General features: G+C 42.0%; 1 protein-coding gene across 1 annotated transcript; it reads left to right on the forward strand.

Moving 5' to 3' along the window:
* The first annotated feature begins 4,959 nt into the window (after positions 1-4,959).
* CDC42 (cell division cycle 42) lies at positions 4,960-57,946 on the forward strand. The gene is made up of 6 exons (XM_042993773.1): positions 4,960-5,011; positions 36,223-36,377; positions 38,697-38,769; positions 51,011-51,120; positions 51,245-51,442; positions 56,388-57,946. Exons 2-6 carry the CDS (start codon positions 36,273-36,275, stop codon positions 56,475-56,477), a joined length of 576 nt encoding a protein of 191 aa, XP_042849707.1. The 5' UTR covers positions 4,960-5,011; positions 36,223-36,272; the 3' UTR covers positions 56,478-57,946.
* Positions 57,947-71,777: the final 13,831 nt, after the last annotated feature.

Here is a 71,777-nt window from a genome sequence, read left to right on the forward strand (position 1 = left end):
GACATGACCTGAGCCATGGCCATGACGAGCCAGATGAGGGGAAGACCAACCGGTAAATCAGAAATGGAGGAGTAGGCCTGGGTCTTAAGGATAGGTATCTACCCCTTGGTAACAATAGTGAGACTTCATTTTTGTTTTGTTTATTTCCAACCTTCATTTTTTATGAAATATGACACGTGAGGAAAAGCATGTAAAACAAACGTATAGTACAATGAATAATTACAAAGCAAACATCCACATGTAATCATCACCGAGGTCATGAAATAGACCACTGCCAACACTGCCCGCCCCCATCCCTCCCAGATTACAACCTCCTTTCGAGGCAGCCAGCAGCCGAATTTTTATAATAATCACTTCCTTACTTTTCTTTATAGTTTTATCACCTACGAATCACACGGAAAGTCTTAAATTAGGACTTTCTCATGTAAATCCTAAGACCGAAGACCACAAAGGAGAACCTCTTTAATGTGGATCCTCGTCTTCTTGAGTAAATCTTGGCAGGCCCCGGGGAGATGGTGGTGGATTTGCGGTCTTCGGCATTTGGCTGAGAATGCAGTTTCGAGACTCCTCTCACTCATTGCGTTTAAGGCACCTGAGGCGCACCGTGAGGGGCACAAAAGTGCACCCAGAACCGAGCGCGCCCCCGGAGCTTCCGGTAGGGCAGAGAAAGCACGGATAATGAACATGACAGAACAGGGCGAAGGCCTGAAGAAATCCTCAGGGAAATGCTACGGGGGTTCAGAAGCAGCAGACATCAGTTTTGCAGCACGAAGGAGGGCAGGCCCTGTGGAAAGCGGCAGTGTGCTCATTTGTGCATTATTTATCAAACATTTTTGGGGGCTGGCAGTGTGCCAGGAAATTAGGTAAAAGGATACAAAAATGAATAAGCTAAGATCCTTGCCTGCTCATGGCTTGATGGTTTAGTTAGCACAGATACAACTGATTTTAATATAGTATGCTTTAAATACGAAGTGTAATAGGAACGATTGGTTGCCTGGGGTTGTCAGGGAAGGTATAAGAGCTGAGGTCAATGGTGATCCTTGAAGGAGAGAAGGATAGGAGTTTGGCAGACGGGGAGGGGAACTGCTGAATCTGCGGAAGCACAGAGGTGGGAAGGGACACAAGGTCGCCGTTGGCAAAAGGTCCAGTTCATGGCGGGAAAGAGAGTGGGACTGGATAGGTAGGGTGGATGAGCGGGAAAGGTGTTCTAGGCAAGGGGAACAGCATGAGCAGGAGCACGGAGGCAAGAAATCATCATACCTGCACATATGATACTAGGTAATTCAGTCTTGCTTCAGCCCACACACAGACAAGGTGTGTGATTGACGGCGTGATGGTTAATTTTAAACGTCAACGTGACTGGGCCCTGGAGCCCCAGATACTTGGTTGAACATTATTCTGGGTGCACCTGTCTGTCAGGGTGTTTTGGGGTAGGATTAACATTTGAATTCGTAGACTGAGCAGGTTGCCCTCCCTGATGTGGTGGGCCTTATCCAATCCGTTGAAGGCCTGGCTAGAATAAAAAGGCTGACCCTCCCTCAAGTAACAGAGATTTTTCCTGCTTTGAATTCAAACATCGGCCTTTTCTGGGGCTTGAGCTGGCTGGCTGTTGAACTGTCACGGAAACAGCAGTTCTTGTTCTCAGGCCTTAGGACTTGGATTGGACCTACATCATCAGTTCTCTTGAGTCTCAGCTTGTTGACTCATCCTACAATCAACTCATCCCGTCAATTTCCATAATTATGCAAGTTAATTCCTTAGAATAAATCTTTTTAGATAGATAGATATAGACCAATATAGATCAGTCTCTGTCTCCCTTTCCTTCTCCCCTTCCCCCTGCTTTTTCTGTTGGTTCTGTTCCTCTGGACAACCCTGACTAATACAGAAGGGAAAGGGAAATAACTTTGGAAAGGCAAGCTGGTGCCAGATCACAGAGGATACAGAATGCCCGGCTAAAGAACTTTGAATCTTATTTTGAAGGCAAAGGAAAAAAACACCAGGGTTCCCGAGCCAGAAGGTGACTTAAAAGGAGCTGAGATCGAGGAAGACAAGAAGGTCGTGCTGTGTAAAATGAATTAAAACAGAGATTGTCAAAAGGAAGCATCTAGAAATTGGATATTACCTTTGTGGGTGTAGGACTCGTGCTGCAGAAATGTCGGGAGCCCCTGGGCATACAAGGGTTCAGGAGTCCAACGCGGATGGAGGCACTGTAGGACCCGAAGCGGGTGGGGACTGGAGATGATTTCAGTGGTGCTAATGGGACTTCTGAGTAGCTGGACATTTGGAAATAGGGATGGGAATAGGGGATGGAGGAGGCAGGGATTCGGGAATCATCTAGAAGATGGTGTCAACTACCACACCAGGGCAGACAAGGGGGAGTGGTGGTGGTGGGGGGGGGACAGAATCTTGTACTTGCAAGTGACAGAAACCTACCCAACTTGGCTCAGGCAGTAGAGGGAATTTCTTGGCTAATGTGACGGAAAATTGAAGTAAGGCTAGATCCAAGGGCTCAAACAATGCCACTGGGACTTGGTTTCACTGTCTATCTCCCTGCTCTGTGTTCCCCCTCTTTTGTGGTCTCCTTCTCAAGCAGTTTCTGGCCTTGCAGTGGGAAGATGGTTGCCAGCAGTGCCATGGTTACATCCTACCCTCAGCAGAGAGATTCATCAACCAGACAGTTCTGACCAAAGTCCCAGAATTGAGTCTTACTGGTTCTCATTGGGTCACATGCCTGTCCCTGAAAATGCTGCTAGAATTCTCTGATTGGCAAAGCCTAGGTCATGTGTCTCTCCCCACAACTAGGGGTAGAATCCTCTCCCCTAGAGCCACAGGGATTTGAGAATCAGGGAAGGGGCTGTTGCAGAAATGGTGGTGCTGTTGCCAGAAGAAGGAGGAATGGACACTGGGCTGGTAACCACAGGGGAAGGGAAACCAGAGCCCCCCAGGCTGCTCCTCTTGTTAGTATGGGGCGGCTGTAGCCAGTGGGGCGGTAGGGAGGAGGCTCTAGAGGCTGGGGTCTAGGCTGGCAGCAAGGGAAGGGATAGACTGGGGTCCAGTAAAAATGCTACTGCCTTTTGGGACTGTGAAAAGGTTGGGGAGGGTCATTTTAACAAAAACCTGACAACACAAAAGACAAAGCGCTAAGTGAGTTCTTGTCCTCAGAATAGAGGCAGGAAAAGCCAAGCAGTTGGGTGACACCCCATCAAGATATTGCTGCTCATGGAAAGGGCAGACATTGTCTGGGGACATTCATGGGATTGTGAGACGGGATGAAGGAAAGGTCACCGCCAACTAGTCTTGCAGAGGGAGAAAACACAACCAGTTTTCCTCAAGTTTATGAAACTAAGCTTATGCATTTACCAACAGTCAAAAGTTACAGTAGCCCCAAACAACCTAAATTCCAATAGCAGATTGATTAGATATATATTGCAATGCCCTTACAGGAGAATACAGCCCTTAAAAATGATGTTTCATTTGAGATGGAAAGATATTCACAATGTAGTTTTGAAAGGGAAAGGCAGAGCACAGTCTGTTTTGTGCAATAAATGTGTGTACATCTCTCTCCATCTCTATAAATCTGGAAAGATATACACCAAAATGGTAATAGTTTGTATCAGTAGGGATAGGGCTACACCTGAAGCTTATCTCTTCTGATTTCTCCTAACCTGCTGGGTAGTATGATAGTGTAGTGATCAATTAGGGCCAGTCTCTTGGGTCCAAGTCCCAGCTCTGCCACTGCCTAGCTTGGCAACCTTGGGCAAATCCCTTAACACTTCTGAGCCTCAGTTCATGCATCAGTAAATGGGGGTAATGGTTCTTCTTCTTCTTTTTTTTTTTAATGTTTATTTTTGAGAGAGTCAGAGTGAGCATGAGCTGGGAGAGGGGCAGATAGAGAAGGAGACACAGAATCCGAAGCAAGCTCCAGGCCCCGAGCTGTCAGCACAGAGCCCCAACTGTGAGATCATGACCTGAGCTGAACTCGGATGCCCAACCGACTGAGCTACCTAGGCACCCCTGGGGGTAAGTTCCTAACTCATAGAGTAGTTGTGTGTATTACATTAACTACTATTACATGCAAAGCTGTTAGCACCATGCCTATCGTAAACACTGAAAAATCTAGTTATTCTTGTGCAACTGAAAGGCTCAAAAGAAAATACGACTATTATATCAGACGTATTGGAAATAGGTGTCTTTTTTGGCCAAATAGCTGTGGTGGTCACCGATAAATGAACGATTATTAACATAAGCGATTTCCCGTTAACACTGGGAGACATCTGAGACTAAGACACAGAGTTTCTATTCTCCTGCAGCTTGCACACTAGCAGGGAAGACAGATGACAAACAGGTGGGGTGATCAGGAAGGCAGTGACATTCGAGGGCCGAGAGGCAACCAACCAAAGGCTGGTGAAGAGGAGGCAACCACAGGAAACAGGGAGTTCGAGGCCTTGCGTCAGGGAGGAAGTCCCGAAGGCAAAAGACTGCAGATGTGGCTGGAACGAGGGACAGTGTGGTATAGTCAGATGGAAAGCGCGGGCGCGCCATGGAGGACCTGATGCAGGCCTGGGAGGGAGGTGGGCAGGAGACCACCCAGGCAAGACACTGCCCCTCAGGCAAGCCATAGCCTCCGTCTTTTTTGCAACATAGGAAAAATACTTTGCTTCAGAAGGTTGAAAAGATCAAAAGCATTGTCAGTGGCAGCGCTTTGCAAACGACTGTTTATAGTACCATTACCTACACGACCATCGGAGAAACAGGGGCAAAGCTTAGCAGGGAACCAGCAGCTAGCCAGCCGCGCTGGCCCGCGCGTGCGCGGTGATCTGCCCGAGCCGGGGCGGCTGATGAATGCAGGCCCCGCCTCCAACCGCGCGGCCAGGGCTCGCCTGCGGGTCCCTCCCACTTCCGCGGGCACCCAACCCTGCGTCGCCTGCGTGTTGACGTCAGGCGCGTGCCCCTGTCCGGCAGCCGAGGAGACCCCGCGCAGTGCTGCCAACGCCCCGGCGGAGAAGCTGAGGTGAGTGCGGGGCCCGAGGCTCCCCGCGGGAGCGGCTCCCCCACTGTCCCGTCCCCGCCGCGCGTCCCCCGGCTTCTCCCCGTCCGCGGGGGTACCCCGCCTTCTGGGATCCCGGGAACCCTGGGAGCGCGGGGCGCGGGAAGGGGTGCCTGGCTCGCGCGGCGCCGTCCGGGCGAGCGCGGGTCCGGGTTCTCTCCGGGAGCGGAGGGTAGAGGGTGGCGGCGGGGCAGGCGGGGGAGCCCGGCCGCGAGAGGTGCGCGGCCCGGGCGCGGGGTGCCGGCCTGATGGCGCGGGCGGGGCCGGGCTGTCACCGGGCAGCGGCGGAAGGAAGGGGTCACACCCATCCCGGCCTCCCCTCCCCCCCGGTCCGGCTCCGCCGGCCCCGAGGGCGGGTGGGCGGCCGGCCGGGACCGCGTAGCAGCTCGCGGCCGCCGGTGGCTCGGGCTCTCGGGCCGGGTGTGCTCCCTGCGCCCGGGCTTGGACTTCCTGCTTCGCCGGGCGCCGCCGCGGACATTTTGCGGCGGGCGGGGGGAGGGGAGCGGAATCGCTAGCGCGGCGGGGAAGTGGCGGCCGGGGAGGGGGCGGCCAGCGGACCGCCCCGGGGCTGTGCCTGCGACGCCCTTTCCTCCGCAGCCCCGCGGCCCGACTCCCCGTCCGGCGGGGCGGGCCTGGGAGCTGTTTCCCCAGGTTCCTTTATTCCGGCCTTAGGTTGAGTTCCTAGCACCATTTCCGTTTGCTTCTCCAACTCTCCCTGCTTATTCAGCTGAAGCTTCCCTTTCAGGGAGTTACCTAACCACCTCTCGAAACTGTCGTTCTGCCGCTTGCTTAATTCCTCTTATTAGGGTGAAATTTTCTTTGTTCGTTTGTTTTTTCCTCCCCTTTAAGTCTAAGAGAAATGCAGTGTGGAGGATTACGTCATCGCAATATAAGGGGTGAGAGTTTTAACTCCTACAAGTCAGGGACTCACCGAATGAAGACAGCGTTTTTGCAGCCTCGTTTGGGGCACTCAGTGGCATATCCTGCCAGCTTCCCGAAGCATCATGTTCATAGACGGGGCTGTGAAATCTTTCGGCCGTCTCAAAGGCCTCTAAAAGCCGGGGAGGTTTGAAACCTCAAGATGAGCTTGTGCCAGAGAGTAAAGCGTAAGACAATACCGACAGCCACTTGTGTAGGCAGTAACTTTGAAGATCCTTTTATAGTCGAATGAAGGGATTTGTGGGAGCTTTTCTCTGGTCCAAAATGACTTCCAGGCTGTTTAACTTCTCCCACCTGACTTAACTGATGCACGGTACAGACCTAAGCCGGCTCACGTGCGCTTTTTTGTGGCCGAAAGCGAATCAGTTCATTTTACGCCTTACCTTTGCTTGCCAGACAGTTTAATTTTGTAGTTAAAAACGAATTTTGGGTTTTTAACCCAAAAACACTTAAGTACCATGTTCAGACTTTTGGGATCGCAGTATTTGTTCCCCAGAATATTAGGTACATCCCCAACTGTACGTCTTTCATTGACTACAGAGATACAGCACAGAAAAATGTTAGCATTGTAAAGCAAATGAGATCCCATTGTGTAATGCATTGTTGTAAGGGTAGTTCTTGTTGGAACAAGTACTTTCCTATTGTTTCTTGTGTGTAGAGAGAACATTGCTTGTTAAGAAACACTTAAAAGAAGTGGTAGGTTTAAATCAACTTTTTGTGGTGTGTAGGTGTCGGAGAGGATTGAATAGGTACTGAACTTGGATCTTCTGAAACACTTTGTCATGTGGTATCTTGTTTTAAAAACACCTTCTGCTGCCTTATTTCTTGAGAATTCTACATTTAAGAAGTTTAAACATACATCAATTTGCATTCTTTTAAATATAGGAAAATAGTTTGAATTTACAGTTAAAATTTTTTTTTTAATGTTTACTTATTTTTGAGAGAGAGAGAGAAAGAGAGCGTGAGCAGGGGGAGGGCAGAGAAGAGAGGGAGGCACAGAATCCGAAGCAGGCTCCAGGCTCGGACCTGTCAGCACAGAGCCCGACGCGGGGCTCGAACTCACGAACTGTGAGATCATGACCTGAGCCGAAGTCGGACGCTCAACCGACTGAGCCACCCAGGTGCCCCTGATTTTACAGTTTTTAGACTGAGATGAGAGATGGATAGTTAACTGAGTATTAAAAATGAGCTGTTTTCCAGTAATTTCTTCAAGAAATTAGGTATCACGTCCTCTTGAGATGTTTTTATATACTAATCAAAACCTATAGTTGGGGCGCCTTGGTGGCTCACTCGGTTAAGCGTCCGATTTCAGCTCAGGTTATGATCTCACCGTTTGTGGGTTTGAGCCCTGTGTCCTGCTTTGCTGACAGCCCAGAGCCTGGAGCCTGCTTCGGATTCTGGGTCTCCCTCTTGCTCTCTGCCCCTCGCCCGCTTGTGCTCCGTTTCTGTCACTCAAAAATAAATAAAGATGTTTAAAAAAAAAAATTAAAACAAAAAAACCTAGACTCAGTTAAATCTAATTTTTTGGGAATCTAAGGCCATTGTTATAGCTAGGGTAGTCAGGGGGCTTAAACTTCAGTGAAATTCTTAAAGCCCACCAAGACCAGATCTTTATTTATTTATTTTTTTTTGGCAATTTCAAGATTTGTTTTCTTTTATTCAGATACTTTTCTGTTTAGAACTTTATGGTCTATTAGAAAAGTACTTCTAGTTATTTTTAAGATGGTTACACTAATAAAATGTTTTGATCCAAAAGCTGTCCCATTTGGAAAACTTTGAAGTGCAGCTTACTTACTGTGCCTGTCTGGGAGTGGTATGTATAGGTGTTCTTGGAAGTAAAAGTCAGATTGTACTTTTATTTGTAGGTACATTTTAGATGCATTTATTTAGTGTTCTTAGGGTCTTTTTGAGAGGTCTATAAGGGCTTCCTCTGTGGGGGCAGGAGCGATTACTATTTTGTTAACTTACGTCCCATAAATAGTTTTCACATATCCTCCTATATTAAAAGGCTTCACTCTAGGCTTTTATGATAATACCTTATTCAGTGTTCTCTTTCAAATCTTTTAGTGCCCCCAGTAGAATGTAAGTGACATGAGGGCAGGATCTGAGCTGGCATGGTCACCCCTATATCCTTAGCACCTAGAATAGTGCCAGACGTATACCAGATCTCAAGAAATGCTTGTCAAACAAGTGAATTTCAGATGTCTGAGGGTTAACATTTTCATTTTCTGCATATTCCGTAGACTTGTTTACTGTGTTTCCTGAGACTTGTGCTTGGTCAGCCATATCCATGGTCGGGCCCATTGAAGTGATGATTACTAATCTGCTCTGGCTTGATCTTATCCATCTGTTCAGTCCAGTATCTTCTGCAGCTCTACTGTGTGGACTGTTCACCATTGCTTAGAAAGTTTTTTCCTAATGACCGGTTCTTACTTTTCTAAAAATTATTTGGACTTTAATGTTCGCTTCTTTTCTCTGCTTCTTTTGTTTGCATAGCAGCTTATTTTTGCCACTTTTTCCACTCTGCTCAACAGTATCAGATTCCTGGTCATGTTGTGCTTTGTCCCTTACCAGTTTCTACTTTTAGTTACTCATCCTTTCAGTCCAAAATATTTTTGCTAAAGCAATTTTCATTACTTGTTATTTCAGCTATGTCGGCTGCTGGTGCTATTGTAAGTCCTGGATATCAAAACTCTTCTTCACTAGTTGCCCCTGGGACATTGGTCTCAAAATGCTTGTTGTGTGAAGGGAAACCAGGTGGTTTTTGTTGTTGTTGTTGTTGACTTGTTTATTTTTTTTTATTTAAAACTTTTTTTGAAGGGTTTCTTTTTAAGTAATCTCTGTACACAGCGTCGGGCTCGAACTCACAACCCCAAGATGAAGAGTTGCACACTCCTCCGACTGAGCCAGTCAGGTGCCCCATGAAACCAGGTGTTTTCTTCTAAAAAAATATTTTAGAGAAATATTCTCAGATGTTTAGCTGTTATGAAGTCCAGAACATTTTCTAATATAGGAAAAAACTGTATTGTTAAGTCCTGGGATCCACTAATAATTGGCTGTCACCTCTGTTGCTTCCTCTGTTCTTTACCACTTGCGTTGTTTTTTTCAAAAGTAAGCCATTTTGATTTGCCATCTTAATTCTGCTGCTGAGTCTTCAGCTAGACTGCTAGTGTTATAATTAAAGGTCTAGACTCTGGAACTAGACTGCCCGGGTTCAAATCCAGGGTTATTAATTAATCCTGGGTTATTATCTATGTGCAACCTAATGTCTTTGTGACTCAGGTTTCCCTTCTGTAGAATAGGTCCAGTAATAATCCCTACCTCACAGAGTTGTTACCAGAATCAAATCAGTTAATCTGTGTGAAGTACTTGAGACAATTCTGTGGCACATACTGAGTGTTCTATAGGTGTTTGTTCTTGTTATTATTACAAGGTCTCTTAGGCTCCATATTTGAGAAGCTGAGTTTTCCCCCAAATCAGTATTTTAATAGCCATCCCTCCCCCAGATTAATCTCATGAAACCATACAAATTATTATTATTACCATTTTTAAGTGTTTATTTTGAGAGAAAGAGGGAGAGCGAGAGGAAGTGCACCGGTGTGTACGACAAGCAGGGAAGGGGCAGAGAGAAGAAATCCAAGCAGGCTCTTGTGCTCACAGCCGATTCTGGGCTCTATCTCATGACCTGAGCCGAAATCAAGAGTTGGTTGCTCAACGGACTGAGCCACACAGGTGCCCCCAAGCCATAAAAATTATTAAATGGAGATTGTTGACTGTTTTAAGTTTTTGTCCACTGTCTTAATCAGTGTGATGTAAACAAGGGTGTAAAGTTAAATACAGTGTGTGGACTATGGACCAGCAGCATAAGATCAACCTGGAGCTCCATCCCAGTCCTACTGAATCAGAATCTGCATTTTAGCAAGATACCCACGTGATTTTTATGCACATTAAAGTTTGGAGCATCCTCTTTAGGACTGCTCGAGTGATATCTTAAGGGATTTCAGAAACAGTGTAGCGTGCTTTATTTCTGTTTTCCCCCTACGTAAGTATAAATTGGTTGCTTTTGTTATTTTTTCGAAATCTTTTTAAGTTTATTTATTTATTTTGAGAGAGAATGAGTGGGGGAGGGGCAGTGAGAGAGGGAGGGAGAAAATCCCAAGCAGGCTCTGCACTGCCAGCACAGAACCCGATGTGGGGCTTGAGCTCACGAAACCCTTGAGAGCATGACCTGAGCTGAAACCAAGAGTCAGATGCTTAACTGACTGAACCACCCAGAGGCCCCTGGTTTCTTTTATTTATTTTTAAAGTTTATGTATTTATTTTGAGAGAGAGAAAGTGAGAACGAGTGCCAGCAAGGGCGGGGCAGAGAGAGAGGGAGAGAAAATCCCAAGCAGAGCCTGGAGCCCGACTAGGGGCTCAATCCCACAACCGTGACCTGAACTGAGATCAAGAGTTGGATGCCTAAGCGACTGAACCACCCAGGGGCTCCTGAACAGGTTTCTCTTAGGCAGTGTACCAGAATTTATTGCCAGGATCATAATCTTGAGAGTGAGTGAAACCTGTTTGGCTTTTAAAGAAATTATAGTTTCTTGCCTGTTGTGTAGAATCACCTTGTTTCTGTGCTCGCTATCAACAGTTTAAAGTTTTTAAGTGCCATTGTCCACTTGGAAATAACTAAATCTTAAATTCTAGTTTGGTTTATCAATTATACTTTTGAACTCAAGAAATGCGGTTTTATTGAAAACATTGTAATGAAGAGCATATGATCAGGATAATTCATGTAATTGTTGGTTATGAAAACAGGTGAAATACAAAGTTGGCATCTAGCTGGTCAAATGTAAGAAATATTGTCTTTACTAAAATAAACCATATCTTTAATCTCAAGGGAAAACATTAATAACTAAAATGTGGTCTTATTTAGTTGCCATCCTGGAAAAAATTAGTGCTTTTTTTAAAGGACTAGATGGACTTTTTCTCTAATAACTTAAACTATATGCTGTAGGAGAAATTCACCAGCAGTATCCTTGTGTAGTGTATGCTTTACTGTAGTGTTTCCTAATTCTTTTCGAATCAAGGCAGACAGAAGTATTTGTGTGCCACACTGAATTGAATGGATGAGGCTGCTCTCGACTGGCTAGATCTGTTGCAGACCCTACGGAGCTGGGGGAGCAGTGTCAGGCATACCTGTGTCCATTCTGTTTTACGTGGCAGTGTGAAACCATCTAGTGTTGGATTTTAAGCCACAGCCGACCTTTTCAGCTAAATACATTATCACTGTTGGCTGTTCCTTGTGGAAACTGAAGAGCTTGAGAACAGACCACATGAAGAGCAGACAAAACCAGGGGGAGAGATGGAGGTAGAACGCAAGAATGCTGTGTTAATTTGCGTTAAGGAGTAGAAGAAGATAGGCTGTAGAAGAAAGCATAAGCAAGATTTCGGCTACAATCCCATTTGTTTTGTTGATAGGCAGTTTAAGGATATTTGCAATTTTGGGGGCGCCTGGGTGGCTCAGTCCGTTGGGCGTCTGACTTCGGCTCAGGTCTTGGTCTTACGGTTCATGGGTTCGAGCCCCGCGTTGGGCTCTTTGCTGACGGCTCAGAGCCTGGAGCCCGCGTCGGATTCGGTGTCTCCCTCTCTCTCTGCCCCACCCCTGCTTGCTCTCGTCTCTCAAAACTGAATAAACATTAAAAAAATTTAAAAAAAAGTATATTTGTAATTTTGGTTTTCTTTTAAAATTTGTTTAAAAGCAGATGAGGAATGGGAAGTAGTTCAGTAAAGTTTCTTAATAAGCAATTGTTGTTACTCGTGATTTCAGGAATTTTCATTAATACAGCTTCACTGTAGCAGCTGGTATTTATTTCACTAGCTCTGTGTTATTTGAAAGCTTGATTTTAGAATTTTCTGAAGTGGAATTAAACCATTTATATATCACTAATTAATTTCCCAGAAAGCCATATTTTTATTGTGGAGTTTAAGATTAACATGTTTTAAATAAACTGTTAGATTTTAGGATGTAAATTTTCATTTATCAGATAACTAGGAAAAAGTGAATTCCTGTGACTATTAGAGTCTGGGGTTTAAATCAATATCTAATACCCTTATTCGCTTCAGAAAGTGTCCAGACAGTATAAATCGTACAAAATAAAAGCTATGGAAATGTTTGAATTATTTTAGGTCATATTATTTATTTGCTGTGCTCACCACAGGCCCAAAGGGAATGTTAGATCATTCTGAGGGTTTGTGTTGTTTTCTAGTGTGTTTCAGAATACCTGAGAGATGTTTCCAGTGGGGGTGGTGTCAAGTTGGAAACCCTAGTTATTATATCCCCATCTTGGAAATTCATAATGTATAAGTTTATTAAAGGTTCAGAGAAGTTAGTTGGGAGTCTGTTTAATTCAGTGTTTCTTGAACATGTTTGATGGAGCCTTTTTTTTCCCCTCCTCCTCCCATGGAACATCCTTTAAAGTTTTGAGAAAATGAACTGGCAGATGTGGTGTCCAGTGGCTTATTGTTCTCTATTAGATTCAAGGACTGTTGGTGTGGCCAAACAGTGCTTGCTATGGATAGAAAAATGAGAACACATTTCTTAAGTTCCTGCGGCAGGTGAACAGTGACGACTTCAACAGAGGCCATGGGTGATGTTCTTGCCCCACTCAGGATGTATTAAGCCCCACTTAAGAGGTGCTGCTTAGAAATTGCGGATGGGATTGAACTGAGCATGTTATATATACAACACATCTTTGGGGACTCTATGGACAAGTAACTCCATCTCAACTTAATGTTGGGACAAGGTTTTGGAACGGAGACACAGACCAGTATTAGGGACCAGGGAAGTGATTGTCCAATGGCTACAAGGGAAACTTCTGAAACAGGGTCACTTCCTCCTAGTTTGAGTATTGTATTGTTTTCCAGTATTCTGAAAAACTTGCAGTAATTTCAAAGCCAGCATTTTAATGTTCTGAAAGTCCCAGAATTCATTAACTGTTTTATTTGTGATCCAAAGAATTTTTTTAATTTTTAAATACTAAAAAAAAAACTTTTTTTTAACGTTTATTTATTATTGAGAGACAGAGAGAGACAGAGAGAGACAGAGATGAGCATGGGAGGGGCAGAGAGAGAGAGGGAGACACAGAATCCGAAGCAGGCTCCAGGCTCTGAGCTGTCAGCGCAGAGCCTGATGCGGGGCTCAAACTCACCAACGGTGAGATCATGACCCGAGCTGAAATCAGACGCTTAACCTACTGACCCATCCAGGCGCTCCAGTGATCCAAAGAATTTCTATGAAGTTTTTAAAAAATAATTTTTCACATATATGAGAAGTTAAGATTTTAGGAGCTTGTACAGTAATCTGTACATTCTTTGTATTTTACCATTTGACATTTCTTTTGCTTTCCCATCCTTGTCACATATACTGCAGATCTCTGCCCCCAAGAAACCCTCCCACCTCAGATCCTATCATTCATTCATTCATTCATTCATTCATTTATATAAAGTTTATTTATTTTGAGAGAGAGACAGCATGAGTGGGGGAGGAGTAGAAAGGGTGTGTGTGTGTGTGTGTGTGTGTGTGTGTGTGTGTGTGTGAGAGAGAGAGAGAGAGAGAGAGAGAGAGGGAGAGAGAGAATATCTCAAGCAGGCTCTGCACTGTTGGCACAGAGCCTGACGTGGGGCTCGAACCCACAAAATCGTGAGCTCATGACGTGAGCTGAAATCAAGAGTCTGACGCTTAACCGACTGAGCCACCCACGTGCCCCTATAGAGGTAGCTTTTAAATGTTTATTTTTATTTTTAAGAGAGAGTGCATGCCAGTGGGATAGGGGTAGAGAGAGAGAGGGAGAGAGAATCCCAAGCAGGTTCCTAGCTGTCAGCACAGAGCCTGATGCAGGGCTTAGTCTCAGGAGCCATGAGATCGTGATCTGAGCTGAAACTAAGAGCTGGACGCTTAACTGACTGAGCCACCCAGGCATCCCCATAGAAGCAACTTTTAAAATAGAACCAGTCAATGGAATTTTATTTTATTTTCTTATTATTTTTTAATGTTTATTTTTGAGAGAGAGAGAGGGAGGGAGGGAGGGAGGGGCAGAGAGAGAGGGAGACACAGAATCCGAAGCAGGCTCCAGGCTCTGAGCTGTCAGCACAGAGCCTGACATGGGGCTCGAACTCAGGAACCGCAAGATCATGACCTGAGCTGAAGTTGGAGGTTTAACCAACTGAGCCACCCAGGTGCTCCTAGAACTAATCACTGATAAAGATTAGTGAAGACCTAAATTCTAGAGATAATTTTTTTGGGATTTGGTGATTCATTCAGTTTTGTGATTCCTTAAGTTCATTATATACTACTTCAATTAATTCAAATTTAAGTGGATTGTTCCAAAACTAGAGACATATTTTCATTATTTAAAACTACTGAGTGTAAGATGTGCATTAACTATTTCACTGTGGTATACTTGCAAACACAAAGTGATAATGTATAATTCTTAGAGATGCTGCTTTTTTAGTTTTTTTTTTCTGCCAGTTTATTTAAAAAAAATTTTTTTTTAACGTTTTATTTATTTTTGAGACAGAGAGAGACAGAGCATGAACGGGGGAGGGTCAGAGAGAGGGAGACACAGAATCCGAAACAGGCTCCAGGCTCTGAGCTGTCAGCACACAGCCCGACGCGGGGCTCGAACTCACGGACCGCGAGATCATGACCTGAGCCGAAGTCGGCCGCTTAACCGACTGAGCCACCCAGGCGCCCCATTTTTTTTTTTTTAATTTTTTTTTTTTTTTTTTTTTTTTTTTTTAATTTTCCTGCCAGTTTAAAAGTTGGTAGAGGGGTGTCTGGGTGGCTCAGTTGGTTAAGCGTCTAGCTCTTGATCTTAGCTCAGGTCTTGATCTCAGGGTTGTGAGTTTCAAGCCCTGCAGTGGACTCTGTGCTCGTGTGGAGCCAACTTAAAAAAAAAATTGGTAGAATTGGGCATTCCCAGAACAGAAGACAGAGTATTGCCTAGAAATGATACTGGGTGGCTTCAAACACTCAGTATTAACTTCTTCAGCTAGTTCAAGTTGTGGACTTGACTTATGCTTTAGGAATATGATTTTCCCCTCTCAGAAGGGTAGCAATTAAATTGATTTTTGTTCTTTATCCAGATAGTAACAGAAGAAGGTTTAGGAGCCTAGAGGATCCATTAAAGGGGATATTCTAAATGCAAAGAACACTTTTTTTGACTTGCTGCATCTCTCACCCATACTATTTTATTAATTTATGAATTCAGCAATCCTTTTAGTGCCTGCTCTGTGTCAGTAACAGTTCAAGGGGCTGGGGATATAGCAGTGAGTAAAATAGGCCCCAACAAATCTCTGCTCTCATGGTTTACATAATAGTGTGTGAGTTGGAATTAGTGTTTGGAGAAAAATGAAGCAGGGGAGGAAGATTAGGGGAGGGCAGAGGGGTGGGGTACAGTGAAGTGGTTCAGGGTTGGGTTGAACTAGGGTTGCAATTAAAAAAAATTTTTTTTTACATTTATTTATTTTTGAGAGAGACAGAGCACAAGTGGGGGATGGGCAGAGAGAGAAGGAGACACAGCATCTGAAGCAGGCTCCAGGCTCCCAGCTGTCAGCACAGAGCCCGATGCGCAGCTCGAACTCACAAACCATGAGATCATGACCTGAGCTGAAGTCGGTTGCTCAACCGACTGAGCCAAGGGGGTTGCAGTTTAAAATAAGATTGAGGAGTTCTCACTCCAGAATGACATTTGAGCAAAGATCTGTAGGGATGTAACTGAATGAGCCATCCAGGCAAGAGCATTCTAGATAGAGGGGGCAACTGTAATCACTTTTAATCGCAACAAGTACTGTTATGCTAAAGTTTATATGAAATCTTTAGTTAAACAAGTGTATTTTGTAATGCATTTGGAGGAGCATTTTAGTAGCTTAGTTTCCCAAAATACTGTGTGTGCGTGTAATTAACCATAGAAACAATTGATGGTCAAGGAAGAAGTTTGAGCTTTGATGGTGTTGCTTTCAGTTTCAAAGTGTGCTTGAAAAGGCAGATTTGTTGCTAACATATCTTGGTTATTTTTCAGAGTATTTGCAGCTCTTTGTTGTCATTTCTCTTGATCTTTTACTGGATAAAACTACAGTGTTCATCTGCAGTGTAACCAGGCTGAAACATGTGCAGTCACGCCAGCTATGCTACGTCAACGTGGACTTTGGTGCAGATGTTACAGCATCTTATTATTCTTTGTCAAACTATGCCTTGAAGTAGATGGTTGAATGCTTTTGTAGTTCACCCTGTTAACAATAAATTCTCCATCAAAATTGGATTCAGAGTCTTGCTAATCTTGTTCTTTTAAAATATGGCTTGTGGGCGCCTGGGTAGTTCATTTGGTTAAGCATCTGACTCTTGATTTGGGCTCAGGTCATGATCACGCCTTTCGTGAGATCGAGCCTTGTGTCGGGCTCCATATTGACAGCTCGGAGCCTGCTTGGGATTCTCCCTCTCCCTCTCCCTCTCCCTCTCCCCTCTCCCTCTCCCTCTCCCTCTCCCTCTCCCTCTCCCTCTCCCTCTCCCTCTCCCTCTCCCTCTCCCTCTCCCTCTCCCTCTCCCTCTCCCTCTCCCTCTCCCTCTCCCTCTCCCTCTCCCTCTCCCTCTCCCTCTCCCTCTCCCTCTCCCTCTCCCTCTCCCCCTCCCCCTCCCCCTCCCCCTCCCCCTCCCCCTCCCCCTCCCCCTCCCCCTCCCCCTCCCCCTCCCCCTCCCCCTCCCCCTCCCCCTCCCCCTCCCCCTCCCCCTCCCCCTCCCCCTCCCCCTCCCCCTCCCCCTCCCCCTCCCCCTCCCCCTCCCCCTCCCCCTCCCCCTCCCCCTCCCCCTCTCCCCCTCCGTCTCTCCCCCTCCGTCTCTCCCTCTCCCTCTCCCTCTGTCTCTCCCTCTGTCTCTCCCTCTGTCTCTCCCCGCCCCTCCTGTGCTTACGCGTTCTCTTTCAAAAATAAATAAGCTTAAAATACAGCTTGTGGTTTATAAGACAGATTTATGAGAATTTAAATGAACGTACCTCTCTGCCTCATCAGATGTAACACAGGAAATTGGCATCTTGCTTGGTATTTTTTTATATCATTTTATTTATTTATTATGTATTTTTATTTTTAAGATTACTTATTTTGAGAGAGAGAGAAGGAGTAGGGGAGGGGCAGAGAGAGAGAGGGGACAGAGGATCCCAAGCAGGCTCCACGCTGACACCAGAGAGCCCGATTTGGGGCTTGAATTCATGAACTGTTGAGATCATTACCTGAGCCGAACAAAGTTGGACACTTAACCAACTGAGCCACCCAAGTGCCCCTATTTTATTTATTTTTAAAGTTTATTTATTTTGAGAGAGAGTATGTGCTCACCAGTGGTGGGAGGGTGGGTGCAGAGAGAGAGGGGGAAAGACAATGCTAAGCAGGCTCTGTGCTGTCAGTATGGAGTCTGATAATGGGGCTTGAACTCATGGAACTGTGAGATCATGACCTGAGACGAAAATCAAGAGTTTTGATTTTCCTGAACGACCCAGGAGCCCCTTGGTATTTTTGAAAAGAAAGATTCTCAGTTTGTCTTTCATTTACAGTGTATGTTGTTGCCTTGGTAATGTAGTGACTTATTTTTTGCTGAAAATGTATGCTTGTATGTGGGCTTTCTGATACAGGCTGGCACATGATTTCATCCTTGAGGGATTTAGGACCAAATTACTGTGTACTGATTCTGAAAAGGCTATTCTTTGGCATATTTTCTTAGAGCTTTAAGAACATATAGCCTGACCTTAAGATTTCTTCTCATTTCTCCATTCGTGGTACAAACCAGTCCTCTAATTTCCCAAACTGAAGAACTTCATCATAATTTACCATCTTCTTAAACCCATCCTCCATCCCCAAACCCATCAACTATTTCTTATTTATTTCCATTCTACTACCCTGGTGCAGATCCTTCATTTAAGTCTTGCATTACTAAAGTAGTTTCTTAGCTGAGTTGGTTTACTTTATCTGGTTACCTTTGGCAATTCGCCTTGCAATATAGGTACAAGATTAATAGCACACAACAAACCTGTTCTTCGTGAGTAAGAAATGGTAGCCTCCCGTGTCCCACCCAGGTTAAATTAAAACTCCTGCTTAGCTTTCAGAATTGGTATGACTTGGACTTATCCGGTGTTTTTGTTTGTTTCTTCCACTTTGCAGGTTGACACTACTTCTACTCTTTCTGTTGATAATTCCGTTTAACTAGAGATTTATTCTCACATTGTTTTAGATCACTGTGCCATATTTACTACTTTTTAAAAAATATATGGCACTTGCAGTTTGTAGTGGAAGTTTGTAGCAGCCAGACGATTGCCATTGTGTTCCCCTGTTCTGCTTATAACCAGTAAAATATATAATGTGATATATGATGTATGTAAAGCTATTTAGCGTAATGTTTGGCACAGAGTAGGCATTCAGTAAATTACTGAAATGTTTTGAAGGCATTTAAAGGCAGGGTTTCTTTTTTACCCAGTGTAGTGCTATAACAGGCACTTAAATATATTGCTGACTTTTATAATTAACAGTCCTTTCTTGGAAGAACAGAAGGCTCTTGTAACATGCTCTGGGTCCCTACTTGAGTCCTTATGCAGGGAAGATTGGATAAGATCTGTTACGTGCTTGGTGCTTGGGTCCTGTTCTTGAACTGACCCCCCACACATGTGCCAACACAGTTACTATTTAACTCTTTTTGCATTTTTTTTTTTTTTGTTTTTGTTTTACCCACATTAGAGCACAATGTTTTAACGGTTAGTGGTAATATATGTTTTTAATAGTATTGTGTTACTATGTCGGTACTTTTCACAACTATTTTTAATATGTATAGCATTTCATCCTGTGCTGTATTGTTACTTAACATTTTTCTCTTGCATTAGCTATTTTAATGTTCTGGCATTCCATTGTTTCTTGTTAAAGTAGTTTCTTCATTTTGGGTAGATTATCTGAAGTGGAACTATATTTATTTTAAAAGTTTATTTTGAGAGAGACAGCCTGAGTAGGGGAGGGGCACAGAGCGAGGGAGGGAGAGAACACCAAGCAGGTTCCATGCTGCCAGCACGGAGCCCAACCTGGGGCTCGAACCCACGAAACCTTAAGATCATGACCTGAGCTGAAACCAAGAGTCAAACGCTTAACTGATTGAGCCACCCTGGTGTCCCGGAACTGGAATTACTTTTTTTAAATGGGGACACAAATGTTCTAATTGTTGAAGTACATTGGCAAATTGAGTGCTTGGCATTGTAGTACTAAGGGCGTGAAGTGGAATTATTGAGACACATGATGTGTATGGCTCTTAAAATACGTGTGTAGGGCATTTAAAAAAACTGCCTATGCTCATGAAATAGATGGAGGATTTGGGTGGGTTTGGTTTATCAGGGCTCACTGCTTAGACCAGGTTTGCTGATGGTGTTTTTCTTTTCCTTTTTTTCGAATGGTGTTTTTCTTAATTACTGAGTATGTCTTGGAGATCTTTTGATTTTTTAGTAGCTGGTTTCGTTTTTAAAACCAAAGAAATAATACATGCACCTGAAAACTTCAGTACAAAAGAGAACGGGGGAAAAATGAGTCTGCCTGTTCCAGCTACCCTTGTCCCTTTCCCAGAAGCCACCACTGTTACCTAGCATATGTATCATTATAGTCTCTGCATCTGCATGTGCCTTTGCAGATAGTCTTTTGTGTCTTTGCACCTATAAGTATATATGTATCTCCTCTCCATTAAAAAAACTCAGACATGAGTTGGCACCTTATACACATTGTTCTGTACTTTGTGTTTTAATTTTTTTTTAACGTTGATTTATTTTTGAGACAGAGACAGAGCATGAACGGCGGAGGGTCAGAGAGAGAGGGAGACACAGAATCGGAAGCAGGCTCCAGGCTCCGAGCCATCAGCCCAGAGCCCGACGCGGGGCTCGAACTCACGGACCGTGAGATCATGACCTGAGCCGAAGTCGGACGCTTAACCGACTGAGCCACCCAGGCGCCCTGTACTTTGTGTTTTAGAAACTTAATACGTTTTGGAGGTTTTCCATGTTCCCCTGTATTAGTTTGCCAGGGCTGCCATAACAAAGACTAGAATAGGTGATTTAAGTAGTAGAATTTATCTCCTGACAGTTCTGGAGACTAGAAGCTTCAGATCAAGGTGTTGGCAGAGCTAGTTTCTTCTGAGGGCTTCTTTCTTGGTTTATAGGTGGCTGATTTTTACTGTCGTCACTTGGCCTTCCCACTTTGTGTACTTATCTCCTTATAAAGACACCAGTCATGTTGGATTAGGGTCCACCAATATGATTTCATTTTACCTTCATTCTCTAAAGGCCCTATTCCAAATACAGTCATATTCTGATATACTGGGGGTTGCGATTTCAACATACAAAGTTTTGGAGGGGGGGGCACAGTTTAGTCCATAACAGGCACTATAGTTCATTCTTTTTAATAGTTGCATAATATTCCTTTGTGTTATCACTTAACAGCCCCCTGTTCACGTGTAGTTTCCTGTCTTTGCTCCTGTAAGCAAGTCTCTGGTAAATATCCTTTGCTTACCTCTTGGCATATTTGGAGAAATGGAGTTACTGGGCCAAAGAATGTACATGTTAAATTATGATAGGTGCTGGCGTAGATGTGGAAGCCTTGTTTCTTACTGTTTTGTTGTTCTGAAAGCAAAAATTTGCCTTGTGTATTATGTCCTAATCTAAAACCAGATTAAAACAAAAATTTTTTAATGTTTATTTTTGAGAGAGAGAGCGCGCCCAAGCGCACTTCCACTGGTGTGCATGAGTGGAGGAGGGGCAGAGGGGCAGACACACAATCCCAAGCCGGCTCCAGGCTCCAAGCTGTCAGCAGAGAGCCCAGCGTGGGACTTGAACCCACGAACCGCGAGATCATGACCAGGCGCCTCATAAAACCAGATTTTGTTTTGAAGAGAACATGATTGGCTTTCACGTAGCACTTTTATGGAGTTATAAACACAGCCTCCTATACAAGATTGTCTAGATAATCAGATTCTAAATTAATCGATTATCTGGGTTACTTTACAGCGATTAAAAAGAGCTCATATTTGAGTGTTAAGTGCTGAACAGAGGAGTAACTCCGTTAATTCTTACAACCTACGTCAATACTATTTCTGTGTTATTGATGGAGAGACAAAGTCTAAAAGAGGTTGACTAGCTTGCCCAAAGTTGCACAAGAATGGGGATATCAGTATGGGACTGCTTGACTAGAACGCTTCTGTGCTTGACTTCTGTGCTTATGTTGTCTTCCTTGGGCATATTAGAGACCCGATAAATAATTGCATACTTCAGTTATGTTAATTTATCTCTTAAAACAGAGGTGGATTATAACCCTTTCTGTAATATTCTGAATCCTCTGACTACAAATAGGACATTTAGCTTAAACTGTTCTTTGAGATCAGAGTGTGGGGATTTTAGAAAGGATTAACTTTAGCAAATAAGTCCGTCAGGTAGAAGCGAAGATTTTTTTGAATTTATTATAGTGTTTAGATGCTTTCATTTTAACGGTAGTAGTTCTGATCTTTATCTTAGGGCCATTTTGATTTTTGGAAGTTTTAATTGGGGATGAGAATGCCATATTAGGTGTTTATTCTGTGCCAGGCGATAGGTTAGTTGCTTTTTAGATGTCATCTCTCTTTCTAGCAATTTTGTAAGTTAGATGTTCTTGTGTAGATGAGAAACTTAAGGTGTAGAAGTGAAGTAACTTGCTGGGGTCACACACATTGAAGTGGAGCTAAGATTTGAACCCATATTTGTCTGTCTTTAAAAATCCCATGCCTTTTTCATATTATTAACTTTAGTTAGCAAGGCTTTTAAAAAGTTTTTTTTTTAATTTTATTTTTTTCTTGCCCTTCATATATGCTTGATACTGCATTAGGCACCTTGGGAAGGCGGTAAAGAAGTATAAGCCTAGTTTTTCAGAGAGCTTAAGATCTATTAGAATAAGCACGCGTGAATAAAGCCAGCATGATCAAGTACTCAGTTGTGTGATTTATTTGTTCAGTGAGGGCCTGGTGTGTGCTCAGTGTTGAATTGTTTTCTGGCAATGCAGCAAGCAGAGTCCCTGCCTTTAGAGAGATTTCCTTATTTTTTATATCTCCTTTACTGCATTAAAACAAACAAGATAATTATAGCTTATGACCATACTATAAAGGAAATAAACAGGGTAACTTGAGAGAAGTAAGGAGGTTGGAAGCTGGGTATTGCTATGGATAGTGTGCTCAGGGGAGGGTTTTCTGAGCAGAGGATTATTTGAGCTGAGATCTGAAGAAGTCAGCAGCTTTAAGAGCAGGAGGGGCAGTACTAGCAAGTATAGAGACCTGCGGGAAGGACAAGGCATCTTGGAGGAATAGAAAGAAGGAGCCTGTGTCATTAGAGCAGAGAACTAAGAACTAAGAAGGGCTTTGCCATGGAGGTTCAGAGAGTGGGGGCAGTTTTTGATAGTTTGAATAGTTAGGGAAGGTGTCTCAGATAAGGTAGGAATCCGGGGGTGGAAAGTTAGGATAGAAATAGGATGAGTTGTAAGGCCAGACATCTAGCTTTTGGTGGAGAGGTGATACGAATAAAGGCTTAGGCTTTGAAATAAGTACCAAACCATATTGGATACTTAGTTTATTTTTATTTTATTTTATTTTGTTTATTTTTATTTTTTAGACAGAGGGAGAGCAAGCCAGGTGGGGGAGAGCAGAGGGAGAGAGAGAGAGAATCCCAGGCAGGCTCCACATTCAGCACAGAGCTGGACGCGGGGCTCAATCGCACGATTCTGGGATCATGACCTGAGTCGAAATCAGGAGTCAGACGCTCAACCAACTGAGCCACCCTCGGTCCCTCGCGTCTCCCCCTCCCGTATTGGATACTTTAAATAGTAACAGGAATTGGCAATTAGGGCAGAATAAGATGCATAGAAGCTAGTTGAACAATTTTGGTCCTGTTTTTCCCCAGGTTGTCTAGACCTCAGAGCTGTAGCAGATTCAGATTTGAGACTTGGGGATAAGCAGAATGCCCTTATCTTTAGTTATCAATCCTCCCTCCCCCCTCTCTCTTTCTTGTTCTTTTCTTTGCTTTTCTTTTTTCTTTCTTGTTTTTATTTTCAAGTAATCTCTATACCCAATGTGGGGCTCGAACTCACAACCTTGAGATCAAGAGTGTCGTGTTCTGCATACTAAGCCAGCTAGGTGTCCTTAGTTATCTCTTTTGCATGCAACTGAGGGGAACTTTGAATGTGTTTAATATCTCCTTGTCTTTTCTTCATTAAGAGGAAAGAATTAATATTGCCCTCAATTAAGACATCAGAATGGGAAAATTGCATATGAGGGTGTCAGTAATGTTACAAAAGGAAGGTTGTGTGTGTTTTGAGGGGGGGGGTGTATGTGTTACTTATTTGTTTATTGTATGGATACTTCACTTAGGATTTTGCCCCAAGAGGACATGAACTTTGTTCCAGGCACAGGGGGGATATGGCTATGTATAGGACAATGCTGGCACATATTAGGTGCTTAATAAAGGTTTATTGAATGAATGAATAAATTTACAAGTCTTGAACCTTAATTTCTAAGTTAAAAAAATTATTTATTCTTGAGAGAGAGAGAGACAGTGCAGGCAGGGGAAGGGCAGAGAGAGAGAGAGAGAGAGAGAGAGAGAGAGAGAGGGAGACACAGAATCCAAAGCAGGCTCCAGGCTCTGAGCTGTCTGGCACAGAGCCTGATGTGGGGCTCGAACTCACGAACCGCGAGATCATGACCTGAGCTGAGGTCGGATGCTTAACCGACTGAGCCATCCAGGCGCCCCTTGAACCTTACTTTCTGAGTGGAGAAGTCACTTCCTATGTGGAAAAGTAGATCAAGACTTATCAACTAAGCGAAATGAGTCAGAGAAAGACATACCATATGATTTCACTCATATGTGGAATTTAAAAAACAAAACAGATGAACATATGGGAGGGATGAACAAGAGAGAGGGAAACAAACTGTAAGAGACCCTTAACGATGGAGGACAAACTGAGGGTTGATGGAGGGGCCGTGGGTGGGGAATGGGCTAGATGGGTGATGGAGATGAAGGAGGACACTTGTGATGAGCACTGGGTGTTGTGCATTGTATGTTAATTGACTAGAATTTAAATAAAAATTTGAAGAAGAAATATAAAATCACCTTTCAAGTAAGTTTGGGGGCACCTGAGTGTGGCTCAGTTAAGTGTCCAGTTTCGGCTCAGATCATGATCTCACGATTTGTAAGTTGGAGCCCCGCGTCTGGCTCTCTGCTGTCAGTGCAGAGCCTGCTTCGGATCCTCTGTCCCTCTCTCTCTCTGCCCCTCCCTTGCTCGTTCTCTCTCTCTCTCTCTCTCTCTCTCTCTCAGAAATAAACATTAAAAAAAAAAGTTTGTGTTCTTGCACCTGACTTTAAGATCCAAAAATTATTTTTTCGCCAAGTTGTGCCTTTCCTCTCGGAGTCAAGTTGAGCACAACGCTACTGGTGCCTGTTTACGCTGTGAAGTGGCTGCTGTTCCGGAGAACATGCCGGAGACTTTCTCACTGTGGAGCAGATAGTACCCTGTGAACATTCGATCTCTGGAGAAAGCCCTGTAGTTTTACCTGCTGATGCTGTCTGTCTTGTTGGAGAAGAAATTTTGGATGTCCCCCGCACCCCCGCCAAATTGACAAGTTTTGACTATTTTGAGGGAAAATCTTATTGCAATTTCTATTCTCTTCTAACTGAGAGAATACTCTTGGGGTGCCTGGATGGCTCACTGGGTTGAGTGGCTGACTCTTGATTTCGGTTCAGGTCATGATCTTGGGGCTGTGGGATCGAGCCCTGAGTCACACTGAGTGTGGAACCTGTTTAAGATTCGCTCTCTCCCGGTGCCTGGGTGGCTCAGTCGGTTAAGTGCCCGACTCTTGGTTTCGGTTCAGGTCATGATCTCATGGTTTATGAGTTCAAGCCCTGCATTGGGCTCCGTGCTGACAGCATGGAGCCTGCTTGGGATTCTCTCTCTCCCTCTCTCTTTCTCTGCCTCTCCCCCGCTCATTCTGTCTCTCTCTCTCTCTCTCTCTTTCTCAAAAATAAATAAATGAACTTAAAAAAAAAAGATTCTCTCTCTCTCTCCTTCTCTTTGTCCCTCTCCTTAAGATCCTGTTTCTCTCGGTCCCTTTCCTCTGCTTTGTGTCTCTCCCTCAAAAAAAAAAAAAAAATAATACTCATACATTATTACATACTCTTCAGTTTTACCGAATTATTTGAAATGTTAAATTTAAAAATTACGTATCTTATTTAACTGTTTACTAATGGGATTTTTAAATGTTATTTTTTTGGTCCCAAGTGCAGTATACAAGGATGACTGTGGCTAGTATCCCTTTGTTTTTGCCAATTTGAGGAAGGAAAACTCAACATTATAGTAAAAGTAAGGACTTGACATTCTTATCGGGTCAGACATTTTGGAATGAAGTCATTTTCAGAAATGAAGCTGATACAACACACTTGTAGCACTGTTGAAAATATCTGTTAACCACACAGACTTGCAGTCTTTGACTTTGAGTGCTGCCTGCTAGCACTTTTCCCCGACAGTTGCTTCTTTTTTATCATTTGAGGACCCATGGAACCTTAGTTTGATACCCCCCTTCTCTCTCATGTACTTTGTGATTTCACATGTATCAGTTTTTTTCATTAAGCAGCAGAAAATGGAGGAATTTGAATAATTCGCTTTAATGAGTGTGTTAATAATGTATTTAATTGAAAGCTGGAGATATTAGGAGTTTTGCAGCCATTCTGTGTGAGAGAACTATGTAGAACTCAAGATGCTCTTATGTATTTGTCAAAAACCCAAAGATATTTTTGTTTTATGCAGCATCTGAAACGTACAAAAGCCGTAGCAGTGCTGTTATCACTTACATTCTGCCTGGGCCTCCTTCTCTGATTTCTTTGACTGTCTTTTGGTAAAATATCTACGAATTTCACCAGTCTCAAAAATCAGCAAGAGAAAAGCAACAACAAGGCTCTTGGACACATACCATGGAGACCTTGTCCTTTAAATTTCTGCTATGATTTAATTCTAGGGGTAAATAAGTAGAATTTTTGGGGGGGGGGAATAAGGTTACCTACAGCTTTTCAAGGATAGAACAAAATATGTTTTGAAAAGTTAAGATTTTTATTAGCCTTAGTACTTTAAAGCAGAAGAAATTAATAATACATAATTTCTCTCATTTTTACATGCTCGCCGTGGGGAGTCATGTTGCTTACCACCTTTCTTTATGGTAGGATTCTGGCCTTCACTAATTTCTTCCTGTTAGAATAGACACCTAGAAGACGGAACCATAAATGAACTAAAACAACCAATTTCTAGAGATGTGCTAGCTAGCTGGCTTGGGAGTGAGGAGGAGAAGGTGGAAAAAAATCTTTAAAATTGTTTCAGGAGGATTTTCAATAAGGAAAAATTTTGAGTAATAACATATTTAAGACCGCACATTCTTACTTCATCCCTACTCTAGTAATTAGTCTAAGAAACTAAGCTGTTTACATACAAAAACTGAAATTCACAACAAAATGGTTATATCTCACAAAGCTCGGTCAATCAAGTAAACAAAGTCTGGGACTTTATCTTACTTTCCTTACATGTTAATATGTTAGCCCAGTATTGTTTTATGGATGCTGGCAGAAGACAGGAGATTCCTGGGTCAGAGACAAAGCGTTTATATATAGTAAAGGCACAGCCGGCAGCAGATCAATGTCTGTGTTGCTTCCCTGTGCCCCTAAGACTTCCATGTGGGGGATGCAAGGGGTTTGTGTCACATCTGAGGAGCATTGAGCCTAGGGAACCCGCTATTTAATAACAAGTAGGAGGTAAGCCTACTCTTTGTCTTAGAGGGAGACATTACTGTAATTCTTCAAGGTCTTTTGCTGCTAACATAACCCTACAGCATGGCCTGGGTGGGGTGGTCAGGACCTTGCATTTTTAGCATACCCAGTAAGATGTATAGGAGCACGAGAGACCCATGGGGGACTGTCTTTTCCAATACAAGGTTGTCTGCTTTTTAGTAGTTGAAAGATATTTTACAGAATTCTAATTCAAATTGGAATGGATACACTTAATGAGAACTGAGACAAACTGCTGATCATATTAAGCTTCTTTGGGATTTTTATGAGGGCAAATGATTTTGAGCAGTAGCTGTATTACTTTGACTTTTTGAATGCCAAAGTTTTGTGAGATTATTTGCTGTTTACTGAGGACTCTGAAAACAAATTTTAAAGTTCGAAAAGAACTGTTTTTATGTGGTTTGTTCTTTATTTGCCTGAAGTCCAAAGAATATCAGGAAAAGAATATCAAGATACGTGGGTGTTAACAATCTGGCGTTGGGGTAAGTCCTTTGCTTTTAGGCCAGAATATCTGCAAAATGATGGGGTTAAGTTAGTTCATGAAAGGGTATTTCAATCCTAAATAAAATTATTTATTTTGCTTTTATGTAATATTGGGTGCACTCATATAATTGAGCTCTCTTAAGTTTCATTTCGAGCTTAACATTTATTTCAAGGTTTATTTTATTTTTTTATTTATTTAAAAAATTTTTTTTAAGTTTATTCTTTTTTGAAAGACAGAGAGAGACAGAGCACAAGCAGGGGTGGGGCAGAGAGAGAGGGGGACACAGAATCGGAAGCAGGCTCCAGGCTCTGAGCTGTCAGCACAGAGCCCGATGCGGGGCTCGAAGTCACGAACCGTGAGATATGACCTGAGCCGACGTCGGAAGCTCATCCGAGTGAGCCACCCAGGCGCCCCTATTTCAAGGTTTAAAAACAGTGTATTGTTTTGGGCGAGAAAGGTAATTATGATGGAGGTGTAATAGGATTTTGAGTAGGACTTTCTAAACAATACTGTATTTTTAATTCAACATATACGGTCAGTTATATCCTTTTTGGTCTGACTCAAAACCAAAGTGATACGTTAGAACACCTTTATACATGTGAATGCATGGGATAGGATCCATCTTTGTAGTTTTGAGTCCCTTGGATTACTTAATCATGTGGGCAGATGTTTTAAAGATTACGCTTTGCATATGCTACTATAACTGATGTGGCCCTCAATTATATTAGCATAAACTCTTGTGTGATTGGAAGGAGTCATTATGAAAGATAAAAGACACTCCTGTCATCTAGGAAATTCCAGGGGTTTTAGGAGCTGTGTACCAGGAACCCAGGAGAAAGACCAAATACTTATTTTTACCACAGTGAAATTACCGAAAATTTTTACTTGACTTATTTTATTTATTTATTTATTTTTTACTTGCTTTTCATTCACTTTGTTTACTGTTAATATTTGACATAGTTTTCTAATCTGACTGAGAATACTCATTTTTGCAAGACTTACTCTTCAGATCTTTTCGTGCAACTATTTTGTGCTTTGTGCCTAGAATGAACCACAGGGCGCGGGGCTTCTCTAGCCAGGAGCCTTCCCCCATACAGATCTTTTCCCTGGGATTGGATTGCCTGATGGAGTTCAGCTGGGCAACCAGCCAATGATGATACTACAGAGAGGATTCCATAACTTCTTTAAATTTAGAGCTCAAGGACTCCAGAAAACTTAAAGGGGTTATAGTCCTGAGATTCTCAAGAGGGAATTGGACCTCCAAAGCATCTGGGTGTTAGTGTCACTGTCAGATGAACAGTGGGTCCTGGGAAGGAATGTAGAAGATACACCTTATTTCACAATTTAGTTTTCTTAGGATTGGCACAATACCTTAAAAAAATATTTTTAGGGGCGCCTGGGTGGCTCAGTCGGTTTAGCGTCCGACGTCAGCTCAGGTCATGATCTCACACTCCGTGAGTTCGAGCCCCGCGTCGGGCTCTGTGCTGACAGCTCAGAGCCTGGAGCCCGCTTCGGATTCTGTGTCTCCCTCTCTGTCTCTGCCCCTCCCCTGCTCATGCTCTGTCTCTCTCTGTCTCAAAAATAAATAAAAACATTAAAAAAAATTTTGTTTTAATATTTTCAATTTTGAGAGACAGAGCATGAGCAGGGGAGGGGCAGAGACAGAGAGGGAGACACAGAATCCGAAGCGGGCTCCAGGCTCTGAGCTGTCAGCACAGAGCTGGACATGCGGGGGCTTGAACTCACGGAGTGTGAGATCATGACCTGAGCTGACGCTGGATGCTTAACTGACTGAGCCACCCAGTTACCCCTGGCAGAATCACTTTTTATGCCCAGCCCCAGTTTTAAGTGCTGATATGATTGAACTTCAGTATTAAAGAGGTAGAGTGTTTAAGATGCAAAATAACTTTTCTGGCCACTCCGGATAGCAAAACAGTAATTGGTACCGCATAGCCTCTTTGCTGTTATAGTGAGTTGATACTTTTAAAAAGGAAGCTAACATAGGATATACAGACATTGTCTGACCTAGTTATTTCTATGTCGTTGAAGCTGGCGTTGTATGTACTGCAAAGCCAAAGTCTTTTCCCTGGTTGCTTGCTCCTTCCCCATCTCTGGGTCATCTGCTGACATTCTATTTTATGATTATTATTATATTAAACTTTTTTTAATTCATTTTCGAGAGAGAGAGTGGGAGGGAAGAGAGGGAGAACGTGAGTGGGATTGGGGCAGAGAGAGGGAGACATAGAATCCGAAGCAGGCTTCAGACTCCTAGCTGTCAGGACAGAGCCCGACGTGTGGGGCTTGAACCCACAAACCGTGAGATCATGATCTGAGCCGAAGTTGGACACTTAACCGACTGAGTCACCTAGGCACCACCCTGACATTTTAATAAATGAAATTATTAGTAATACATGTCAAATGCTTTGTAGAATAGTCTGAATTAAATTGCAACTTTACTCATTAAAGTGACCGCTTTTGCAGTATAGCTCTAAATTTGACTGCATTTGTAGTAAGAACAATGAGTACTGTAATTACTTTGGAAATAAAAATAAATTATATGCTCCTAAGCAGGTTGGAATTGTTGCTCTTTTAAAATTTATATTGATTTAAAGGTGCCTTTAATCATTCAAGAGTAATAGTTAACATTTAGTAAACATTTACTGTATGCCAGGCACTGTTCTAAATTCTTTACATGTATTATCTTATTCAGTCAATGTACCCTGTGAAGAAGGTCTTCTAACTGTTTTCATTTTTAGGTAAGGGAAAATAGCCACAGAGAAGTTAAATAACCCGCCTATGGTCACATAGCTGGAGTGGTAGAGCCAGGGTGACTCTTGATCCAGTGCTTTCAACAGGGGACCCATAACCATTTTCCAGCAGATTGCTGAGCTTAGGTCAGAAAGCCTAAGAAATGGAAGATTTATGGGTATATAGAAAGGGGAAGAGCAAAATCTTACTGATTCTCCCCAGTAAAATTCAGTAGTTGTCTGTAGGGTAAAGAAATAGGAAGTGAACTGAATTCCTGTTTCTTGGTTCCTCCTCTCCCTTCCTCTTCCCAGTGTTGGCAACTATCAGAGGTATATTCTTGCCACTGCATTTGCAGTGATCATGTTTGTTTTTAAAACACTGTCATTTCTCAGGAGAGGGACTTGGAGCAGGGACTTGGCAGTCATACTGTTTGGGTTTAAATTCCAGTTCTGCCATTTACTGGCTGAGAAATCTTGGCCTACTTCCCTTTACTGAGACTCACTTTTCTTACCTGCAAAATGGGGATAATATAGTACATACCTCATAGGGTTGTTGGGAGGATGAAATGTACAAAAATGTGTAATGTGTTTAGAACAGTATATAGCACATAGTAAGTGCTATATATATAAGTGTTTGCTCCTATCATTATTATTTGAGAAGACTTTTTAGATTGAAGCAGTAATTGGAAGCACCTCTGAACTATCTTGGTTCATGATCTTTCAATATCTAATGTGAGTTTTTTATTACTAAATATGTAAAATGCCTGTTTGATACAGTTAATTCATGTTGGTAATTTTTATTCTACTTAAACATTTTTTTAAAACGTTTATTTATTTATTTTCTTAATGTTTATTTTTTGAGAGAGAGACAGAGACAGAGCATGAGCGGGGGAGGGGCAGAGATTGAGAGAGACACAGAGTCGGAAACAGGCTCCAGGCTCTGAGCTGTCAGCACAGAGTCCAACATGGGGCTCGAACTCACAAACCATGAGACCATGACCTGAGCCGAAGTCGAATACTTAACCGACTGAGCCATCCAGGTGCCCCTAAAACGTTTATTTTTGAGACAGAGAGAGAGCGAGGGATGGGAGTAAAGAGAGGGAGACACATATTCTGAAGCAGGCTCCAGGCTCTGACCCGTCAGCACAGATCCCAATGCGGGGCTCGAACTCACAAACCATGAGATCATGATCTGACCTAAGCTGATGTCAGATGCTTAAGCGACTGAGCCACCCAGGTGTCCCCGTCCTACTTTAAGAAATTCACTTCTAGGTGACCTAAAATGCCAGTAATGTTTATCTTAGCTTAGATTCTTGTGTTACTGCTATTCCTCATCTTGCTATCATACAAGATAGTAGTTCTCAAACTTCATTGTACATTGGAATTACATAGGGAGTATTGAGTTCTGAGTTATTAGATGTGGAGTGAGGGTCCAAGAATCTGAATTGTTAATCCATTCCAGGTAATTCTGGTGGTCTGCTAATTTTGGAATTGCTAGTTTAGAGACTAAATTCAAACATGTACACAGTGATGGTTTGTAAACTAAAAAAAAAAAAAAATTTTTTTATTCGGCAATTCACAATAGTGATCAGGTCTGTTCTTGTACCTAAATAATTTTGTTAATACCTGTTAAAGAACTTGATTTTTAGGAACCACTCTGTAAAATATAGAAATAAGATACAGGAAATACAGAAAAATGATACAGAAGTCTTCAGGTGAATAAGAAACATTTGGGTGGATTTCTCATTTAATTTTTGTGTGTGTGTCATTAGCTAAGTAGCAAGTATATTCAGTTCATTTTAACCTGTTTTTTGGTGTACCTGCTGGGTGCAAAGTGTGAAGAGTTTTCATTAGGTAATCGCTAAAGAGAGAAGAAAGTACAGTGTAAGTTTTGACCCATTGGATGAAAACAGGTGTGAAGTAGGATTGATTTAACCAGTGCACTTGGTAGATGAACTCATGTATTTTGAGTATGTGCTGTGAGGTCCTTTTATGTTCTTTAATCTGCATAACAACTGTGCAAGGTGTTGACATAATGAGTTCTGTTTTACAAATGAGAACATTGAGTCAAAAGAGATTAAGAACCTTGCCCAGGTCACTAGTAAGCGCAGAGCAGAGATTAAAACCCAGGGTTTTTGTGACTTCAAAGTTAAGAAAATTATTATTATGTATGTGTCTATGTATTTTATAGTTTATAAAAATAGTTTATAGTATATATATAGTGTATAGTTTATAGTTATTTATAGTTTATGTATTTTGGATATTCCTTCTAGCTTTTTAGGCAGGACACACAAAGGTCCCAGTTGGCTTGCCTGTTTCTCCTGCTGGGACAGGCAAAAATACACACTTCTAAAAGTTCTCAAAGTAGTACTGTTTGTTTAATGATTGAGCCAAACTCTGTGCAGAGCACATCTCTGTTATATGGATCCATTACCTTCCATTGGAAAATCTTAAAGATCACCCTCAGAAAATTTGTCATTTAGGGGCACCTGGGTAACTTAGTTGGTTAAGCATCCATCCAACTCTTGGTTTCAGCTCAGGTCATGCATGATCTCATGGTTCCTTGAGTTCAAGCCTATATGTTGGCCGTGTGGACCCTGCTTGGCATTCTCTCTTTCTCCTCTCTCTTCCCCGCCCTCTCTCATGTGTGCTGTCTCTCTCAAAATAAACTTCAAAAAAAAATTTGTTATTAGTTTTCATGAATTTGTGTTTAATGCAGAGAGATTTATGAGCCTGTTTGAAATATTGCTACCTTTGTTCCTATACTTACATTGTAGATTTCTTGTACTACAAATTGTGTTGTATTCATATGTTTTACTTTACAGTTGAAAGTTTTCTGGTGGCCATCATGAACTCATTTTTAACATTTTCTTATTCTTGCTGGTATCAGAGAAAGGTGCTGCATTTAATAGGTTGCCATAGAAAGAACCAATCTATTGTGTAATCTATTTGTGATGGGCTGCTGTGAAAATAATTAATTTATAATACAAAAAAGGAATTCAGTGCAGATCAGATTTAAATTCTTTTTAAATGCAGTTACTAATGAAAGCTCTTCTTTGGAATGTTTTAGACCAGCTGCGACCTTCTCCGTCGCAGCTTGTGATAGTTGTGATTTAGCTCATGTGGCAGTCATATTCATGGCTCTAATCATGGGAACTTCTTGTTCTCACTTTCTTCTTTCTTATTCCCTGGGAAATTTATGTATGTATATATGTAAGTATGTATATTTTTGAGAGAGAGGGGGTGTGCGCAGGTGGGGGAGGGGCAGAGAGAGAGAAGGGAGATAGAGGTCCAAAGCGGGCTCTGCGCGGACACCAGCGACCCCGATGGTGGGGCTCAGACTCATGAACCGAGATAATGATTCTCAACTGAGTGCCCCTCCCTAGGGAATCTTAATGAAAACTTCAAGAAACTTCCACTAGAAGTTTCAAGCTTATAAATGGCCTATTGATTTTGTATTTGTTTGTTAGTATGGGTTTTAAGTCTTAAAAGATAATGCCAGCTATTGAATGAAGATGAGGAGCTTCATATTTAGGGATGACAATTCATTTGATTTCAACCACAATTAAAATTTACAAGGAGCAGTTTTCTTAGATGTTTTTGAGACAAAGTCTCAAAAGTGGTCAGCTTTACTGTAAAGTTACTTGATAAATCTAGATATTACTAAATTAGTGATTCTGAGACATTTTCTCCCACATTTAACGCCTCTAAATTTAGGATGTATTTAAAAATCATTGGCTTCTTAGAGTCTGTGAAATATAGTAATTAGGATATCAGTTCTGCTGCTGTCACAGAGAAATTCAGAATACTAGGGACTTAATGAAAGAGAAGTTTCTTCCTTTCTTGTGTAAAAGTCCTGGAGGCAATCCAGGGCTGACCCTTCCTATTTTGTGACTCATCCTTAACATCTCAGTTGTGTCTTGTGGTTCGTCGTGGCTGCTTCAGCCCTCATTATCATGTCTGCATTCTAGCCTGCAGGCTGCAACAGGGAGACTCTGCCCCTTGGTATTAGGGCTAGTCTCGAACGTTGCATCCATCAGTCATTTCCACTCCCGTTAATCACAGTGGTCACTTCGAGCTGCAGAGGAATTGAGGAAATGTAGTCTTTTTACTGGGGACCATGTGCTTAATTAAAAATTCTATTACTAAAGAAGAAAGGAAGAATTGGCAGACCACTAGAAGTCTCTGCCACAGTGGTCAAATATTACTTTTTGCCAGTGTTTATGATTAAACTCTACATTAAAAAAAAAAATCTCCTGAGGGCACCTGGGTGGCCTAGTGGTTGAGCATCTGGTTTCTGCTCAGGTCTTGGGATCCAGCCCCACGTTGAGCGTGGAGCCTGCTTGGGAGTCTCGCTCCCTGTCTTTTCTGTCCTTCCCCCTGCTTGTGCATGCATGCAAATACACACACACACACACACTCTCTCTCTCTCTCTCTCTCTCTCAAAAAAAAAAAAAAAAGATCACCCAGTAATAATGGTCAAGAGAAATAGAAGGTATTTGAGAACTGAACTTGAAATATATTTGTAGGCACCTGGAAAATAGTCTGTAGAGTGAACAGAACTCTCTGCTTACCTTTCCTTCACTGTCAATTGAAAAGAAATTCTACAGAAGACCTTATTTTTTTAGCAGAACATTATTCTTTTTTTCAGAGGTGGATTCAGGAACCATAAGATGATAGCTGTTTCTATTTCCTCTGCTTTATTATTATGTAAAAGACATTCTTTAGGAGTAATTCTCTGTAATTAGTACTCCCATGTGCTTGATTATTTTGGTAAATCTTGATTTAGTTTAGGGATTAAGATCTTTAACTAGTAATGCTGTACTAGTATGACTGCGTTAGTGCATTATAGGGAAAAGAGAAGGAACAAGATAAAAGGAGGTTAAATAAAGATAAATATAATCAGGAAGTTTTTGATGAGGAATGGGAGAGTGTATATTTCCTGTAAGTTACTCCTTGTATACAGAGATGTTAACAGGCATTTGTAACTCATGATCAAGAGTTGTGATGCTTACTGCATAGGCATGGCATCCAACCCAGAGTTAGATGGTTCTGACGTTTTTGTGTTTAGTAAGGTGGCACCTCTAGCCAACAAGAAATTGCATCCCCTTCAGGATTATAATTGAAATGGGACTTTGTCTTAAAATGTAGGTATACAGGGCATGAAGTTTCTTTTTTATTCTCCCAAAAAGACTTAGAAGTTTTCATTGACTCTAAGATGTCATTTATCCTAATTTCTTAGATGTCAAAATGTGGGGAAAAAAATGACTGGCAGTGATTTTAAGAAACTTTCAGTAAAGACATGTTCTGATTTTAGAGATGTTTAAATGTGAAAACAAGCATCTCGGAATTGATGAAATATAATAAATCTTTGGTACTTTTGTAATCGATAGCTTCTTAGAAAGGACTACAGTAAGAGAAGCTAAAGGAATTATATCTGTTTATAAGTCAGTATTCTGTAGAGTGATCGGACTCTTCATTATAAAAGTGTAGGTTTTGGCCTCTTCATGCCATGAATATTGAATTAGTAACTAGGCCACCTGGTGTTAAAATACGTGCTGAGACCGGGGATCATCGTGATCTTTGTTCAGTTCCTCATTCTGCTCTTCTTTTACAAGGGGTTGGTGGCGATACTCTGTAGCTCGTTGGTTATAGCTCTAAGGTTGGATAAACGGACCATTCTTTAAAGCAGTGATTTCCTATTGCAGTCTGGCACATATGTTTATGCACACACATGTACGTGCATTTGTGTGCACATACAACTGAAGGAAAAATTTCACACAATCACACTTGTTGGCACACTCTACGTGGGATTCATTCTGAAATAGCCTCTTCTCTTTCATTATAGAAATAAATATGCTACTCTTTATACTACTTTGGATTTTAAAAAAACCCCACTTATATGGAAAACAAAGGGATCAGAGACTTAGAAATTTGACTCTTACTTATTACTGTGATTTTGAGCTAGTCACTGTTTCTCTTTTTAGGCTCTTTCGGCCATAGCAGTTGGGGTGCTGGTTCTCTTCTTGCTCTGAATGAGCAAACCTGTTGCTAGTTGAAGAAAAAAAAATACACAACTACAAATGAAACAAATATTTTTCTTCTTTTTTGTAGGTCATCATTGAATTTGAAATATTTAAAGTGGATACGAAACTGTTTCAGCAATGCAGACAATTAAGTGTGTTGTTGTGGGCGATGGTGCCGTTGGTAAAACCTGTCTCCTGATATCCTACACAACAAATAAATTTCCATCGGAGTATGTACCGACTGTAAGTATAAAGGCTTCCATCATCTGTTGGTGAAATACGATCTCTTTTGATATCTTTTGAAAACTATGTGTGTGCTCAAGATTTCTCTGTTGTCTGCCTTTGTGCCCTGTTTTTAAAGATCTTCTGATGGGTATGTTATATACACTTTAAAATTAATAGCTGAAAAAAATCAGTGAAAATGCTGAAAAGGTGACACAGGGGTGTGCAAGAAGTTCTGGGAGGCAAAACTCCAATAGACAAGATTCTAAAGAGCGGTGGTCTCAGTTTGGGGAAGTATGCCCTGTATCTTGGAATGAAGTGACTTTCTTTTTGATAACTTGGCCAATGAGTAGTCAGTGCTTGGAGGTCTTCTGGGATGCTTTTTGGGGTCTTGTAACTTCAGAGAAAGTATGTGTCTCCACTTACTCTCCTTAGAGGATAGAAGAGAATCTCACGGAGCTGTTGGCTTAGCAATAATGGAGCTGCAAACTGGTATTTAAGGGCAGAGAACTGTTTTGGTTATGAGGACATTAACAGAAGCCTTTGGGGTCCTCTCCCACAAATGTTTTTTATCAGCTCCTTAGAAGAGTAGAGGGAAAATGGGAATAATAAAGATCATGACGTGAGAGAAGAGTTAGAGTAATGCTTGTGAAAGAATGTGTTTGGGGATCCAGTGTTTGTCCCAGGTTGGGTGACCCAACCCAGTGGTATAATTATGTTAAACACAGATTTTCCTTCAGTGGTGGGGGTGAGCGAGGGTTGGCCTGGCTTGGCAGTGACCACTTCTGTTAAGTGAGCTATTTTAGGAGTTATAAAGAACCTATGCATGATTAATATGGGATTTGTTTGGAAGTAAAAGGGAAGAAAATGTCTGAATACTTCAGGTTAATCTTGAGAGACATGAGCATTGTTAAGAGGGTGAATGAATACAGGTTAAAGTTTTGGTAATTATGTTTAATAGAATTGACAATCTGTAATGTCCTGAGGTAGACACAATGATTGAGGTAGGTCAAGGCTGTAGGAAGAAATGTTAGGTTTCTTGGAATGGGAGAATTTGAAGGTATAATTAAATACAAAAATCATACTTTGGGGTTGGCCCATTTGGGGACATGGTAAGTAAAAGAAATTCTGAGATTGAGGGAGACTTTTAGGGGACTTTCAGAGATACATACATCTTGTTTCAGAATGAGGGCAGCTATCAGAATTTTGGTGTTCCAGTGTCCATTAAAGTTATTTTCTTGTAAACACAGTTTCTGAGTCTGTTATGACTTTGGTCATGAAGTGTTCTATTTAAGAGGGGCTTTCATATATGTGTTTCTGGATCTCTGGAAGAGAGTTAGGTATGACTTAAGAAAAATAACCTGCGTTGTTGGAGAGCTTAACCACATTCATTATATTTCCTAGTTCTTGTTATCAAGAACCAACTTTCCTTTAACTACCACCTCCCCTATGCCCTTGATTCCACTCCTTTTTACATTTCAACAATCCATTAAGACATGAACTGGAAAGTTAAGAGTTAGAAAAGAAGGGGTGATCTGAAAATGTAACATCCTTCTAGTTGGAAAGATTGATTTTTATTTGTCAATTCAGAGGAATCCATGAATTAGTGTTGGGTCTTTTCCCATTTATCACTATTACCTCCCATTTTCACAGATAATTTAGTACAACCAATATTAGTATATACGGAGTTTGTCATGGGTTGTACAGTCTGTTTGCAAATAAAAACATCTAGTCACAGAAGATCTCTTAGGTCATGTGGTTTGTACCCAGTAACATAAGTTTTATTCATGAAGTCTCAACAAATAATCTGCTAGCCCTTTCTTGGACATTTTCCTTGACCTTGAGGGAACCTTTATTTCTCTCTAATGGGCTTATTTACAACAACGTGCTTCTTGTCTTGAACCCTGAGAGGAAAAAAGATTATCATGGATCTAGGATATTTAAATTCTAGATCAAAATGAAATAGTCTATAAGAATTTCTTAGAAATCGGAGTAAACATTAAGGTAAACTATAAACTTACTGTCTCAAAAATAGCAAATTGAACAGCATCGTTTTGTATAGCTAGAGGACTCTGTTTTTATGGCACCTCTAGCCTTCCTGTGACTTTTAATCCAGGCTACTGGGGTAGAGTAGACATCCCAGAGTACATCCCGTCACTTTTTCCAAGAACCATTTAGTTCATGCAAGGGTTTGGTTGGCAAGATTGGTTACCTAAGAATTATATAGACTAAGAGAAGGGGAAGTCTCAGGAAGGAAATACTGCCTTTACTTAAGAGTTGTCCTGTCCCGTTTTGACCATCCCCTTGCATACTAACAATGTTGTATTTTTGTGTTTTTAGGTTTTTGACAACTATGCAGTCACAGTTATGATTGGTGGAGAGCCATATACTCTTGGACTTTTTGATACTGCAGGTGAAAACTTGATGTCTTTTATGTTTTGGTCTGTAACTATTAACGGTTGCTGGTTGTCTATCTTTTTTGGTGGACATTTTTGGAAACTAGCTTATTAGCAAACCACTTATCTTTTGTTAACAGTTAGCAGGATTGAATATTGTGATGGTTGATGCTTGATTCAAGGGACAGTCCCAGACCTGGAATGGCAAATAGGAGTTTGGAGTTCCCTGGGTGGATGGTGTGGAGAGAGAGAGTAGGGCAAGAGCAGGGTACATTAGGCAAGCTGTATTATCAGCCTCTGAAATTTGAAGGCATATTTAGGATTTTTGTCTGTATAATATGCAGACAAGATAGCTTCTTATAGAGATAGCTTGTTATTGTTTACTGTATCTGAAAATACTTTGAAGTTGAGCCAATATGTAGCTCACGATATTGACGTGGTTACCTTTTTAAATTAAAGGAATAAATTGCTTTCTTTCTTTAGTATACCCAAGTCCTCAGTGTTATTCTTTTTTTAAATTATTATTTTAATTTTATTTTTAAAATGTTTTGCATGTGTTTTTTAATGTTAAATTTTTTTTTTTTTTTTTTTTTTTTTTACGTTTATGTGCTTATTTTGAGAGAGCACAAGCAGGCCAGGGGCAGAGAGAGAGAGGGAGAGAGAAAGAATCCCAAGCAGGCTCCACGCTCAGCTTGGAGCCTGATGTAGGGCTCGATCTCACAAACTGTGAGATCATGACCTGAGCCAAATCAAGAATCAGATGCTTAACCAACTGAGCCACACAGGAGCTCCTGTTTCCTCTTTGTTTCAACAGTAGCTGCACATCTTAATTTCTGACTTCTGTCTCTGTAGTCTCTGTTGTTATCAGCTTAGTTAGCCAAAGAAAAATTTCAGAAAGGTAACCTTTTTATATTTAGGAATTCTGAGTGCTTTGCTTTTTGTTTTTTTTTTTAAGTTTTAATTATTTATTTTTGAGAGAAAGAGCATGTGTGCAAGCGGGGGAGGGGCAGACAGGGAAGGGGACAGAGGATCCGAAGTGGGCTCTGTGCGGACAGCAGAGAGCCCGATGTAGGGCTCGAACCCAGGAACTGTGAGATCATGTCCTGAGCCTAAGGCAGACACTTAACAGACTGAGCCACCCAGGTGCCCCTCGGTGCTTTGCTTTTTGAGTTACGCTCTCCCTGCCTGCCCGCTGACCTACTCCTCTTTTTTTTTTTAAATTTTTTTTTCAACGTTTTTTATTTATTTTTGGGACAGAGCGAGACAGAGCATGAACGGGGGAGGGGCAGAGAGAGAGGGAGACACAGAATCGGAAACATGCTCCAGGCTCCGAGCCATCAGCCCAGAGCCTGACGCGGGGCTCGAACTCACGGACCGCGAGATCGTGACCTGGCTGAAGTCGGACGCTTAACCGACTGCACCACCCAGGCGCCCCTGACCTACTCCTCTTAAGGAGTATCTTGTACTGCTCACTTTGAGGGACTGTCTAGATTTAGTTGGGAGGATGAAATGGAGACGCCGTAGTAAGCAGTTCAGTTTCGAGATCAGTGGCTTTCTGTGGTGTTTTAGACCTTGAAAATGTTTACAAGTTAAAAATTGTATGAGTAATGGTATACTGGAAGAAACTTGGAAATAATAGAAAAAATAAAATAATGACCCATATCTCATGATAGGTGAGGAAATTTTCCGTTTATGTTGCCGTTGGTGGCAATATGCACACAGAAAAAAGATAATTTTTGGCTCCTTGGGGTTGAAAATTAGTTTAAAATTTTATTTTCAAATTTCAGATCAGTATTTTTTTTTTTGTTTTTACCTTTAGTGAAGTATAATACAATAGAATTCAGTCACTTTAAGTGTTTGATTAATTTTGCTGACTGTATAGTTATGTAACCTCCACCATAATCAAGGTCCATCACCTACAAAATTTCCTTATGCTCTGTAACAGTCAGTCCCCTCTTGATCTGGCCCCAGGCAGCCACAGATCTGCTTTCTGTCACTCGGCTAATATGTAGTCTTTTGTGTTTGACTTCTTTTGCTTAGCATAATGTTTTTGAGGTTCATCTATCTGTATCAGTTTTTTTTTTTAATTGGCTGAATAGTATCCATATTGTGAATATAGCACAATTTGGTTATCAATTTACAAGTTGATGGATGTTTGGGTTCCAGTTTTAAGCTATCTTTTAATCAGTTTAATTTGCCTGACCTGACAAGTGAAACATTCCCAAGTTTTTACATACATAACTTCAATAAACCTGATAACTTGTGATTTCCTGTATTTATGTTTTAGCTTATCACAGCTCACTTTCCCTCCCTCCCTCCCTCCCTCCCTCCCTCCCTCCCTTCCTTCCTTCCTTCCTTCCTTCCTTCCTTCCTTCCTTCCTTCCTCTCTCTCTCTCTCTCTCTCTCTCTCTCTCTCTCTCTCAGGGAGCGTGCACATGCCTGTGGGGGAGGGACAGGGGGAGAGGGAAAGAGAATCTTTAAGCCATGTGAGGCTTGATCTCATGATTGTGAGATCATGACCTGAGCTGAAATCAAGAGTCAGACGCTTAACAGACTGAGCCACTTAGGCATCCCATAAACAGCATTATTTATAACCTTATAAACAACATTTTTCAACCAAAAAATCCCAAGGTTAAGACCAGTTATAGACCAATTATACACTTTAAACAGGAATCAGAACAAATCTATCATGTTCTTTCTTTATTTTTAATTAGGCTGCATGTCCAGCATGGAACCCGGCACGGGGCTTGAACTCACAACCCTGAGATCAAGACCTGAGTTGAGATCCAGAGTCAGACACTTAACCGAGTGAGCCACCCAGGTGTCCTATCATGTCCTTTAATATGGCAGATTATTTTACATACTGTAGGCACTGGGTATTAAATATAGATTATTCCTAAATGTAAGTGAAAATTAACAATAATAGTATTTGACTTATTTCATCTTTATATTAGATTCTGAGTCTTTCTGGGGGTTAAAAAAAATTCACTAAGGAAATGATTTTTACCATCCCAGGCAAGTTGTGGGTTTCCAACTTCACTGTTAAGGTCACTTTAAGCCAGAGAGAGAGACAGAGGGGGAGAGAGAGAGAGAGAGAGAGAGAGAGAGAGAGAGTGAGAGTGAGTGTGTGTGTGTGTGTGTGTGTGTGTGTTTGGACAGACATTGGAGACCTGGGGTTGTAGGCATCCACAATGAGTCTCTGTCTTTGACACACTTAAGAGGAGACTTGCTATTCTTCTGCAGAGGCCTTAATCTTAGAGTCCCTGTTCCTGATTCTAGTCATGCCATTAGCTTAGTTTTCTTTCTTCTAAAGTTTTGATCACCATGAGATGCCCTTTGACTTCCTTTAACTGTTCGATTACATTTAATCTGCTGACTTTTGGTCATTTTGTTCTCAATTAAAATTTTTTTTTTAACGTTTATTTATTTTTTTGAGACAGAGAGAGACAGAGCATGAACAGGGGAGGGTCAGAGAGAAGGAGACACAGAATCTGAAACAGGTTCCAGGCTCTGAGCTGTCAGCACAGAGCCCGACGCGGGGCTCCAACTCACGGACCGCGAGATCATGACCTGAGCCGAAGTCGGCCGCTTAACCGACTGAGCCACCCAGGCGCCCCTGTTCTCAGTTTTTTTAATAGCATTCCTATCTCACCTCTGGCTACAATTCTCTAAGTGTGAAACACAAAGTGACAAAGGAGAACTGTAGTTCTCATACAGAGTCTGTAAACAAAGCTAATGGGTGATGTATAAGGGGCTTGGGAGGTACTGGGGTGCACCTTTTACAGATGTATTTAATACCATCTGAGGTTAGAGATAGGGGGACGCCTGGCCAGCTTAGTTGGTGGAGCGTGCGACTCTTGATCTTGGGGTCGTGAGTTCAAGCCTCAGGTTGGGGTAGAGCTTTACTTTAAAAAAAAAAAAAAGAGAGCTCTCTCTCTCTGTCTCACAGCTTTTATTTCTGTCTCTGTGGTTACAACACTAAATTCTTGTTTATGAGTTCCCCCCACAGTTGTTTTCTCCTGTTTTTTCTTCACATGTTGTACTGTTGTGTATTTTGTTCTATATTTAGCTTTTTTTTAACTTAACGTGTTTATATCGTATGCTCCTTCCCATGTTGAATAATCCTCACCCCACTGTCATTTCCTTTCTGTGTCAGCATTTAACATTTTACTCTTTATTACAAAGATGCAGGTTTTACTTATTATAGGAAAAATAATAAAAATACAGACAAACAAAAGGAGAAAATGAAAAAGCATCTGTATTCAGAGACAGTCACGTCTTAGTGTATGTCCTAAGCAGAGTTCTTCCTATATAGTCATTGTACTTATACATAAGGAAAAGGGATACTATTATTTTTTTCTCCCTCTCTGTACCTTCCTTTTTCTCTTACAACAATATGGGGACATCTCTCAATGTTGTACTTGTATGTCATAGTCCTCATGGTGACACAGTAGTCTGTTGTGTGGCAGATCACAGCACAGTTTAGTTTCTCTGTTATGTTTGCAATCCATTTACAGTATTTTATATTAAGGTCTTTTCCTGGTCAAACATTTTTATATTTTGACACCCATTCTTCTTTGTCACTTTTTTCCTAGTTCAATTTTAGACTTACAGAAAAGTTGCTAGTAGCAAAAACACCTTTCCGGTTTCAGCAGTTCTTAATGATTTGTGACTTTCTCTCCCTCTATGAATAATGTTTTTCTTTCTTTTTTTTTTTATGTTTATTTATTTTTGAGAGAGATAGAGCATGAGCGGGAGAGGAGCAGAGAGAAAGGGATACACAGAATCTGAAGCAGGCTCTGGGTTCTGAGCTTTCAGCACAGAACCTGACATGGGTCTCAGACTCATGAACCATGAGATCATGACCGAGTGAAGTCGGATGTTTAACCGGCTGAGCCACCCAGGCGCCCCTCGTTTTTATTTCTAAGCCATTTGAGAGTAGGTTGCATACATCATGCCCTTTTGCTTTTCAATGCTTCAGTGTACGTATTTCTTAAGAGCAAGGATATTCTCTTATGGTATACTTACCAAATTCAGGAAATGTAACATTCTATATAACATTTAAAATTTTAATAGTCAATGCCTAATAATGGCCTTATAGCACGTTCTGATCTAGCATCATACGTTGCATGTAGTGGTTACTTTCTTTAGTGCCCTTTAGTATGGAACTTCAGCCCTTCACGCCATCGGCATTTTTTAAGGAAACAGGCCGGTTCTTTTGTATAATGTTTCTCAGTTTGAGTTTGCCTATTTCCTTACGAGTGGATTCAGAATATGCATTTTTGGCTGGAATACCAAATGAGTAATGTTGTGTCTGTCCTAAAGTATTACTTTTTTGTTAAAAGTAATTTTGATCATTTGGTCAAGGTGTCCAGTTTTTCTACCATATGTTTAGAATTTTTCTTTTTGTAGTTGGTAATTGGTGAGAAGACACTTTAAAACCATGTGAATATTCTGGTCTTATTAAAGAGCCTCTCTCTGGATTTAATAATGATTGACAATTCTTGCCAGAACCAATTTTTCCTACGGTGGTTGCAAAGTGGGAGCGTAAGTGTGTTCCTTGCTGTGGAGGTCTGGCCAGAGAGGCGACGGTGCACACAGATGTGACGCGGTGCAGAATCTGGTCCTGAGAATCGGTCGTCCGCTGGGGAAAACAGGAGCGTATTGCATCTGGATAATGAGCTTTTGGTGACACCCTCAGTTCAGACTGACTCTAGGAGTCCTCTTGGCCTTCACCAGTTCCCTGTTTTCCTCTCCTTTCCTTCTGTAGTCCGAAGCTTGGTTCCTAGAAAGGGTTTCAGTATATTTTCTCATCTTCAGTCCTAAACTACACATAAAATAGTTTCAGACTTGCTGTATACCACACCGCTGTGAAAGACAAGTGTTCAGGATTTGCCTGCAGTTCTTTTTTTCTTATTCTTTTTTTTTTTTTTTTTTTAATTTTTTAACATTTATTTATTTTTGAGACAGAGACAGAGCATGAACGGGGGAGGGGCAGAGAGAGAGGGAGAACACAGAATCGGAAGCGGGCTCCAGGCTCTGAGCCATCAGCCCAGAGCCCGACGCGGGGCTCGAACTCACAGACCGTGAGATCGTGACCTGAGCCGAAGTCAGACGCTCAACTGACTGAGCCACCCAGGCGCCCCTTCTTACTCTGATAGCAGACAAAGTTTTCTGTTCAGAAGCTACTTGGATTTGTACCCTGCCCCTCTTTAGTGTGCTTATGTTATCTGGAATTCCTTTGTCAGTTTGATTTGTTTATCTTTACATTAAATTTTACATTGTTTTTCCACATCCCCATTTATTTTATTTTTATATACAATTTTTATAATTGTTTTCTTAGGTTCAGTTTTCAGGGAAGATCTCTTCACTTTTGAACGTTAATCATTGTAATTCTATTAGTCATTTCAGGCATTACCATGAAAAAGAGAAAGCTTGGGCTTTGATGCTAGATAGAGCAGTTAGCTAGACAGCTGGCAAGTTTCTTGACTGGATCTTAATTACCTTGAAATGTAAAATGTTTAAAGTAGTTTCCTCTTAGAGGTTCTGTGAGACTGAATGATAAATAATCAATTTTAAAAAGTGTAGGGGCACCTGGGTGGCTCAGGTGGTTAAGCGTCCGACTTCAGCTCAGGCCATGATCTCACGGTTCGTGAGTTCGAGCCCCGTGTTGGGTTCTGTGCTGACAGCCCAGAGCCTGGAGCCTGCTGTGGATGCTGTGTCTCTCTCTCTCTCTCTGCCCCTCCCCTGCTCGTGCGCGCTCGCGCTCTCTCTCTCTCTCTCTCTCTCTCTCTCTCTCTCTCTCTCTCTCTCCCCCTCCCCCTCCCCCTCTCGATAAATGAACATTAAAAAAATAGTTAAAAAGTGTATACATATACATGTAAACTCAGGAGCTGTATATTTATGATTCATACACTTTGTATATTAAAAAAATCAGAATAGTGACTTGGATGTTTTTGGTGCAGAGCTAATATTTTTCTCTTTGTTTAGCAGATGAATAATACTCAGAACAAGTCAGAGTAGTTTGGTCTGGTTTACCTGATTCTGTGTTTTTGTTTTGTTTTGTTTTTAAATAAACTCCTTTCTAGGGCGCCTGGGTGGCTCAGTCGGTTAAGTGTCTGACTTTTGATTTCGGCTCAGGTCATGATCTCACAGTTCATGAGTTTGAGCCCTGAATCAGGCTCTGCGCTCACAGTGGTGGAGCCTGCTTGGGATTCTGTCTCCCTCTCTCTCCGCCTCTCTCCTGTGTGCATGTGTTCTCTCTCAAAATAAATAAATAAACTTAAAAAAAATATATAAACAAACTCCTTTCTTTCATTGAGGCATTTTCTAGTATCTGAAAGCTTTCTGCACTTACTGATTAATTACATCAGCAGGAAGACTGTGCTCTCCACAGAGATTTGTATAGACTTCTCGGTCTCTAGTTTAGTGCCATTATGGAATCTTCGGAGGGCCATTTTGACTAAAATTTCAGTTTTTAGTAAATTCTGCATTAACATGCAATAGTCTAGATTTTTGCAGATGATATACATAAAATGGTAGGAATCTCAGGTTCCAGGGTGTCCCCATTTATTTTCAGATTTTTTTTTTGTTTTCCAGCAGATGTTCTAAAATTATTTAGGAATGGGCCTCATGTCACAGATGAGGCAGGATCATTAAATGCCATTAAATTTTGAATAATCAGTTGGAGAAAAAAATGTTGAGGTTTGAATCTGTAGCGGTGAATACTGTGAAATGTTTAATTTGCTTTCTTGTGTTTATAGTGTCCTGCTGGAGCTCTCTAAAAATGTTGCTTTTGGCAGTAAATTCTTATTTTTCATACCATGAGGTTCTTTCAGACTTTCATATAGGTCAGAATCTTCAGTGCAAACCGAGTTAATTTCTCTTGAATTTAAAATTTTAATAGGAGATTCTAAGCAAGAGGAAGATCAGCAATCCATGTGAGATGCTTTTTGGCAAGTGTTGGAAATTAAGCAGTGAGCTGGTGTGGTGTTAGAGTAGGTATGATTTAAGACTTGTAGTCAGAACCTGACTTACACATAGAGTGAAATTTTCTTTAAAAAAATTTTTTTTGATCTTTATTTTTGAGAGCGAGAGAGAGAGAGAGAGGGAGAGAGAGGGGAACAGAGGGAGAGAGAGACACAGAATCCGAAGTAGGCTCCAGGCTCTGAGCTGTCAGCACAGAGTCCGATGCAGGGCTTGAACTCACAAACTGCAAGTTCATGACCTGAGCCAGAGTTGGATGCTCAACTGACTGAGCCACCCCAGGCGCACCCCAAGAGTGAAATTTTCTTGATCATGTTGTGTATCTTAAAGGATGCTGAATGATAACTTTGTCTCTGTGGAATGCATTATAGTTATTTGTGACATACTGAGAGGATACAGGATACATTTTAGCTGGATAAATGATGCTTGGATAGTGAAAGATCTTGCTCATCTTAAGGGATCCTATTCATTGTGTTTCCTTAATTGTAGCACTTGTGGGAGAAGTAGAGGTAAGGTAGCCTACTTTTTGTTTATTGGGCAGTTTCATTTCTGATTTTTTTTTTTTTTTTGCTCTTGGGGAAGGGAAAAGAAAGATATGTAGCTTTGAAGGCATACCACAAATAAACGGACTGACCAACACTGCTTTGGACCCAGTATTCAAAAAGAATGGGTATATTTGTTACAATCCATCTGAGCAGAAGGTTGGTTACACATAACACATGTAGTGTAGCACATTGGACATTCATGTAGATACTCTTATTGGTGCTCAGGAATATAGAGTTGGATCTATATATTTTTTAATGTTTATTTATTTTGAGAGAGAGGGAGAGTGAGAGAGTGTGCATGAGCAGGGGAGGGGCGGAGAGAGAGGGAGAGAGAGAATTCCAAATGGGCTCCCCACTGTCGGCGCAGAGCCACGTGTGGGGCTTGAAGTCACAAACTGAGATGATGACCTGAGGTGAAATCAATAGTCAGATGCTTAACTGAGCCACCCAGGCGCACCTTTTTTTTTTTTTTTTAAATCCGAACTTACACGGATTGATTGCAGTGGCTGCATGACTAAAAATGAAGCCGTTTTTAGTCTTTGCTAGACTTGATTTTTTTGAAATATATTCATTCCATTTGAATAGGGAAGAGAGCTAAGGAAAGGTGTATGAATAGCTGTACTTTTTTGTTTATTTATTTTTTAATGTTTATTTTTGACACAGAGAGAGACAGAGCATGAGCGGGGGAGGGGCAGAGAGCGAGGGAGACACAGAATCTGAAACAGGCTCCAGGCTCTGAGCTGTCAGCACAGAGCCTGATGCGGGACCCGAACTCACAAACCATGAGATCATGACCTGAGCTGAAGTTGGATGCTTAACCGACTGAGCCACCCAGGCGCCCCTGTACTTTTTTTTTTTTTTTTTTAAACAAGACTTGGCTAATTGTTTTGTCTTATTTTTTAAATTTATTTTTTGTTTTGTTGTTTTATTGGAGCTTTGATATGCGATGTGTCAAAGCTCCAGCCAGTGTTAAAGCTCAGGCAGTTTAGATAGAATTAAGGAGTTTGCTGATTTTGTTTTAAGCCCATTCTTTTCTTTTTAAAGCTTTTCCATGTCTGTAATTTTATATTATACATTGTAATTTAAGAAGTGAAAATTATACTTCTAAGTGCATACCTTTAAAGCCTTTGCTTCTGACCCTAGCAAATTGTTAGTCAGTATTCAGTAAATATTAGACATGCTAATGGTGATTTTATTTATTTGTAACCTCCTCCCTTATCCCTTTTTGCTTAAGCTTCATTGAATCTCTGTATTGTCCTGAAGATACCTTTATTGTCTACTCACAGTGTATTGCTTTCTCAAGTGGCAGTAGCAGTAATATCTTTAATTATTATGTTTTAGCTACCCTAAATTCTTGTCTTCTCTCTTAATGCTGGCAAAAAAAAAAAAAGTTTTTACTGGCATACAGAATATTTAACTTCCTTCCCCCCTCCCTCCCCTTAAAAATGTTTTTATTGTGGTAAAATATCCATAATATAGAATTTATTATTTTAGCCATTTTTAAGTTCATTGGCCACTAAGTACTTAAATGTTCTTTTAATACACAGGATTGCTGGGGCACCTGGGTGGCCCAGTCGTTTAAGTGTTTTGATTTCAGCTTAGGTCATGACCTCATGGCTTGAGGGTTCGAGCCCCGTGTGCCCCTGTGCTGACAGTTCAGAGCCTGGAGCCTGCTTCGGATTCTGTGTCTCCCTCTCTCTCTGCCCCTCCCCTGCTCATGCACTCATTCTCTGTCTCTCTCTCTCTCAAAAATAAATAAACGTTAAAAAAAAATTAACAACAACACAGGATTGCTGTAGCTCATTTTAAAATTTATTTATTTACTTATTTATTTTTGAGAGACAGAGAGAGAGACAACGAGACAGCATGTGAACAGGGAAGGAGCAGAGAGAGAGAGAGAGAGAGAGAGAGAGAGAGAGAGACACAGAATGCGAAGCAGGCTCCAGGCTCCAAGCTGTCAGTACAGAGCCTGATACAGGGCTCGAACTCACGAACTGTGAGATCATGACCTGAGCCGAAGTGGGACGCTTAACCCACTGAGCCACCCAGATGCCCCTGCTGTAGCTCATTTTAGAAATTGGAATATTAAACCCAGTCTGGCAACTCCTCCCCTCCCTTCAGTTTTGGAAATGTGTATAGGTGTTTTTAAAAACTTTTTATCTAGAAATAATTTTTAAGCCTGCAGAACAGTTGTATAAATAGTACCAGGAGCCTCCTTTAACCAGGTTTACAATTAGCTTTTTGCCCTATTTGCTTTATTATTCTCTTTCAATGTAGTATGCACATGAATTGTTTTTCCCTGAATTTTTTGAGTAAGTTGCATACACATAGCCATTTAGTCTTGAATAAGTATGTACTTCCTAAGAACGGAGATGTTCTTGTATAATAGTAAATAGCTCCTGGAAATTTAACATTGATACAGTACTTGAATCCAACATCTATATTCCAACTTTGTTAGTTGAGCTGAGTCCAGTGTTTTTTGCTTTCAGTAATGGATCATGTATTGCATTTAGTTGTCATGTCTTTTTAGTTTCTTAATTTGGATCAGTTCTTCAGCCTTTTTGGTCTTTAATGGCATTATTTTTATAGAATACAGGCCCATCCCTCTCTCTCCTCCCCTTATAAAATGTTCCTCACTTTTGAGTTTGGTCTGTGTTTCCTCATGATTAGGTTCAGATTATGCAGTTTTGGTTGGAATAGTCCATTAGTGATGTGTCTTTCTCAGGATCTACATCTAGGGGCACACAGTGTTCATCTGCTACTCATTGGTGTTGGTAATTTTAATGACTCAGTCAAGGTGATGTCCAGTTTCTTCACAAGATAGTTCTCTTTTTCCCCTTGCAGTTTATCAGCGGTGATTAAGACCATAAAAATATTCTCTTTTCAACTGGATTTTTCTCATGTAGATTTTGCCTTCACTGATTCTTGCTGAGTTATCTTTTCTGGGTGTTCTCAGTTTCACATGATGGTCTTACACGTTAACTAAGCCTGTGAGCGTGCTTTGGTAATCATGATGGACAGTGAATTTTGTCTTCTGGGTTTCACTGAGATTTTTGTTTCCTTAGATGGTTTCACTGTGATTCTTTTTCCTTTTTTTTAAGTTTATTCATTTCGAGAGAGAGAGAGAGAGCGAGCGAGCAGGGGATGGGCAGAGAGAGAGAGAGGGGGAGAGAGAGAGAGAGAGAGAGAGAGAGAGAGAGAGAGAGAGAATCCCAAGTAGGCTCCGCACTGTCAGCACGGAGCCTGACACAGGGCTTGAACCCACAAAACATGAGATCATGCCCAGAGCGGAAACCAAGAGTTGGACGCTTAACTGACTGAGCCACCCAGGCGCCCCTCAATGTGATTATTTCTTAACCAGATTTGAGTAGGATTGATTTTAACCATTTCTGTAGCAACAGTTTATTTTTTTTTTTTATTACATCGTTGTTGGGTTGCTAAGGGACTCATAGACTGAAAACTACAGATTGGTAATAAACACACCTAATGTATAATGAATTCATTGTTGTTCTCAGGGCTTGAAATATTAAATAGAATTAGCTGAGTAAGAATGTTCATCAAATATTATTTTACAAAAACCATACATTTTATTAGATCAGTAAGTTGCTTTCTTAGTAATGGTCAGTGTACTGTTAGCCGCATGCTTAATCTTTTGACTGACTTGTGATTTTGAAATTGTGAGGACACCAAGATTCAGTTGCTGACTTCTCCAATTTCCCCCACCCAGGGCAAGAGGATTATGACAGATTACGACCGCTGAGTTATCCACAAACAGATGTATTTCTAGTCTGTTTTTCAGTGGTCTCTCCATCCTCATTTGAAAATGTGAAGGAGAAGGTGAGTTGGTCAGATTTTCTTGCCCTGAAAAAGGTGGTCACAGAACTTCTGTTGAGTTGTCCTGAATAGCTTTACAGGCTTGTGGATTAATGCAGGTGTATTTTTTAAAATACCTTTCCTCTAGTGGGTGCCTGAGATAACTCACCACTGTCCAAAGACTCCTTTCTTGCTTGTTGGGACCCAAATTGATCTCCGAGATGACCCCTCTACGATTGAGAAACTTGCCAAGAACAAACAGAAGCCTATCACTCCAGAGACTGCTGAAAAGCTGGCCCGTGACCTGAAAGCGGTCAAGTATGTGGAGTGTTCTGCACTCACACAGGTGAGGACTGTGCCATCCCCATGTTTGTGTACAGTTGGGTAGTTTCTGAGCATTAGGATTTGGGGGTTATTTTTAACAGTGGTCTGCAGTGCTTACGAAAGCTGCCCGGGTCCCATTAGGACCAGCTTCCCAGTACATATTCTTTTGCTAGAGGTTCTGTGTTTATGGAGAGAAGTGTTAATCTCTCAGTGAAACTCTTGTGTTGGTGAGCTTCCATACTGTACTGAATCATTTGTAGTGGTCAGGGATTGTGTTAAAAAAAAAAAACAATTTTATGGGAAAGTTCCAGGTTAGCACAGACTCACAAGAGAGGATATGAATGATTTTTTTCCCCCCAGACACTTAAATTTTTATCTAAATGTATTTGATCTTTTCTCATCAATTCTGACCATTGACGCCACAGTTTCTGGGGTAATTCAACTGACATAGGGAATTAATCATAATAATTGAGACTTTCGTGTCAGAGAAAGCTGCCTTGGCTATTTTTCAAGCATGTGTTGTAGGGAGTCCGTGCCTTTTTTTAGTTTATTTATTGATTTTGAGAGAGAGAGAAAGAACAAGTGGGGAAGAGGCAGAGAGAGAGAGAGAGGGAGAGGGAGAGGGAGAGAGAGAGAGAGGGAGAGAGAGAGAGAATCCCTAGCAGGCTCTGCCGCAAGCGCACAGCCTGATGAGGGGCTCCATCCTGCGAACCGTGAGATCGTGACCTGAGTCGAGACCAAGAGCCAAACGCTTAACCAACCGAGCCACCCAGGCGCCCTAGTTGTTCTTAGGTTTTTAGAGACATTCCTTCCTCATGTGGTCCCCTTGGTCCCTCTTCTGTCCCTGTCTGAATAATTTAACCGGAGCTACTCTCCTAGTTTGATGGGATGCATCAGATTCTGAGGGTGGGGAGTGGTGCTAGAATATTTAGAGTGAGAGTTGCGACCGGCCTGTGCGCTTTCGCCTTCTCCACCTTCGAGGTGTGCCTGACCGGCTGTCCCTTCTGAGTACTGTTCTGGAGGCAGAGGGAGAGGTTCCGGAGATAGCACAGAACCCTTCAGTTCTGGTGGTGCTGGTGCTTTGACATCGGAACGGCGGGCAGATGTGTCTCATTAAAACAGGGCAGGGCTGAAGAGGTTTACTTTAATTACGTCAAGTCCAGTTACAGCTATCATGCTTACATTTGTAGGTGATTGCACTTTCTGTCAAGTTTTTAAAAAAGCATTACTGGATTCTTGATGATCTGTAACTGAGGCAAATGACCTATATAATTACTTATTATGCATGTACTTGGGCATTTAGTATGGATGGCCTAGACATAATTTAATAATCTCCAATTCAGTGCTAGTTTGGATATTTAAAGATAAAATTGTTACGCTCAGCTGGATGTTCCACAGGATAGTTTCAAGGTCAAAAATCATTCTCCCAAACCCAGTTTTCTTTGGCAGTTCAGTTCTTTTAAAGTCAGAAGATTTTACCTTCCCTTACACATGTAGCACCGACTGAAATTTAAAAAACAAAAAAAGCCTGATGCTTCTGTGTTTTGATACCATCAGAAAAGTGTGTGTGTGTGTGTGTGTGTGTGTGTGTGTGTGTGTGTTGGGCAAGGATCTATGTGGAACATGTGTGTCAGGTTATAACTAATCTATATGCATCATTTGCATACCCCTGTTCTCTAAATATGGGTTGCTTTTGGGGAGAAATGGAGGTAAATAGACCATGTGGACTCCACTCTAGGTCACTGGTGAAGTTTATTTTAAAGAATTGGATGCTTCCATCTAAGATTTTTTTACACTATGAACAAGTTTATATAATAAGTCTGCAGACAGTAGGAATTTGAAAAGGCCTTAGCAACTCCATTTTTCTTACCAGATTTTGAAGATTGGAGAAGTCAAAAGAGAAGATAGAAAATGGGGTGTCTGGTTGTGTTTGGGAGATAAGAGCTCAGGACTCCAGATTCCATTTGTTGGTTCCTCTAAGACTGACCTCTTCATGTAATCAGATAGTGGGTAAAGCAAAAATTAGTTTTGTTTTGTAAGGGATTAGTTGATGTTGTCAATAAGCAAGAAAGGATTTGCTTTTTGGGAAGGGGTGCCCTAGTTTCTCATGGATGTCCTCCTCTTTTCTCCCTTATAAAATGCATTGCCCTTTCTGCCCTCCCTGTTTCCTTTTGTATGTGACCATCAGAGTTTGCTCTGAGACACGTAGAAAGAATTTCATAGGAACTTTACTTTTGTTTACCGTTCCTACTTTGTCAAAGACCTGGAAGAACACTTTTAAACCTCTTTGCTTCTTTTTAAGTACTTCATGTTCTCATTCTTTTTTTGTACCTCATGGAGTGTGTGGGTGCCAGTCCTCTGGGATGCCTAGGGTGGGGTGGAAATACCTGGGGTAGGCTGGGGCTGGCACTCGTTACTGGAGCTGTGTTCTGGGGTTTGGAGAAATTTTTATTTGGGATCAAACTGACTTAAAGAACACGTGAAACCTCTTTGGGTGGTAAACCTGTGGCTTCAGATTTAGGTGAGTTTAGGTGAGTCTGTAGACCTGGGCCCAAGGTACCAACCATTGCTGCTGAGTCACACTGTCACGTTGGAGTTCTGCCTGAGGTGTAAGTGTATTTCTGCGTCTTAATCCCTGTATATCTGAGAGTGTTCTTTGTTTTCACTCCATGCTTTTTGCTCTGATACCCATGCAGACATCTTAAAGCATTGGACTGCTTGCTGAAACTCCTTCTAGACCCCATTCTTTGTTTTCCTATGACTTGGGTGGTGGTTACTTCCTCTAATAACATTACTGAATAACTGAGGTGTATGCTGTTTCTAGAGTCTGTTCTTTAAATTTCTCCCAGTTGGTCCTGTTGAACAATTAAATACACTCTTTCTGAATGCCTGAACCTTACTGTTCTGGGAAACCGATTTACTCTGAAATCCTGATTAATCCCATCCAGATAAGTCATTGAATCTAGAAACATGTAGCATGCCTGTGCGTCTGCCGTTCGTGTCCTTCAGTTATTCAGGGGCTGAATTCACAGAAGCCTGAAACTGTGTTAGATTTAGTTCCAGAATGTGTGTGTCCTTCTTCTCATTGGAAATACTGGGGAATTCTACAAGGCTTACTTATCCAGTGCACCCCGCCCCGTCTTTTGTTTACAAATGCGTTTTTCTCTCCTGGCATTTTCATTAACACGTTGTAAGATTCGATTTCAAAGCGTGATTGTTTTAGAAGTCAACATCTAACATTTCCATAAAAATTGCTTTCTTGCTTGGTTAACGTTTTTTAAAATGTAAGAAGTTCCTATTTAGTTACCTACTCTCCTATTAATGGGCTTGAGGTTTAGCTTCGTGGCAGTTATTTTTCTCAAGGCGCATTGCTTCTGTGAATTCAGCCCATTTAATCCGGACTGCTATTGGATCTGCTAGTCTTTCTAATCCTCTAACCTGGCTGCTATTCTCTCTCCTCCCCTCTGTCTTGTAGAGAGGTCTGAAGAATGTGTTTGATGAGGCTATCCTAGCTGCCCTCGAGCCTCCGGAAACTCAACCCAAAAGGAAGTGCTGTATATTCTAAACTGTTTTCTCCTTCCCCTCTTTGCTGCTGCTTCCTGTCCCACTACTGTAGAAAGAGCATTTAAAAACAAAGGAATAAAACCATCCTGTTTGAAAGCCTCTGCGTCTTTGTACTCACCACCTGAGAGCAACCTCTGTATTAGTTTTTGATCAAGAATGCAATATCTTATAGAATATTTTTTGTGATTAGTAGTCAAGTTGGACTTGCTTAACTTTCTGCTTCTTGAGTTGCCTGATGCTTAGAGCTTTTTGGTTTGGAATACTATTGCAAAAGGGAACTTGGTCTGGCATAAGAATGTTCTCTTGGAAAAAATAAGAGTTTTAACACTTCTTAGTTCTAGATGAAGAAAATAACACAAACATCATTTTGCTCTTATGATCAATTGTAATTGTACTTGCATGACAAACTATGGAAAAAGGGTGGCCTACTAGTAGAGTGTAACGGGGAAGGGAGGATTCTCGTCTGGTTTTCCTTTGTGCAGTGAAACTTTGTGTTGCTATCGCTTTGGCTGTCTGTGCTGTAGTGGAGTATTTGTCGGTCTGGGGTGGGAAAGGTATTAATGTATCTGCTACTGCTTTATGAAACCATTTGTTACACTATCTTTTAAGAACAGCATCCATTTTAACAGTTGACTTAAGGTTTGTTAATGTTGAGATGTAAAGCTGCCGCCTTTATATTTTCCTGCTTCTGATTTTATTGTTGTGAGGGAAACATACAATTGTGGTTGCCTTCAAATTTTGAAATTAAAAATATACAATTGTTTGTATAAATGCCTGATGAAGCTTTATTCCTGTTGCACCGACTGGTTCTAGTTTTACATATGTATCGGGTGCCCACATTTTGCTTCCTTAGCCCCCTGGCTCTGTCCGATTGGTGGGATACAGGGAGTTCAGAGTGAATGTCTTTGACGCAGCCGCAGTAGCCGCTCTCCCTCCATCCCTGCCTGCGCCCTCCATGTAACAAGGATGCCGCTGCCCACTGCCCACTGCCAGCCCTCGCGGTCCTGGTCCATGCTCCGCTGTTTCATTGGGATGCAGAGCTGCTTCACTCGTGTTTATGTGAAATGTTGTAGCGGCATATTACACAGCTCACGTTGAATGAGCAAATGACACATGTGGCTTGTTTGCTTCTCGTGACATACATTGGTCTGCAGAAAGCTTTCCCAAAGGACCACTGTCTCATTCATGAATATCTGCTCCTCTGCTCCTGAATTGCTGGATCCTTCCAGTGTCCTGCCTGGACAAAACTTGGTGAAGTGGGGGGGTTGTGTGGAGATTCAGGGTTGTTTTTAACGTTTCGTTCTTTGCCAACTCTCGGGGCTTTGAATGTTTGTAATTTGATCTTTGGCTTCAGTATACTGAAAATCAGACTGCCCCTTTTTTTTCTTTCTGCCCCTTTTCAGAAAGGCCTAAAGAATGTATTTGACGAAGCGATATTGGCTGCCCTGGAGCCTCCAGAACCGAAGAAGACCCGCAGGTGTGTGCTGCTATGAACATCTCCAGAGCCCTTTCCGCACAGCTGGTGTCAGCGTCGTACTAAAAGCAATGTTAAATCAAACTAAAGATTGAAAATTAAAATTCGTTTTTGCAATAATGACAAATGCCCTGCACCTACCCACATGCACTCGTGTGAGACAAGGCCCATAGGTATGGTCCCCGTCCCCCTCTCAGTACTCGTTAATTTGAGTAATTGTGTATTGTCAGAAAAGCGGTTAGTACTAGTTTTTGTTCTGTCGTTTCAAAAAAAAAAAAAAAAAAATTTTTTTTTTTTTTGTTTTTTGTTTTTTTTGTTTAAAAGCAAGGCATGCTTGTGATGACTCTGTAACAGACTAATTTGGGCTGTTGAAGCTGCTCCCGGGGCTCCATCCACTCTGGAGAATAATCTGGGACATTTAGGGGTTTTGTTTTTGTTTTTGTTCTTTTTGTTTTTGTTTTTTTCTTTTTTTTTGGGGGGGGGAGTGTGTGTGGGGTTTGTTTTCATTTAGTCATGTTTTTTAAATTCAGTAACCATTGGACAGCCCTTAAGGGGAGGAGGATGGATTGACTCCACATTCCACTTCCTAGATCTAGTTTAGAACACTTGTCCCCCACCTGGTGCTCTTAGGAAGGAGTATAGTAAATGCCTCATTTAATAACATACTCCTTTTTGAAAGTTGCCTTTCTCTCCACCCTTGAGTAGGTCTAGTACTTGATGAAACTCATGAAAGCGGGTGGAACCTGTCTTGCCCCTCCTCTTTTCTAGGATGCACTCTATATGTGACTGTGACTTTCAAGGAAATTTGTTTGCCATTTGCTGATTTTTTTTTTTTGAAGTTAATTTCTAACTTCGTTCACTGATAAATGAAGAAAAGTATTGCACCTTTTGAAATACACCAAATGGATTGAGTACGTAATTAAAAACCGTTTTTTTCCCTGTCAGTCATTGTCTTACATGCTTAGCGTAGATGTCCAGCTTAATGGCGTATGATACGGTGTTCCTAGAACACAGCCGGAGACCTGGTAGATGGAGGAAGTGTGAGGGGTGGTGCTAGAAGACAGATGTCTGTGGAATGATGCACATCCTCTTTCAAGTTGGAGGATGGAGACAGACCTGCTTCATGAAGAAGCTGGGGGTGCGGGTGGGGGTGGGGAGGACACTTAACAACGTGGGGACCAGTCAGGGGAATCCCCTTACTTCTGTTTTGCATACGAGGAACCCTAGAGTAGCTAGTTACGGCTCTCTAGTTTAGTAAAAAAAATCATGGAGTCTTATGAAGACTCTTCATAAGTGTTAATGGGGATTTTATCTGCTTATTTTGGTTGCAGTTCCCAATTTTTAAAAATGTTTAGGTAATCTTCTCCGCCTTCCCCAAATCCTAATTCTTGTAGATTCATTAGTGTCGAACCAATGCTTTCACATGTCTCAATTCTTTGTACATGCGTTCTTTTCAGATGTATTAAACAAACAAAAAACCCTTCACAAGCCAGCCTGGGGGTTGTTCTTTTCCCTCCGCCTCTTTTTAGATACTTAGGAGCGGGAACTGGACTCTTAGTAACATCAGTTTCTAACAAATTATGGGATGAGATTTTAAAGTTTTATTTATTGATTTTTATGTACTTTTTAAAATTTCCTTTCTGGCCTCCAGGTCGATGCCTTCTACCCTGAGTTTGGCAGGTGCCCTGCAGACTCCTTCTCTTTAAAACCAAGTGGGTGCATAGCGGCCCTTAGCGAGGGTGACGCTCAGGAAGCCCACCGCTCGTGTTGTCGGGAGGGAATGGCAGCACACCTGTCTCTCATCCATCGATTAATTGGGAAGCAGCCAGTTTTCTTCCCAAGTTTTCCGTTTTAGTGCTTTTCAGACCTTGTTAACTTACTGGAGTGCACCTTGAGCAGTGAGTATTTAAAAGCCTTCTGTGTATTTCTAGAATGCGGCCGAGTTGGAGAACCCATTGCTCCTAGATTGTTACCCAAACTGCTTCCATCAGATTCCAGATCTGTACTGTGAATCTTTTTTTTTTTTTTTTAATTTTTAATGTTTATTTTTGAGAGAGAGACAGAGAGACAGAGAGAGACAGTGCAAGTGAGGGAGGGGCAGAGAGAGAGGGAGACACAGAATCCGAAGCAGGCTCCAGGCTCCGAGCTGTCGGCACAGAGCCCGGCATGGGGCTCAAACTCAAGAACTGTGAGATCGTGACCTGAGCCAAAGTCGGACGCTCAACCGACTGAGCCACCCAGGCGCCCTGTACTGTGAATCTTAACATGGGACACATTTTCTTTAAGTGATAGGAATGATTCATTACTTTAAGGGCGTTCTGCTGAACTGTATGAGAATCTTCGAAACTAAGAGCTGTTAGTAAAGTGTAACCTCGTTGCGGTAGTCTTCTAAGTGAAGTCATGTTTGGCTTGATTCCATGCTCTTCTGGAGAGAGGCTGGGTGGGTTGGCTGGGAAGGGCTAGGAAGAGGCAGGTCTAAGCTTTACTGTTTTAACCAATGTGTCGTACTTATTCCATGTCGACCATGCTAGGGAGAGGTACCTGGATCGTGCTCTGAGACCCTAGGGAGCAGGGACTGTATGTCTCTTGTTCTTAGTACAGTGGCATATAGATCTATCCTGATAATTGCTGTATCCCTGGCTGAGAGTAGTGTTTGACATATGAGAGATGGCTTTAAAAATAGTCACTGGATGGTACATGATTTCATAAATGAATGAGTGAATGAAATAAAGCAGGTCATGTAGTTGTGTCAGTGAAATATCTGTACATCAAAACAAAAAAGACAAGGGGTTTGATTGAAGCTAACATTGTTTTCTAATTAAATATTTTTAATTTGGCTTTCATGTATCAGAAGAAATGGGTGGCAAATGGATGAAGCTAACATTGTTTTCTATTTAAATCCTGTTTTCTGTTTGACTTGTCTGCCTTGTTATCTTTGTTTGGTGACTGACATTACTCAGGGAGTGTGATCTAGATGTTGGAAAAGGATTATCTAAAACAGTCCTTTGCAGACTTAGCTTGTGGCAAGGTGTACAATATTTAGGCCAGTATGACACTAATACATCACTGGTTTTCCAAAATATCAGTATTTTACCAAAGGTGTCAGAAATATGTTCTGTAGTTTGTTAAAATTGTACCCTTTGAGCTGGATTTTATGCCAGGAAGGGTACATATTCCAAGGGTGAGGAGAGGATAATGGTATGAAAGCACCAATCACAATATTTCCTTTATTCTAAGATGTATTTGTCCTCATTTTTTTTAAAGATTTTAAAATTTTTACTTATTTGCTTATTTATTTTGAGAGAGAGTGTGAGTAGGGCAGGGGGAGAAAGAGAGAGAGAGAGAGAGAGAGAGAGAGAGAGAGAGAGAGAGAGAATATCCCAAGCAGGCTCTGCACTGTCAACGTGGAGCCTGACATGGGGCTCAAATTCAGGAAACAGATCATGATCTGAGGCAAAACCGAGAGTCAGATACTTAACTGACTGAGCCACCCGGGTGCCACCCCCCCCTTATTTTAAAAGTTTATTTTGAGAGAGAGAGAGAGAGAGGGAGTGTGAGTGTGCTTGGGGAAGGGGCAGAGAGGGAGGGAGAATCCCAGGCAGGCTCCATGCTGTCAGCAAGGCGCCCAGCTCGGGGCTCGATTTCACAGATCATGAGATCATGACCTGAGCTGAAATCAAGAGGCAGATACTTAACCCGCTGAGCCATCTAGACGCCCCTGTTTAAATACTTTTAATTTTATATAGTATATTACTTTGAGTTTTTCCCAAAGTGCCCTACCTTTTTTTTTGAAGCTCCATTTTATTAGCTTTTGCTAATGTTACATTACAAACCACCGTAATTCTCTGGCTTACCACAGATTTATTTTTCTCTCACTAATGGGTCAATTGGGCTTTGCCTCCAGGCTTCATTTTCAGATTGGGCTTCGCTGGGTCCGTGCCTCTCCTGCTGGAGCCTGACTCCAGAGAGCAGTAGCTGCCTAAGAGTGCACTTCTCATGGTGAGCCTGGTGAGCGAAAGGGGTGCAAGGTCAAACACATTTAATTTCTCATACTTCATTGTGCAGATGATTCAATATAGCCAGACCCAAAGTCTGTGCCACTTATTCATTTATTGATATATTCATTCATTTATATATAGTAAATTCAAAAATAGTTTTTTAAAAAGCACTTAATAAGGTTTTGAATATATAGCAGAGAATAAAATAGATGTGGGATCCTGACTTCTAGTTGGAATTTTCCTTGCAAATTTGATAGCTGCCTTTTTTTTGTTTGTTTGTTTTGAATAAGCATTTGGTCTCATTGCCCTTAGAATGGCTATCAAGACAGTGAAAGTCTTGCCTGTGTGCGTGTGCCCCTGGCACACATCCATCAGAGAAGTTACTGGGGCGGGACAGCCCTAAGCCAGCATGCCCTTCAGCAGGTAGCTTCCACTCTCCTGGCCTCTTAACTGTAAGATAATTATGCATTTAGTTATCATTGGGGTCTCAGATGCAAGTCAAGTGCCTGGTTGGTCAACAATAAATGGAAAACTTAAACAAAATTCCTCTGAGATTCTGAAAGTAGTTATGGAGTGGGGGCCTGGGGATCAATTTAGTTTCTGAAAGCTTCCACTGTAGAACCTTGGTTAGATATGTTAGGACCAGTGCACACCTCAGAGGTTCTTAACTCTGGCTGTGTGCATGTCAGTTAGGGAGCTAGTTTTTTAAGGGAAAATAATGCCTGAAGCCATTTTAGGTGATCTCTGGAGATAGGGTCACTTCAATTTATTACTTAAAATTTTTTTCAAATTATATTTTGAGATACATATATTTGAAATATATATTTCAGATTGTAATTCTTCAAATTATATATTTTAACTCTCACCAGATTGTTTTAGTGTTCCACCAGGTTTGAGAACGATGTCACTAAATGATCTCTTAAAGTTTATTTATATCTGACATGAATTTTAGAGTAATTTTGGGCCACAGTCCTTTACAGTTTTACCTGTTCTTTGAGGAAAGAGATTTTCCAAACTTGTGGTTCCAACTAGCATTCGGTTCTTGACTCCTTAACCAGAAAAGAACGTGTACAGAGTTCATAGTTACATGATTTATTGGTGAACTGGGCACTGAGATAGTTTGGGGCAGACTCCTAAGTAATTAAAGTTCTTAGGCAGCAATGTGAGAGCAGATATTTGAGTTGTAGAGATCAGCTAGGGTTTTCTAACTCAAAGCTAGAATGTAGGTGGCTGTATTTCCCTGATAATTTCAAGACAAGTGTAGTTTCACTGGAGACTGGTATCTTTTTTGTTCTCCTCAGGAATATTCCAGTTCATCTGTGGAGAGTACACTAGATCATATTCCAGATACTGTAAAGTTAGTACTAGAAATGAGTATTGAAGTTATTGATGGAATTTGAAGTTACTCCAGCAGATGAAACTGGACTTCCAGGAGATAAATAAAGTCTCTTGTTAACTTAAAAACAAGGTCAGGGTCACTTTGTTCCTCTGCTCTGCTGCAGATGTCCCATGTCCGACCCCCTTCTGCCTTATTTGTCAGACCCTTTTTTGGGGCAGGATGTGGGTCAGTGTTATGTGGCTTTATTTCTCCCTTTTGTCAGTGAATGCTTAGTTCCGGGTGGGTTGATCTAAGTCTGAGTGATTTAACAGGTAGCTGCTCCCTTTGTATTCTGGCTTGATATTAATGAATTAACATTCGATTGGGTAAGGTCTTAGTTTCTGTGTCTCGTTTTGTGGTTGGGCTGTAAATTGGTGCAGTCACATGGCCCGTCTTCTCAGGGGCAGGAACTAGAGAGGGGTTTGCAGATATTCAGTGCTTTTGAGCCATAAGCACTGTTCTTTTTTAACTCCCTGATCATAGCCTCAAAAAGGTGGGAGAGCTTGTGCCGGTACCATGCCATCTATTTCTTGCGTCTTATAAACAACTTACTGGGAGCCGCTTTTCACTCTGGCCCCTCTGCTCTTCCCAGGAGCTTCCAGGATTGTTGAGATTAGCTCCACCTAGTGGTGGACTTAAGTTAAAACTCTAGTGGTTGAATCTACAGTACCTTCTACCTAATACCTGGACACTACTCATTATGGAGTTTTGATAGATGGCGGAAGAGTGGGGAGGTGGTGGTGAGGCAGAAGGCAGTAGGGCCAAGTCAGTACACTGATGGACTTGGGGAGACTCTGAATTATCTAGGAGAGATACTTAATCAGAATTTAAAATTCAGGATGGTGTCTACTATAGGGGAATAATTGCCCTGAGTCTTGACTCTGGCCTCACTAGCCATGTGATCTTGGAGAAGTCTGTGTGAATGCCTCTGAGCTGCATTCGCTTCCTCTGTAAATTAGGAATAATGGTAATATCCATCTCAGGGGTGAATGTGAGGATTAAATGAGATCATATAGGTGAACATATTTTGTAAATGCAAAAGTGCTGTGAAAATACTAACAGCCACCAGATTCGCATTGCAGTGGGAAGAATTTACGTTGTGTGTGATACCATTGTTGACACGCTACTGAGTATATATTGGAGATTTTATGTTTTGGAAATTTTGGGGTGTAGATTGAGTACTTATAGAACTAGGGTGTTAGGGCTCAAGGTAGTTTAGAGCTTTCTTTAAGAACCTAAGACCCAGGGGTGCTTGGGTGGCTCAGTCGGTTAAGCATCTGACTTCGGCTCAGGTCACGAACTCATGGTTTATGGATTCGAGCCCCGCATCAGGCTCTGTGCTGGTAGGGTGGAGCCTGGAGCCTGCTTCAGATTCTGTGTGTGTGTGTCTCTCTCTCTGCCCCTCCCCCTGTGTCTCTCTCTTTCTCTCGAATAAATAAACAACAAGCACCTAAGACCCTCTGCTGCTCCCACTCGCGCACGTGTGCTCACTCACTTGCTGTCTCTCAGAATACAAAAACTTAAGAAAGAGCCAGAGATGGTGTCTCTCCCAAGCTTTTTAATGTTATGGAAGTACTTCATGTGCACAGTTTGTAGTATCCGAAGAACTCTAGATGCTTCGCCTCTGAAATTGCTTTGTCTTTTTAGGACATCTGGGAGGCAAGGCAACAGTCCTCTGAAGAGCAGGTCAGCTGTGCAGTTTCCCCTGTGTCCCAGAATTACCAGGACTGGTGTTTTAGGTGGGCCAGATCTCTGAAGCTGGCATGGGAGTCTTGCTGGTTCAAACCAGTTTGTGAACATCAAGGGATAAGAAATGTTCAGAAAACATACTACATTAAGAACCACAAATCTCCCAAAGACTTTTGTGTAAAGTTAGTTTAACAGATAGACGTTTGTTTAGTACTGAGGCCCTCTGTTAGATAGCAAGGTAGGTGAGGTTGGTTCTAGTAAGAATGAAAGTAAAGGAGGGCAACTGAATATACCAGAAGGAAGAAAAATTAGATCTCATGGTGTATATTGTTGGTGGGAGGTGGGGGACAGATGAAAGCAACTCAGGAAGGGCTTCTTGAGAACGGTGACATTTTAGTGGTACTTTCAAAGATCTGGCACGGGCATGCAGAGATACATGGGGTGGGGTGGGGACAGGTGGATGCGTGTGGGTTTCTGGGTGGAGGGAATGTGAACAGAGATGGGAGACACCTGGCATGTTGATGGCGGACCCAGGAGCCCTGCTGTGGGATAGGTATAATATGAAAGAAGGTAGCTTTTAAGGGCCCCTTATAAATGAGTGAGTGAGCTAAAGAAGGAGAGAACATTAGTCACACTCAGGGCTCTGTTCTAATTACTGAGGATCGTGAAGAAACGGTCCACACTCTGGTGAAAGAACAGCTGTGTTTATTGAGCACTTACTGTGTGCTTTGCACCATGTTAAACCCTCAGTATTGTCACATCTAGCCCTCACAACAGTCTGTTGAGATTGGTACTACAAGTATCTTCATTTTATAGATAAGGACTCTGAGACTCCATAATTGCTTCAAGTCTCCAGCCAGAGCTGGAACTCAGATCTATCTGTCTGATTCTGGAACCTGTGTGCTTAGCCGTTTATATCTTGTGAAAATAAATGTATGTGACTAGTTACAATACTGAAATTGTAGTTGAAGCACCATATAATGCCCAGAGCACGCATAGCAGTATAAAAGTCTTCATCTACAGTGGCAGGGTGATTGGGAAGGAACTTTTTGGGGAAGGTGAATTTAGGAGCAGTTGTAGCATGAGAGAAAGATGCCCTTTTCCTTTGTGTAGCTTTAGAGGATCCTGAGATGCCTTTGGATTTGGGTAGTCTGCCCCTAGTGTCTTTGTTCAGCTGCCCTAGCTCTGAGTTGGCAGAGCAGGGTTTGTTGATGAGAACGCTGGACCTCAGTGAGTACTCGAGGCTAGGGGGATGAGGAGAGTGTCAGTTCTGAAACCGAGCATCCTTTCTGTTTTCTCCTTACCCATCCCGCAGGATTGCCTTTAGAATGGCACCATTGTATATTCCATATATCTAAGATGGGCCTGATTAGGGGAAAGAAACCTCATGATTAGGCAACAAAATCTCATTAGCTTTAACCAAACAAAGGGAGGTGGTTGGGCTTCTGGAGCTCCATCTTCTCAGGGGTCAGGGGTCTCCACACTGTTTTGAGTTTAGGTAGTAGACTCAGAAGCTTCAGATCCTGTTAGGATTAGTGATTTCACTTGATGCTCAATACAACGCTGCAGGGAAGGTGGGATAGAGGATACCATTTGTCCGATGGCAAGACTGCGGTTAAACAGCTTGTCATTGTGATAGAAAATGCAAGCCTGGCTTTGGATTTGAGTTTTGGTTCTGTCGCCAACTTGACCTTTGACCTTAGGCAAGTAACTTAAAACCTTCTGAGCCTTGCATTCTCCTCTGTGAAATGGAAATAGCTCTACTTTACCTTGAGCTGGGAGGGTTAAATGTAAACTGCATGCAAAATGCATTGCTTGCAAGTAGGAGGTACTAGGCAGTAAATGGAATGGATGGAAACTGTCATCACCATTCTCATCCTCATCAGCTCTCTTCAAACCAGGGCTAGAGAGCTGTGTTGGCTTCTGGGTCTTAGGCTGCTGTGCAAGTGAGGGGCCCTCGGCCCCACTGCCAGGAATAGGATGAGACTTTCAGGGAGCTTGAGAGTCTATCTTCCTCTCTCTCACAGCTCTGTGATAGGGCTGGCCATTTGTTGGGAGCTCCAGACCCCGCAACGGAGCCGCAGTGTCAGCCTCCGGGACCCCCTTTGTAAAGCTTTGTGAGGTCTGCAGTTGGTCTGGGAGAGAGAGTTTGGGCTTGATTCTGAACCTCTTACTCCCTGAAGAGCTGTCCCCTTTCCTCCCTAACTTGAGGACTTCACACCTGTTTTGATGTTAGGGAGTTTGGTGCATCCCTTGGCAGCTTGTGAAGGTGGGCAGCCACTGTGAATTCCTCACTTGCCTCATGCCAGAATGACTTCACTCCGGGGTGCTGAGTTTGCAGAAATTTCCCTGTCTTTGATGCCAGTTTGTTCTAAGACTGGTCTTTCCTTAGCCCGCAGGGATCTTGGCCCCTGGTAAATGTAGCGTGACTGAATGGAGTCCTGTTTTTGCTTTTGGCTTGCATTATGGTGTTCGGTGTTCTCTCCCATTTCTCCCGTGGTAGTAATATAGCTCTCTGGATTCGGAGTTGGAAACCCAGGTTCTAGTTGGGGCATTAGTTTCCTTGGACAACTAGGTATACCTCTTTGAGCCTCAGTTTCCTCATGTGGAGATAAAAATGGTTTTCTTTTCCTTTTCGGTTTGTGTCTTTCTAGCAGTAAACCTCTTTTCTTCCAAATAAAATCTTACAGAGGGACCCATGAGGGAATTAGAAAAGATGTCCTATGGAACAGAGATGCTGTGATTGAAGCCAGCCCAGCAGTGTCGTTCCCCTCCTGCTTCCTTGTCCCAAACACAGATGCACACACTCTCTGCCCCCCTGTGGGACTTCTAGGGCTCTGCCAACAGGTGTGAACGTCACTGGTACAGGATTATCTCTATAGCTCTAAGAATTTTTTGCTGTTGACAGGTAGTTGGTAAAAATCTGTCAAACCTTTATATGAAATGTACAAGTATACTATTGAGTCTTCAAGAAGAATTAGATTTTCATTGATATATTTGAGAGATTTTAAAATATGGTTCAGTCTGTAATGTTTTAATATATTGCCATATCCAGTAAAGATTGACTTAATTTTTGCTCGTAGGATAAATATGGTTCTTAAGAGTGGCAGATACCGTATTTCCCTCTCTTAGGGATCACTTCCTTCTGGGAATATCAGTACAATCCAAGAATTAATATAATTTAGTAGCAAAACTAGATCCTTTTACAGATACCTCTCTTATAAGTATCCTGGCGTTCTCCATTACAGTTTATATAAAGCAGATAGAACATTTGCTATTGTTTGTGTTTTGGGAATCATTCTAGTGCCAGTTTCATAATAAGAGATCTAGGAATATTGAATACGGGAAAAACATACTTTGGAGTAGAGGGATCTAAATTTGAGTTAGACTGTTAATAGCTAGCTGTGTTTGAGCAAACTCCTTTGGCTTTTCAGTCCACCTCTTTAAATTGAGCCGGTAATATCTACTAACTTTTTGCAGAATTGCCATAAGGATTAGGGGATCATGTATCTTCAACCCCCAGTGAACATACAGTTAGAAAGGACAAAGATTGGTCTATTAGGGGATTCTTTTGATAGAAAAGCATCCGATTTTATGTTCGTGGTTGCAAAATGGTAAATCACCCCATGTTGATTTACTCTTTGGTATTTGCTCATGTCAGGGAACATTTGTTTATATTGTGCCCATTTTGCATGAGGCAGTATAGAGTAATAATTAGGAACAGGGACTCTAGAGCCAGGCTGCCTGGGTTTGAATCTTGTTTCCATTGTTGACCTGCTCTGTGATCTTGGGCAAGTTTTTTAACTTTGATATTTTTCTTGTGGGGATGATAGTAATACCTATCTCCTCTGGAGTTTATTAAAAGTAGGATGGAAAATCCATATTCAATCTTGTAGAAGGAGAAAAGTTAGAGCGCAGTCAGAGAGAGGGTCTGGTAGTATGGTGCCAGGGATACAGCTAGAAATGTAGCAAGTGGCTAGCTAGTCTGGCCCTAACAGCGTATTTCTACTTCTGGTCATAGACCTCTTCTCTACCTTACTTGGGTGCATTGTTTGATTGTTTGTTAAACAGATCAGTGTTCACGATTGCAGGTTTTCAGGGCAGGTTTTGTAAACCTAGGAGAGATCTAAGGCTAAAGCAGTCGCATACAACACATTTAGCGGCAGAACCGATCTAGATGGTGTATACAGTCTAGGACTTTGTTCCTGTTTCACAACAGAGGATGCTCACTTTTTAAGAAGACTGGATTTGCAGTTCTTGTTATGAAGAGTAGCAGAACTTAGTATTTATTACATTATAGGAACACAGGAAATCTGTAGCCATGAGGGAGTTTTTCCCAGAGGATGTGGACCATCAGACTTTACCTAAGTACAAGGAAGACTGTAAGTGAGGGCAACAGTCGGGCAGCGCTTTCAGCTTTTGAGCTGTTTCAGAGAAACCGTTATCGAGCCAGGGCTTGCCGCAGAGTGTGTGTTCCTGTCGTCTTGTTCAGTGGGTCTGACTTGTGATGACATTATCCCCAAGTGATACACATGCTGTTTCCATAATAGTAGTGAGAGCTTATTCATACCCGTTTTTCAGGAGATGGAGGCTCAGAGTAACTCGCCCAAGCCAAAGCTTCACAATGATGAAACCCTGATTCAGCTCGAGATCGATCTGATTCCAAAGCCGGTGTGTTTCCCACGATTTGTGCTGCCCCTCAAAATGTGAATGAATATTCCCAGAAGGGTAGGAGGACCTCTGTAAAAAGAGAAAAGATCAGAACTGGAGGCAGGCGGCGTCTCTCCTGTTTTTCTTTCCTAGAGTCCGTGGGTGTGTGGGTGCTTGCAGAATGGGTTCCTTAAGGTAGGAAGACAGAGTAGCCACCTTTTGGAGGCAGAGGCTACCCAGGACTTGAGGGGAGGGTGTGGAACAGAGTTAATTCAGGTGGCCTGAGATGGGAGTAGTCTTAATACCAGTCTGAGTTGGTTCAGATCAAGTCACCAGTGCTGGGACTGACAACAACAGATGACTCTGTCCATTGAAAAGCCAACCGGAGGGGCGCCTGGGTGGCTTAGTCGGTTAAGCGTCCGACTTTTGATTTTGGCTCAGGTCGTGATCTCAGTTTGTGAGTTTGAGCCCCATGTTGGGCTCTGCACTGAGAGCGTGGACCCTGCTTGGGATTCTGTCTTTCTCTCTCTTTCTGCCCCTCCGCCCTTCTTTTCTCTCTCCCTCCCTCTCTCAAAATAAATAAATAAACTTTAAAAAAAAAAAAAAAGAAAAGCCAACTGGAAGGGCCCTTAGAGGTTATTTAGCCCCAAACTCTCACTTTTTTGGGGTGGGACAAGGTGCGATAGTTTTATTTAGATGTAATTAACATACCACACAGTTTACTTAAGGTGTATAATTCAGTGTTTTTAATATATTCACTGATTTGTGCAACTATGATTACCATATATTTCAGAACATCATCTTTACCTCAGAAAGAAGCCCACCCTGTCGCCTTTAGCTACCACCTCATTAACCCTCCGCCCCCTGCCCCCAGTCCCTCCATCCTTAAGCAACAACTAATCTACTTTCTCTTGCCTGTTCTGGAAATTCGTATAAATGGAATCATGCAGTGTGTGGTCTTTTGTGATTAACTTCTTTCATTTAACGTAAAGTTTTTAAGGTTTGTCCATATTTTAGCATATATCAGAACTTTGTTCCTTTTTATGCTGAAATGTCGTTCCATTGTATGGATATTCATACCGTTTTGTCGAATTCATTTATCTGTTGATCGATTCTTGAGTTGTTTCCATCTTCTGGCAATTATGCATAGTGCCCCTGTGAACATTGGTGTACATGTTTTTTGTGTGGCCCTCCCAGTTTTCAGATGGAGAAGTTGACTCTGGCGACTTGTCCAATTCTCACTGCTGTGCCCAGTGTATCCTGGGGCTGGAGGAGGCTGTGATATCATGTGCTTGACCAGAATGGTAACTGCCAGGAGCTTGAAGCGTGTGGAGACTGATGGACGAGTTGAGATTGTCTTTAGCTTTGGGGTCTTCTGTTTCTCCGGGAGGAGTGATGAGAGTGCAAAGGCAGGAAGATGGACTTAGGTATCACATTTCCCGCTGACCTTCAGGGCAGCCCTGGACAGGTGACTTTCCTTCTGTAAGTCTTTGTTTTCCTATTTGAAAAATGGAATTAATGCCCATCTTTCAGGATTATGAATACTAGCAGTAAACCCAGCATAATGCTTGGTTGACTAAATGGTACTATTACTCAGGGAGATACTGGAGGCGCAGAGGAGAATGTGCAGAGATGGACCTGTAATGCTCCAGATGAGCCACTAGATGGCAGAGAAATAGCAAGAAAAGTCCGGTCAGTTGTACACCTGGGGCTTAGCAAGGTTTCTTAAGTTTCTCTGTCTTTCTCGTTGCCCCCGGGAAAAGAGTACGAACTCTCAGATTGCTGGGGAAAGAGCCCACTGCTCACAGTCACTTGTCCCTCATACCTGTAGCCTGTACTACAATTCTTAGAACTGTTATTACCCTCTAGAGCCAGTGATCTTACTTCCATTTCTCAAGTAATTGAGTATCTTTCAGTTGTCCTGCAGCCAAGCATCAGTCTTTATTCTCCCCATTTAACATTTTTTTAAATGTCTGTTTATTTTTGAGAGATAGCTACAGAGTGCAAGCGGGGGAGGTGCAGAGAGAGAGGGAGACACAGAATCCAAAGCAGGTTGCAGGCTCTGAGCTGTCAGCACAGAGCCCGAGGCGTGGCTCGAACTCACGGACCTTGAGATCATGACCTGAGCCGAAGTCAGACGCTTAACCGACTGAGCCACCCAGGCGCCCTTTATTCTCCCCATTTAAAAAATTGGATCATGAACCAAACTCTGGTACAGACTCTGTGTTTGGGGAGCTGGTAGACCAAGACCTCTTTTGTTACAGACACGTTGTGTCCCTACGTGCAGCAGCATCGAGCTTAGGCTGCCCGGGAAGAGTGAAATGTCCATGTGTGGGATAGGAGTTGGAATTGGTTTATTTCAGGGCTGTAGGGAAGGTTTGGGTTGGTTGGAATGTATGCGAGCAGAGAAATCCTCTTAAAGGTGTGCTTAGGCCAGATGATCTCCACATCTTAGGAAAATTAAAAAAAAATTTTTTTTTAATGTTTATTTTTGAGAGAGACAGAGAGACAGAGACAGAGCTCGAGAGGGGAAGGGCCAGAGAAGGAGGGAGACACAGAATGCGAAGCAGTCTCCAGGCTCTGAGCTGTCAGCACAGAGCCTGACATGGGGTTCAAACTCACGAACCGTGAGATCATGACCTGAGCCGAAGTCAGACACTTAACTGACTGAGCCACCCAGGCGCCCCAACATTTTCTTACAATTCTGGCCCTAGATGGCAAAAATGGGTATGTAAGGGGAATCTTCAGTTTTTCCTGGGTCGTTTAGAAAGATTTCCAACTGACTTGGTTTCTCCCAGCCCCTTCTTGCTCCCAAGGGGGAACTTGTGTATCTAATAGAATTGAGGCTCCCTAATTTGTGAGGGCCTATGAATAGAGGATGGAAAAAGGAGAGAGTTAGGGGCAGATTGGTGGGATCCTGGGCTGGAAGGTAAGCTTGAAAGATCACGTCCACATCCTTGCCTGTGGGCCGATGAATGTCTGAATTAGGGGGGAGCTAACCCTCTAGTCCTGAGGCTGCAGAGCTGAGGAGCCTTGGTCAGGCCTGAGGCTTAAACAGGCCCTGGCCATTCCTCACCAGTTCACTGGTAGGCAGTTGGTTCTGGTCCCTAGTGTCTAATCTTTCTGTGTCTGTGTCATCGTTTCTTAACCTCTGTTAAGAGTGTACGAGCCTCTCCTCGTATCCGGTATGCTGTTAAGCATATAGTGAGTTCAGATGTCTGAACAGAAAAGAGGCAGAGAAAAGAGGGGGAGTCAGGAACGCAAAAGAATCCAGCAGGGGAAAAAACATGCATAGGTCATAATGTCTCATGTTCATCTTCCAAAAAGCCTGAGAGGCAAGTAGAACAGGTGTTTATTTTACAAGTGAGAAAACGGACTTAGAGTTCAGCTTCTGCAAGATGTCACAGATTGAATCAGAGTTTTTGGTTCTGAGTCCCATGCTGCCTGTCTGCTCGAGCACCTTACCTCCGTGTAGATGATGCCCCTTTTTCTACCCAGTGGCTTCTGTGTTTAGGAAAGCTCGGACTGGCATTCCACTAATTCCCAAACTGGGTAAGGTTCATCCTTACCGCCTCTCATGTCCATTTTCCTTCTGTGAAGCCAC

Source organism: Panthera tigris, chromosome C1 (genome assembly GCF_018350195.1).
Source record: "Panthera tigris isolate Pti1 chromosome C1, P.tigris_Pti1_mat1.1, whole genome shotgun sequence".
In the NCBI taxonomy this organism is placed as follows: Eukaryota; Metazoa; Chordata; class Mammalia; order Carnivora; family Felidae; genus Panthera; species Panthera tigris.

Bases quoted from the DNA above. Each gene is read 5' to 3' on its own strand.
- CDC42 (XM_042993773.1), top strand. From the start codon at position 36,273: ATGCAGACAATTAAGTGTGTTGTTGTGGGCGATGGTGCCGTTGGTAAA. The intron at 36,378-38,696 runs GTAAGTATAAAG...TTGTGTTTTTAG, and splicing joins CATCGGAGTATGTACCGACT to GTTTTTGACAACTATGCAGT. The intron at 38,770-51,010 runs GTGAAAACTTGA...TCCCCCACCCAG, and splicing joins TGGACTTTTTGATACTGCAG to GGCAAGAGGATTATGACAGA.